This window comes from Tauraco erythrolophus, chromosome 5 (assembly GCF_009769465.1).
Source record: "Tauraco erythrolophus isolate bTauEry1 chromosome 5, bTauEry1.pri, whole genome shotgun sequence".
NCBI lineage: Eukaryota > Metazoa > Chordata > Aves > Musophagiformes > Musophagidae > Tauraco > Tauraco erythrolophus.
In genome coordinates, this window is record NC_141469.1 from 6,631,918 (window position 1) to 6,703,089 (window position 71,172).

Genomic DNA, 71,172 nt, shown 5'->3' on the forward strand with positions numbered 1-71,172 from the left:
CCTTGCAACAGAGAAATGCACAGCAGGTGTGAATAAGGCAGGCCATGTACCGAGAGGCACTTGTTTGAATTAGCAGCATTCTGTCCTGTAACATACACCCCATGGCAGAGCTGGACACTCAGCTGCCTGTTCTTCCGTAGCCAGGCCACTCCAACGGCTGGTATCTAATGTGACATTAAAAAAACAAAACCCAAACCCCACACATGTAAAAAAGAACACCAGCTCTACAGTATTTCTAAAATATTTTCCTTTGCCAAGCTTACTGCACAGCTGTTAGCACCTATCCTCAACTTCTCCACGTGTCCTTCCTGTGTCCACTCTTTGCCATGGTGCAGAAACTCACTGGAGAGCTTTACCCTCCTCGCCAAGTGCAAGATGGTTCACTTTGGTGTCTGTCATTTGGCACCCTGATGGCTCAGTAACCTCAAGCCTAACGTTGTGCGTTACCGAACAGTTTGCCTTTGCCTCACGGACCCTGTAGATATCCACATGCCATTCCAGCCATCAAAAGTCATTCCTAAATCCTCCTTTCGCAGATTTTTGTACTGATAAATGTAGGAATGGTGAGAGGCTCTTGTAAATAAATGACTAGATCAAAACTTGTGTCAGGGTGCAGGTCACACACAGCTACAGAACTCAGACTTGCCTGAAATCTCTCTGTGAAAGCCACTGTGGTCCAAAAGAGCTATCATAAGCGATGCTGTGAGAGGGCAACCAAAGGTCTGTCTCAAGCACAAATTTTCTAAAGGTCCAGCACCTGAGTTGCTTCCTTCGTGCCCTCCCGATGCCCAGCCAGCAGGAGGGTGCACTATGCCCATGGCTCCCTGGCCACACTGCATGCACACTGGCCCCAGGCAGCATCTGGGAAAAGCAGCTGCTGTGCTGGGGCCAAAGTGGTCCCTGGGGACATCAGGGATGGGGAGAGGTCAGCCGTGGGATGTTGCTAGGTCTGTCCCCACCTACAGAGAGTGAAGCCTACTTAGCATTTTAGCCATATGAGGGAATAACTCCTGTGGAATAAAAGGAGGAAAACTGGGTTAGATGTGGTTAATGTAAAAAAAGTCATTTAAAAAGGTGAGTGCCATCTTCTGCATTGGAAAACACTAAATTTAAAAATGCTCTAATCAGGTCAAATTCGAATCTCCCTATGCTAAAGTAAAGCCAACATTATCTCTTCCAGGAAGAGGGCTCGAGGGGAGTTTTATAATACTTTGTTACAGAGTAAAAGCTGCAGGGCGAGCTCACCTTCCAATTTCCCCTGAATTTTGTGTTGCAAACGTAGCCACTCCAGAGAGACTGGGGACCAGAGGGCAACGCAGGGGAGAGCTTCGGCGGGGGAAGCGGGCAGAGCAGGAGCCGCGGAGCGCGCCCGGCCGGTGCCTTCCCGGGGAATGCGGTGAACCGCGGGCGGCCCCCGAGGGCAGCCCCCCGTCCCTCCCTGCCTCTCTCCGCCTGGAGAAGCGGCGGACTCACCTGCGGGGCGGCCCGAGGCGGCGGCGACGGGCGGCTCACAGCTCCCGGCACGCACCCCAGGGCTGCCGCGGCGGCGGGCGGCGGCGCGGGGGGGCGCCGGGGGCGCTGCCCGCCGAGCCCCGCAGCTGCCGGAGGAGCAGGCACAGCAGCAGCAGCAGCAGCAGGAGGAGGAGGAGGAAGAGCGCCAGGTAGAGGAGCAGGTTGAGCTCCCACTCCATGCCGCCCGCAGCTCCGCACGGCTCGGTTTGACTCCTCGCGGACCGCCCGGTGCTGATGCCGGTGCCGGCCGATCCGCCGCTCCTCTCGCCGCCCGGAGCCTCCTCCCCTGCGGCAGGCGGAGAGGGGCACCGGGCGGAGGGGCTGCGGCCGGGCGCCCGCGGAGCCAGTCCTGCCTTCAACCCCCGCCTCTGCGGCAGCTCCCTGCCCGGGTAGGGCAGGACGGGGCAGCACCGGGCAGCGGGGCGGTGGGTGCAGGGGGCACCATGACCGCCCCACACCCGCGACTTCGGGGCCCGTGGTCCCAGCCGGGGCACATTGGCCATGCTCCTTGGGCACCGGTCCCGTTACAGAAACATTGCTCCGAGATCACCCATCACTGCCAAGTGAAGCTCGCTGGGGTGACTCGCTTCAAAACCGAGCTTCCTATCCAATCTGAAATGCCCACATAGCGGTACCCGCTGGTAGCATCCATCCTCCCGACCTTCCCACCCCATATTTCACACACGTCCACCAGCATAGGCCAACCAGCTCTGCACTACATTGGTATCAGAAAAGATCTCTCTCCGTGAAGACATTTGAGAACCATCCCCATGGCCAGGAGCAAAAATACTTGTCAGATACTGCTGTGGGAACAGAAAAGTTACTCGGACTTTTGGCCACCTCACTCACATTTCGGTGAACGATGTAACTGTGACAGGCCCACCATGACTTTGGCTTTGAAGACAATGAAAAAACACACTTTAAAAATGCCAGATGCCCTTTGTTGTACTGTATTGCTAACATCTGGCTGTTGGTCAGGTAACAGAGCCACCACCCTTAGAGCCAAGGGACACACCACAGTTAGATCCAGCATGACTCGGTGGCTCCAGCACCTGCTTTTGGAAACGCTCTGCTCAGTGCATGAGCCTCCAGGCTTAACAGGCAGGTTACCGAGGAGCGCAGTGCCAGCGGTGGCTCACTGGCCCCCTTGGGACAGCAGCACCAATCAGAAAAAAAAATCAGACATATTTCACACTCTCAGACTATTGCATCTAATCTCCCTCTGCTTCTCCCTGCTCCCCAAAGGCCACTAGCGCACCGAGGCAGTAGGAGAGTAGATGAGGCAAAGCAGGTGGAGAGATGCCAGCTCACTGCTGTCCTCAGGGAAACCCTACTTGCACGTTTTGGGTACCATCTGTCCACTTGCCCATATGATCCATCTCGGCTCAAGCCACATCCCCAATGCCTCCACAGAGTTATAAGCATTGGAACTGAAATTTCACAGAGTGAACATAAGCACTGTCGCATATATTGCAAATTATGTCAAGGCCATAGACAGTGTTTTACTTCCTGAAGAAATACACACAAAAATGCATAAATTCTGCTTCATAAAGCCTCCCAAATTCTTAACATAAGTACAGCATCAGGGCAAGTTTGAGCTAAGGAGATAACTACATATTTAATCGCTGTTTTACACTGAATCTTCTATCCTTACTTGGCCTCTAGAATAATACTTCATAATAATGCTCAAGAAACAATTTGAAGCCATTTGGGAAAATGATCATTCACCTTTTCCTGAAGCAGCAAAACTTCATTGTGACATCTTCATCAATACTTTAGAAAACATCATCTGGCAGAGGAAGGAAAGGCCAGCATCCTTCATTCTCCAGTGCTCACACATCCCAGCTCTGTATTCTCCCAGGCACAATAATTAACACTTTCCCATTTCACTTGTATTATTAGTGAGGAATTGAACTTCTCAGAACACAGTTTTCTTATCAGCGTTTCTTTGCAAGGAATTAAGAATTAGGATCTGTGGGAAATATGCCAAGATTAACACTTGCATTTGATATGCACAGAATATTGACCAAAAGCTCCACGAGAGACAGTTTGCTCTTGTGCAAGAGACACTGGTGGTACAACACCTTGTGAGTGGCTGTTGTACACCATAGCAGGTGTTTTTAAATCATGTTTTTAACCTTTAACGACGACTGCATTTTAAGTTACAATTGTAAATATGAAATTGTATCTAAAATCAGCTGAATCAACAATACATACATTGTTTGGGAGGTTCTTTCGGGGTTTTATCACCAAAACAGAATTCTGAAATTTCTTAAAGCTGTACAGAAGAGAAATAGTTCACCTGCTTTTACTATTGAAATGTTTTACAATACTGTGACTAAACAATGCAGGCTGTGTCTTATAGTTTCTGCAGGAAAGTATAACACGCAACCTAAATAAGTAGGAATGCTAGAATTTCTCCCCAATCCTTACTCCTCATATAAAGAAGCAGTAAGGCTCTACAGAACAATGACAACAGAATTACTCAGAAGAGGCATATGCATACATTTTCTAAAACGTATCTCCTGATTTAAAAGAAACATTTTAGTATCAAGATTTACTATTCTCAAAAGATGTTGTCCATATAGAACAAAAAGACTTGCTTGGAAAAGATGATGACTTTCAGCATTTCAAGTAACGAGGTGGTCGAGATGAATTCCTCATTTCTAAGAGATACTTGGAAGCTGAATAAGCAAGAGAAATAATTGGTAAGAGCCGTTCTGATTTAACGAATTAACTCGATAATTTATTATTTATCCCACTTACCCTGGTGCTGATACCAACTCTCCTGCAATTGCATCAAGACACACTGTTCTAACATGGTTACAGCTGGCGACGTTGCGCATGCACAGTCAGATTGTCCTCGCACGTTTGCAACCAAACACCGGTATTCATTCGGTTAACACTCCAATTCACGATGGTGCTTTGGAGAATCTTGGAATGGGGGTGACACTGGTTTGTGAGAGCTGCAAAGCTGGGCAGATTCAATTCACAGGCAGCAGAAATCCAGATCCAGATGTTATTCGAGAGCTCTGTAGATACTTCTTCCACCAGTAACACCAGCAGCAGCGTGATCTGGCATTCAAGACTAAGAGAACCGTGGATTGTGAGAAGGGTGGCACAACACTTAATTATTCAAAATAATCCAGGTCTCCAAGGAGAAAATTATCCCCCAATTTTATTAAATGTGCTATCATTTCTCACGTATCAAATGTGACCTTTCAGCTTTTCAGTACTCTGGATTTCCTCTGCGTTGTAGGAGCATCAATATGCAGGATGAGATCACACATATGTGGTACCAGTAAATGTTTTCTGTCTTTTTTTCCAATAGAAAAAAATAAGTTTCCAAATGGATATTCATTTCAGTTTCACATGTCTGAGTTCTTGTATCAAGCCAGTATTTAACCTGTCTGTCAAGTAATATTTAAGGCCAGGATATGAGAAAATGCCTCTTTTTTTTTTTTTTTTTACAACAATTTTGATTTATTTTTGTCTACTCTACCTGAAAGAAAACCATACTTTCTACTTCAACATGAACACTTGTTAATCCAGATGTTGGTTTTATATGTTCAGAATCTTGAACTCTAGCTGTAACAATTTTGACTTAACATGACACTTAACTCTGCAACTGTTTTCACTTGAATCAATAAAAATCATGAATGCAGCTTCTCTGGAGGCAGAGAAATTGCAGGATGTGGAGACAGCAGAGCTCGGTATTTAGCTGTTGTGCTGAGAGTCAAAGCTGCAGATTAATTAATTGCACTGACATGATGGCAGGACAGCACTTCGGTCATTTCAGTAGCTCTTCGGAAGACTACAAAGTGAAACAGGCAGCAGCAGCCAAAAAAGAAGAGGTGTAATTTTGTTTCCCTCAACTTTGTTGCTTGTCTAGAATCCAGTATTATGAGTACTTCCCACTTTCCCGAAAGGGAAAGAAAGATGAGAGATGAGACGTGCTGAACACAGCACTACAGGATCAGAACTTTTGACTGGACTCTTTGGTGCAAAAAACTTCTCTCACAAGAATAATAAAACCCTGGAGATTACGTGAAGGCTAAGTCTAAGTAGAAACAGCAGGAATATTTTGGGGCTTACTCAGAAATCTAGCGTATGAAAGATGATCAAACGTACGTACAGTGAGTAGATGAAGCAGAAGTTATTATCAGCTTGCTTTAAGCTGGTATTTGGATGATTTGCTGACAGTTTAGAGTCCATTTTTCAGAATAAAATTACTTTAGCATATATATTAGGCAACTGCTTTCCTAAACGTTACCCAAGCAAGCTGTGACACCTTCCGTATTAGAAGGAAGGGATGAGTGTGCTTACAGTTGCGCTTTGGATAAAGAGCTTGTTGACGTGCTTCCCTGGATCAGGGCCAGAACACCCCGCGCCTCACCGCATCACGCCGTACACAAGCTGTACTGCTCATGTTTATCTCTGCCGGCTGCACTGCTTGCAATGATTACCCAGCCTCCCACCCGCATGGAACTCTATCTGTTTCAAAGCCTCAGAGGTTCTCGTAAAAACAAATTATAAATTACATTACTACATCTGTGCAGAGCCTTTCTTGCCAAATAATCTTATAAGCTGAAATACTATATACATTATGTTGTGCATACACGTGTAAATGTGTGTACAGGAGGCACAGGAGAGAAGGACTTGCAGCTAACCATCAAAAGCATATTACAGTTAAGGCTACCATGAAAAGATAAGAACAATTTTTTATTTATTTTAATTAGGCCATAAAACGTGGTTGCTGGAAGCTTGCTGTCAAGATGCTGAGATTCTGATGCAGTTTGTTTTTTTCTTCAGTCCTCAAATGTGATTTTCCCTCCTGGCTCAGTTCAGTAAGATAATCAAATTCAAGCATTTCGGCCTACAGAGCATTAATCTCAAATGAAGAAACACTTCTGTGTGGGCACAATAGATCATTAGGCTCTTCCTTCTGAGAATTCCTGCTTTAGTCCAAGAGATTTATTCACTCATTTATTCACTCTGGAGCATAAAACCTTCATTCCTTTTCCTTCTGCTTTCAAACACCCAGAGTATTTCTATTCCTTGATTACAATTGTAACACTTTCACCATGCAGAAACATAGTAATTGCTCAACTTCTATTTCATTAACCCATTATATTGATCTTATTTTCCATGTAGCCTGCTTCAGGCTTCCAGTGCTGGGATTTTATGCCTCCTTAATTTGTGTAGGAAATTCTTTACCTTTCCTAGCACACATTTATGCACAAAATCTGCAAAGCAGACTTTGCACAAAGACAATGGCATGAATCAAAGGAGATAGCTGATTTCTAGCCCACACGTACAACTCAGTTCCCCTGGAATCACACCCAGCTCCTCCTAAATTTCACCACCAACTTCTCTGTGCACTAATCTGGAACAGGACCAGCATGGGAAACAAAAATCTACCATACCTGCCTGCCCTGCAATAAAGGTGTTATTAGCATTTCGGGAAATGTTTCTGCCAGAACATGTATTAGTGCAAGAAAACCTAATGCAAATGACTGACAACACCGTTGAATGTCCTGGTTTAGTGTCAAAAACGTGACTTCTTTGAAAATACTATTTCATCAAAGCTGTTATAAAACTTCTGTTGCAAAAAAAACACTATTGCTATGATTTCCTAAGCAACAAGACCGCAACTCCTCACCAGCCCAAACACTCAGTCCTTCACTTCTGTCAAGAGAAGCGATGCCAAAGGGCGCGCTGCCACCAGCCTGACAGATCGAGGCACGTGACGGTTCACCGGGAGAGCTGGGACAGGAATTTTTCCCACTCTCGCCCCAAGCACAAGCCTCAGCATAAGCAAAGTTGACATTTTTGTAATTGACGGAGAGTAGCACAGTTTAAAAGGCTCCTACAACCAATACAAACCCTTCCAAGGTTGTTGATAGTAACTGAAGAGTTTCAAGAAAAATTGTTTTATTTTGAAATGCAAATGACTGCCATGTTTCACAAAGCTAGTTCTCATTTTCCCCGCTCTATTGAGCAACCACTTACAGTAAAAATTCCACTGTCTATATAGCTTACAAGACTAGTACGTTTTAATCTATACAAATGATTTGTTGAGTAATACGTCTATTTCCAGATTTCAGTTCTCATTCTCAAAAGGCAGGCAATGTAAACATTTTTTTATGAGTATCAAGGTGATTTTAAGTATTACCATTCTCTGGCAAAGCCTGCAAATGAAAACATAACAAATCATGCCAGTCAATGAGAACCAAGTAAAATGAATTAATTTTTGGCTCATTACCAAGATAAGCAAAATGCTGATTAAATAACACAGTGAAAGTTAAGCTACTCAAGGAAGCCCTTTTCTGATCAGTATCTGAACTGCTGTGTTACTCAGATGCAGAATGCACTTATAACTGTAGAGGTTATCAGAATCAAGCTCAGCTGAAAAATGTTTAAATTCAATTCCTTGTCCACTACAATGGAAGAGACTACAAATACTCATGTTCCAGTTTTCTCACTTGGAGCACAAATGATTCCAAATGGCATTTAGGCTATTGAGACTACACTCCTTTAAACTAAGGCAAATAAGAAGAAACTATCTTGAAATTCTTGTGAATCAAAGATGTGAAAACAAAGGTTGGGTCTTCAGAGTTAATTTCTTCTAAAAACAGTAGATGGTCTCACTCACCTCTGAAGATAATTGCTAATTTATTCTTACTAGTGATTGCCAACATTATGCTTATCCATTTATGCAGTGAGCTGTACTTTTTCCCCCATAAGAAAACCAGAGGAAAAAGTGGAAATAAATAGTAAGCTGGATTTCATGTGGGTTACTGCAACAGAGGTGGAGACTATTCATCAAGAGAAGTGCTTATATCAACATCCCTAGCACTGTAATCAAACAAGATACAACTTCTGACAAAGATTTGGTTGCAAATTTAGCCTTACCATGCCTGCATGGCCTTTGCCTGCTATCCAATAAATATTTGGTTTTTTAATGCAAAAAACCACGGTAATGTTTTCAATGTGCATTACATCTTACTGTAAACTGACAAAACGGCATATTAAGGCACTACATCCCACCACCTTTCCTATGAAATATTTCACAGAGACATTTTCTCCTGCCTGTAAGCTGTCAGCTTTCCAAATCAAATAAAGATTCTGCAATTCAAACGGGATCTCTCCATGTCGCGTATCATCACTACTAATAATCTGGGTGCCTGCCAGATCAGGTATCTAGTGAAACCTATGCAACCTCATTCATTTTGTAGGTTTATTGGATGGCCCTTCAATCTGAATTTAGAAACAACCAGCAGCAAGGAAACAAACCAGTTCATTTCTATCCATCCACTTGAGCTGTGCATGCCAGATAAAATAATTAATACTGCTCCTACCACTAACATCAGTACCTTTGAATACACACAGGACTCAGATTCTGAGGAATGAGATATCTCTCATTGAAATAAAGCACAGCAACTTTGCAGCATTGAACTAACAGCTTAAGTTCTTCATGGGAGACCTTAACCATATCAATATCTGCTGAAAAGGCAACATAGCAGGACTCTGTTTACCAAGCAAATTCTGTTTGTTGACACGTGAAATGATTTCAGATTTATTTTTATATTAAAAAATGATAGATCTATTTCACAATCGTGCTTCCCGTAAATCCTATGACTTACAACATGAGTGAAAATGGGCTCCTAATAAGTACATGGGCAAACACAAAATGACAGCACACTAAAGATGTAAGAAAAAGTATTCAAAGTGTTAATTTATGGCTTTAGCTTGGGTTTACTTGAATATGCAAACAAAATTCGGTGCAACTGAATTGTCTGAAATCTGTAGTGAGTTTCTGTGAAAGCAACATAAGGACTTCAGCACAACAAACAAAATGTATCAGTGTAATAGGAAAGGATTTACAGTAACATACCAGGCAAGAAGTTTAAATTAGACATGCAAAATGCAAAGCTTATGGTTACATCCCACTTCTTTCAGAAGTCTCTTTTTTGTTATTCAATTTACGTATTTCCCAAAATATTTCCACAAGTGTTTCCTAAGCTTTATTTTACACATTATATCTGTCTGCTAACAATAAATGAAACTACTCAAAACATACTTTTTTTCTGTGATTTAGAAACACTGTATAAGTTTACCCAAATGCACAAACTCAGATTTTGGCTCTGCAATTAAAATCAGTGCTTAGAAAAAAATTTCCTTCTTACCAAATCTTAAATGATTACAAGTCACTAGTACCTAACCTGCACTTTTCATATAAAAAGCTGCACCAACCAGACCACAGCAGGACTTAGGGCTACTAATACAGAGCAAACTTGGTCCCAATGGAAGCATTTTTTCCCCTCAGTGATTGCGAAGTAGCCAAGCCTTTACTAATGAATACTATCACTGAATTTAAACAATAAAAATAAGCAACACCAGACAGAACTTCTAACTAAAGACTACCAGTTAAACTCCAAGGAAAATCCTCAATTAACCATACAGCTGCGATGAGAGAAAACCTTATGCCAAATGTTAGCACATTCACAGCTAACAAAAAAGTTGCAAGTGTTAGATCATTTTGCTCCTTATCGTTGCTTCACACATAGTGCCATTTGGAAAACTATTTGCTTATTTTTGTCCATACAGCACGAGGGCCTTTTTGTAATCTCATCAATATTCTTTTACACTGAATGTTTGTGATGATATTCATTTACCCTAATCTGAAAACATAAAACCAGCACAGAAAAAATCAGACAGCACTTGTCTTGAAGTTTCTGAAAGATGACTTTTTAGTTCGGACTAGAACTTCAGTGTGCTAACAAGGTTTAAAAAGACAGTGTAAGTGAGATATTTCAACAATTTTATGTGACAAAAGAGTATCTGGGGTTTAACACTGATGAGAAGATACAGTAATTTGTTCTCTCGTTTCAACTCAAACTAAGCATAAATGCTACTTACAAAGGCCTTCAGTTTTTACTTACAGGCAACACCTCAGAACAACAGGAAAGGATGTTCCTCTGACAAATGTGAAGCTTTTGCTGCGTTTTTGCCTACAGCACTAACTGCTTGGTTCGCGCTGCCGGCTGGGCTGTTTCCTGGGGGCTGCAGGAGCACTCACGTCTTGAAGACTGCACACTACACGAGCGTTAACCACTCGAAATATCTGGGACGCGCTTCTTTAATTCCAGACTGTTTCCCCGACGACCGCCACTCTGGCACGAGCCCAGACGGCCTCCGTCCCTTCGGCGGCCAAAAACGCGCCAAGAGCCGCGATGAGGCGGCGACTGCACCAGCCCCACCCCGGGCCGCGCTCGAGGCAGCGAACCTCCGAGCTGCGGCCGAAGGTGCACCCGAAAGGGTGAAGCAGACCCCTGCGCCCATCGCTTAGCGCTCCGTAACAGACGATAACCGACGGCAGGAACCCTCCCCCAGGGGGCGGCCGCCCCTCACAGCCCTGCGCAGCGCGAACGCCCTCTCTGAGGTGATCCGCCGGGCGGGACGAGCGCGCGGCCTCTGCGCCTGCGCACCGACCCCTCCCCTCGGGGTCAGCGGGGGCGCTCTGCGCCTGCGCACTGACCCCTCCCCTCGGGGCCGCCGGGGGCGCTCTGCGCCTGCGCACTGGCCACCGCCTCCCCTCGGGGCCGGCGCGCGGGGATGACGCGTCGCGGGGGCGCCGGCTCTCGCGCGCGCTGCCTCACGGCCCGCCATGAAGGCAACGCCGCTCTCCAATTGCGAGAGGCGCTTCCTCCTGCGCGCCATCGAGGAGAGAAAGGTAGGGCGCCATCTCCCCTTCCTCCCTGCCCCGGGCGGGGGGCAGCCAAGGCGGCTCTCCGCTGCCGCCGCGGCGATGGCGCGTTGGCCTGAGGTGTGTCTCTGTGCCCGCAGCGCCTGGACGGGCGGCAGTGCTATGACTACCGGAACGTGCGCATCTCCTTCGGCGCCGACCACGGCTGCTGCATCGTGGAGCTGGGAAAGACCAGGTGGGTGCGGGGGGAGCGGGGGCTCGGCCGGCGCCGCGGTCTCGGGGCAGGGGGCAGAGCGCGGCCTGAGGAGGGAGGGCCCGTCGGGCGCCGCTGTGGCTCTTCATGGCGTTACGTTTCTAAAGCTGCGCAAGTAAACGGAGTGCGTAGTGTTGAGTGTCTGAAAGCCCGCTGAGATCACAGGAAACAGAAGACTGAAGCCTAAAAGTCTCAGCAATTCGAGGACAGGACCATAGAGGAGAAGTGGGAAGGGGTGGGGTTTCAGTGTTGATTGTAGGTTACAGATAACTGTATAAAATACGAGCTGATCATGATTTTCATCCCTTTATTCACGGATCTGACATTGCATTTTACATCATTCCACAAATCAAGTGGTCCTCGTTTTGTATGTGGACAAGTGGAATATATACACTTACATAAGCATTTAGTCATAGTCTCATATGTGTCTTAATTGTAATCCTAAAAGACAGGAGAATGTTTTAATTTCTACATTTGATTCTCTCAGTTGTTGATCAGAGTTTAGGTATGTATGACAGGTGTTGAATGAGAAACTGTCAGGAGTGAGAAATATGAACTGAAAGCATAAACATGTGCTTTTTCAAAGTATCTATTTTGATTCTAGTAGTAGGTGTCTTTTTGCTGCTAAATTCCATGACTTAGTGGTTTATTTGCCTTTGCAGGGTTCTCGCACAAGTCTCATGTGAACTTGTTGCCCCTAAGCCACATCGGCCTACAGAAGGTATACTTTTCTTTAATCTGGAGCTCTCACCGATGGCTGCACCTGGTTTTGAGCCGGGCAGGTATGTAGCTTTCTTGAAACGACTCAACAAGGATGATGCTAGAGCTGCTGGTTTGATGCATTTAAGTATATAACGGAATCGTACTCCATTGGGGTTAATTTTCTTTTGACAGGCAACCTGAGTTACTGGTGAAACTGAACAGACTAATAGAACGATGTCTGAGAAATTCCAGATGTATAGATACCGAATCTCTCTGTGTTGTTGCTGGTGAAAAGGTATGACAAACTACTAATTTCAAGTGGTTTTAAACTGAAGGATACATGTAGTCTGTTTTGAAGGTGGTCTCTATCTGGTTTTGGAAGGTACAAGTTCTGATTTTAGGTTAACGTAAGGACTTACGCATCTGACTTTACAGTTATTTTTAACTTAGATATCTCCATAGGTTTTCTGAAGTAGTCGAGACCCTGCACACTCAAATACTTCTGTGCAGAATAAAGTTGAAATTGTACTTAAATGTTAGCGTTCTGTCATAAGTAAACAGGGCTTAAATGTAGTGCACTGGGTATCTTGGAATATATCGAGATCTTTCATTTTCTTAAAGACCTGAAGAATATAAGCTATTTCTTTTTATGCTGCAAAAAATGAAACTGTTTTGAAAAACACCTTCTGTAGAATCACGTCACAAATTGCCAAGCAGTTTGGTATGCTTTTTCTCAGGTTTGGCAAATTCGTCTGGACCTGCACCTGTTAAACCACGACGGTAACATTCTCGATGCCGCTAGCATAGCAGGAATTGTAGCTCTGTGTCACTTTCGCAGGCCAGATGTGTCTGTGCAGGGAGAGGAAGTAACTGTGGTAAGTTGGACCAGATCGTAGTAAGTGTTGTGGCGTCCCAGGTAGCTGTTTCTTTCTGTCCCAAAGGGAGAATTACATGTTTGTGTAGGCAGGTAAACTCCAAGATATGTAAGTTTTAGGATAGATGTGTTGCTATTCAAGATGCGAAAGGATACTAAGGAAGCCTGCTGAATACAGAATTTCATCAACCTCAGTTTATGGGAATATTAATTGTAAAAGAGAAATATTTTATAGTGTTTCGACCAAATCAAGCATAAGGCTGACAAATGTGCTGTATTCACCTGTGTAGGTAGTAAACAGTAAGAATTGCACAAGGAGGGTAAAAAGAATTTTTTTTAATATTTAATGACTAAACATTTGTTAGCCTTTTTTTCTTTGTTTTTTATTTCTTTAAATATCTTTGTACAGTACTTAATTTTAAAATTAAATGTGTTTTGTAAATAATTGTCTTCTGGGCCAATTCTTTTCCAAGTACACTCCTGAGGAACGTGATCCTGTCCCCTTGAATATCCACCACATGCCTATTTGTGTCAGTTTTGCCTTCTTCCAGCAAGGGTAAGATTTTTTTTAAGTCTTTTGACAGAAACAGCTTATTGTCGATTCTGCAGAATTGATTTTAAGCATAGAAGATATTTATATTGACAAGCTGATTTCTTAAACCATTTTATCTGAAGTGAGATGCCATGGGGAGATATCATGTGTTCTGCACAGTGTAACTAACCAGCAGCTTTCCACAGATAACATGGAAAAACTTTCAGGGAGAGTATACCCGTAGTTACTAATACGTAAAGCAATTCCTTTGTTTCATCATTTTAAGGTTAGTAGCTCATCTCAAACTTCTGCTGTTACCTTGTATTGAAAAACTTGATTCTAGGACTTATTTATTGGTGGATCCAAGTGAACGTGAGGAACGTGTAATGGATGGCCTCCTTGTAATTGCCATGAATAAACATCGTGAAATTTGTACCATCCAGTCCAGTGGAGGGATTATGCTAGTAAAGGAGCAGGTAAATCTTTGTCTTGACCAGTCTGTCTCTCGTATATAAACTAGTTCTTGTGCTGTAATCTTGATATTGGAACATCCTTGATATTTAGAAGCTGAGGAATCAATTACCTATCTGATTTAATTGGAAAAGATTATGTATTTTCAGTCCTAGCGGAAGAGTACTGTGTATTATGCTGAAGAAGAGGCGTATTGTTTGGTCAGATACGCATCTTTTTCCTGCCCCCTCCCGTGATTTGGCTGAGGGAGTCTGTAAATTAATTCAGACTGCACTCTTATGAATAGCCAGAAGCTGTCGTATTAACCCTTTGCATCAGCTTGTAGCATATACAGTCCCTCATACTAAGGTGCCATATTTTGTTTTAAGTGTTTATGACTCCTATGATGTTCTACAGTTTTAGTTAAAAACATCTTGCTTTTGTGATCGTAAACTGTTGTATGTTTAACAAACAGGTTCTGAGATGCAGTAAAATAACAGCTGTTAAGGTTGCAGAAATAACAGAACTCATTCAAAAAGCCTTGGAGAATGACCAGAAAGTTAGGTGAGTGTTTTGGGTGAAGGGAAATGGGTATTTTTAAGAAACATACTAAAAAGTAGTGTCACCCTGTAGTTTGAACAGTAAATTATTTTCACTTGCGTTTGTTTTAAATAGCAAGTATTTATATAGTTGGACTTGAGAAAGCATTTTTAAGTAAGTGTGAAATGTCCTGAAATAATGTCTGTCACTGAATGACTAGGAAAGAAGGTGGCAAGTTCGGCTTTGCAGAATCTATACCGAATCAAAAGATCACCACCTTCAAAATGGAAAGTGCTGCTGTTGATACTAACAATGTGGAAGAACAAGCAGAAGAAATCATCACTAAAGCTGACCCTCCTTCAGAAGTGTATCTTTTCCGTTGTAGTAGTCAGGAGAACCAGGCTTCCCATCCCCTGCGTTAGCACTGCTAGAAGCTAAACACACCCCTAAGATTCCCCACAGCTTAGGTAGCCCTGCAGCCTTCAGAGGAAACATCAACATCATACTGGTTTGGGTTCTAACTGCTTTTAGGTAACTTAATTCCTAGGGTGAAGTGCAAAACTGAGATCTGAAGTTACTGATTGTTACAGTAACTGGAGAAGTAGTACTCTCAACTCCCCTCCAAGTATGTTCTCCCCTGGGGAGAAAAGATACAGGTTAAAAAACCAACTGGTTTGCTGTCAGAATACGAAGAGTTCCCCAGCAAACAGCAAGATTTTTCTTAACTACTTCAGTTTTGCCAAACCAATATTGCACACACCCGGGACAGCCCAAATTGGGGAAGGAATAGAGAACTCCTGGGAGGACCTTGAAGAATCTGAGCAGGAAGAAGCAGCAGAAGAGGAAGGTGAAAGTGAGGTTACTGTTTTTGAATGTCAGAAAGTGGAAACTGAGGATACAAGTACAATGAGAGAAACTAAGAAGGGTAAGTATTTCTTTATCTTCATATCTGATATGCTGATTATATCACTTTAACAATCTAGAATTAAAATGTGAGACAGGTCCTTAGCAAGACAGGAGACTCATCATAGCCACTTCCCACTTGAGAGTTAAACCCATTGCTACTTTCACTTCACCTGGTCGCTTCCTTTTTCTTCAAAAGAAAACTTGATTTCTGTAGTGTACGGAGGGCTCCAAACTAAGCATTAGCCATTCTGAATGTTTCTTTAAAAAATGCTGTGGTTATTAGTTACAGAAGTTGTTTGTAGAAAACTGGTCACCAGTTTGTGTTTTTTTTGTTTGTTTAGATGAACCCATTGTGCTGTCTGACAGTGAAGAGGAAGAAGTTGTCATTCTGGAACCACAGGAACTACCGAAGAAAACAAGGTAACCATTTTGTGAAACTGGGAGAGGAAAGGAGTTCGTAAGGAGTATTTTCAGAAAGCACAGGATTTCGGCAAGGCCAAGAAAGGTCTTGATTGTTCAAGGGGACTGCATAGATAACAAAGTGAGGAAGTTTAAATCTAGGCTAGTTTGCTCCTGACCTAGGGGGCTGGTCATCTTGGCTGACCTGCAGCTGTTTGAAATAGTTATTTAACTAATCATCATTCCAAAGGGAGCCATAGCATCAAAGTGGATTTAATTCAGCTGCTCCTTAGAGATGCTGCAGAGTCGACATGCTACACTGCAGCAAATCTTCAGTTTTATGCCAAGAAGTGAGATTTATTGCTGTGTCCTTACACTAGTCATGGAAACTCCGTTGTCGTGTGTAGTACGCTTCCTAGAAGCTAAGACTGAACTTTGCACGGAGCGTGGTGGATGGTTGCCCTGGTCTGGATGATCAGCCTGTGTTCTTTGAAATAAAACTATTCAGTACACTTCTTTGATACAATGTTGTTTGCTCACAGAACACAGACCAACTCAAACCAAGAAAATACAAGTAAGAAAGCATTTACCAAAAGGAGAAAAAAGAAGAGAGCTGCTCGTTAAAGCCATCATCCCTCCTTCAGAAATGCTGTATAAGACATGATTCAGTCTATCGTTACTGAACCTATTTTTGTAGATAATTTTATTTCTTCCCACCCCATATCTGGTCCTGCTTTTATGTATATTTTATAAAACTATTGTACACAGCTTTAAATAAAAAAAAATTTGCATGTAAGTACAATTCCATGGTTAGCATCCAGCTGCAGCGGAGAACTCACTAGTTCAACTTGAACTGACTCAAGTTCTTCAACTTCAACTGCAGAAGTAGGGTGCACAGTTTTCTTAACAAAACAGCCTCTGCTGTTGCTGAAGTGAGCTGTGCACAGTCAGAGTTTAGATGGGAAGAGGTATTATGGCTCAAGTTTAATGCCAGGAAAAGCTGCTTTTAATTAAGGTAGCTATTGCCACACCGTGGAAGTGTTTCATACTTTGGGATGTTCTTCGCAGTGGGGGAGATGGCGTGCTGTGACTAAGACCTTCTTGCCCATCTCACTTCACATCTTACCTTTCACTGAAACAGCTTTGTATAAAAATCGACAGAAATGCATGCACTTAAAATAGCATAGAGCTTATGCAAAACTTTCATAGAGAAGCAACTCATACTTCAGCAATGGAGTTTCTTAAAAAGTTTAATTAAATATTACATGCAGCAGACAGGAATGCTTCTTGAACTATATTCAGAGTTATGCTCTGAGCTTAGAATTGGGCAAAGCAAAGAGAGGAGGAAGTTTCCAAAATATCTGACCTAGCTGTTTTGTTTGCAAACCAAGTCAAACTGGAAACATGGACATATTTACAAGAGCAAAGTAGGACTATTTTACATGTGACCTTAGTATTTTGTGAAATATGAACAGGAGGGAAGTTACTGTTACAGACATAATATTCCCCAAATCAGGTTTGGAATTTAATGTAAAATAAAAAAATTGCTGCCAGCCAGGCAAATCTTTAATCAAGGGATCTACACAGAAAGCCCCATTCCTCCAGGAGCTAAACCAGTGTGTTTTCTTAGTGTCAGTTCTTCCAACCCAAAGTCACTGTCGGGAGTACAAGAATGAGTGAAGATTAAGTTTCTTCTTACTTCTGCAGTACCACAAGACCTTAAACTTCTTCAGGAAAAAGCACAGTATTCTTGGCACTGCTGTTTCTTCACACATAACATCTCCTACACTACATTCCTTAGAGGCTGTCTTTTGAAAAGACTAGAAGTTTAAACTGGAGAGGCAAACCAGTAGTACAGTACAACTTGGGATATTTTGTTCAAAGCTGAGTAGCAAGAGCCAGAATCGTCCCGTATTAACTTCAGAAAATAAGACGATAGAAAAAAACACGGTAGTTGTTGCACTAGCAGGAGCTGTTCGTGAGGAAGGAGGAACATAGTCATACTGGGCAGAGATGCCAGTCCATGACTGAAGCATTTTTTTAGGCTGTGGAGGAAGACATATCAGTATTTTAAAAATAAAGCTCAGGGAGAGCAATGGGAAATTTTTCTGTGTGCTATGGGAACAGTAACAGAACAACTGCCCTTGAAAACAGCAAGGAGACGTTTCATTAAGTAAATTAATACTCCAAGCCACTGAAGTCCTTTCATATAAGTACTGCTACTTGGCTCTTTTCTGGGGAAAATAATTCCTAAGCTTCTTTTAAATTGCTCCTCCTCTAACGTTCATATTTCTCAGTCATCTTGTAAAGTTTCCAGCATAGGCCACAAAGAAGCGGAAGGCAGAAGCCTGTTTCTCAGGAAGAGCACTGTGCTCTGTTGTCTCCAGAGAATTAATTGCCAGTCAGCATTTTGAGTTGCCCTTCCAGGGTCACAAACTGAGGTTGCAACTGCAGCAAACATGTTCCTGTATATACAGACTCCCTCTCCTGCAAGGTTAGGGCATTTCTGATATGAAGCACCAGACATGATCCGCTGTGCAGAGTTTTCCCCAACTAGTTCTAGCTTTTCAGTGGCAGCCTACTGAAACGAAGCTAAATAAAGGCTGTTGGAGAACATGGTAGACCAATGAAATACACTTCTTCATTAAACATTAGAATATGTATAAAAGTGCATCCTAAAAAGCTCAGATTGGCCAAAAAAAGGCAGCCTCTGCTGCACACTTCTCTCTCGACCTGATCAGTTTTGTCACTGACATGGTTCGCGGAGGGCTCAGACTGCAGAGCAGGCGTGGGGGCAAGACAGCAGGTTTTTAGTTACTGAGTCAAGACAGCAGTTGCCTCACTATAACGTGCTTGGCAGCTTGACAGAGGGCTGATGGTTTTTTAAAAGTTTATCTTAAATAGCCCACACCGTAACAGCTGTTTGACATCTGCAAAGAATTTATACTGCTACCTGCTGGGTGTCCAGATAACCAGACAGACAGTGCAGAGCCAACTTCAAGTCAAGGTGGCCCAGGTTTCACAGGGCAGACCTTGCCGAAAGGCTTTGGAAATGAATGCCAGTTTAAGATGGCAGTACTACCCCTCAGTGGTTTTAAGGTATTGGCAAGACCACTAGAATCAAATGTAAAAATTGTTTATTAGCCAACCTGGAAATGGCTTAATTAAACCCACCTCCATGCACTCACTGCTTCACATGCAAAGAACAGCAGGTTCAGGGCAGCATCACTCCATTTACACAGGTTGAAGGTAAACGTCCATTTGATCTAATACCAACTAGGTGCTAGTTTGCTCCTGTAACAGTTCTAGAACTAAGGAAAAACAAGACCTGTTGGTCTGCGCTTTTGCTGTGCCAGAGGAACCCTTTCCAAGCAGGAGGGATGTGCAGAATGCCTACCATCCTGCACATAGACCATCCACGCCAGAAGACGTTCCCTCCTGAGGGCACAGAGCAATAGTTCACCCTCCTGCAGTTTAATCCCTCCACCACCCCTAAAGAGGTACTAGGCAAGCAGACTGATGACTAGGATTTTCTTAATTAGATATTGATGAGCTTTCAAGACAGCTAACACACCAGTGGGAACTCCATGGGTTTAAATTATTACCAGTCTTACACTTTGACTAGAAAATACCTATGGCAAGACAGTTTTCTACATACTGGAAGAGAGAAGTATGAACTGGTGTACTAGTTCTAGCCGAGCAGTCACTGCAGCAGAGCATTCGACCTTGAACCTGACGGAGATCTGGCAATACACTGTACAGCAATCAAGGCTTCCAGGAACGGGCACATCCTACAGAGCCTCACAAGTGTCAGTCCCAGCAAGGCGTTCTCCTCATAGCTATACAGTTCCTTCCAGTATTATAGCCGTTAAGCCACTTTTTGGAGCTATACTAAGTCTCAGTTTAAACTAGACAGTATAAAAATGCTACAAATACTGCTGTGGAGTCCAAGTCATTCCTACTTGGAAAGAGAAAAAGCCCTACCGTAATAATGCACTGCTAATATTAATGTTTAGTCTATAATTAGATAAGCAGTCTCAGACTTCACTTGGTCTGCAGGGTTAATTCCGTGCTTAAAGAGAACATGTTTATAAAAACCCAGCTAAATATTTTAACAAGATTGCATGTACAAAAGATTTACATTAAAACCCCATAAAACTAACTTCATAATTAAGCTCATCAAAACCTGTATTAATATTCGAGTGATCACATCTAGAGTTTTGAACCATGTTTAAAACTGTACATCATTTTCCTGCAATATACATCTTTTTAAAAGATCAGTCTCTTGATTATTACAATAAGTTTAGTGTCTCTGGTGGGTCAATAAGCGATACTCCATGGTACCTAGAGAGGGAAGAAAAGACGCAGGATGTCATCTTGCTCAAGTGCTCTCCCATAAAGGATAACATACAGAACTGCAGCGAAGCACATTTCTCATAAGGCAGGAAACACTTGGGGGCTTGTCAGCTGCCATGCAAACACGGATTTTTAGGTGAATTAGGTACCATCTCCTGCCTACCAACAGTAGGAATGTCAGGAAAATTCCTCCAGTTTCTACCTGACAGTTCAGGTGATAGCAGGCCTGATGGCGAACATGAAATATTGCTCAAGTAAATCATCTGCTTCCAAAAGGAAGCAGATAATTGTGGAAAAACCTGAGGCGTCTTGTCACCATTTCACTTACATGGTGGATTTGGTGAGTCTTCTGTCAGACTCAAGAAACACCCTCCCAGCCACCCCGTTAAGCAGGCACATGCCAGGACAACTCAGGCGTAACATACCAGCTTCTCATATGTCTCTGCAGATACTCACTTTGTACTCTTGTACTTTTCCCTTATGGACTGTTGTGTGTGCTGTGCTGCTTTGAGGTAGGTCTGGTGTAGGTCCATGAGGCAAGGCTTGATGTCTTCAAGGGCGTAGCCTGTTACTTTGCACAGGGATTCAGGCTGAGGGAAAAAGGAAAGGAAGAGGAATGTTTGAACATTTCTGTTCGCTTATGCCAATGACCACCAGTGGAGTTTCTAGCTTCCTGTTGTAACTGTGTTGTTCTAGTAGGTTGAGGTTGGCAGAGTGTCTTTTTCTTAAGCATAAAGTAGTTTAATACTCACTGCTCAGATTTTACCTGTTCACGTAAATTTACGGTAATCCTGAAAGCTATCATATTCTACACAAATATTCCTTGCCTCCAGTGCTTAGGCTTTCATATAGCCCACTTCCTTACCACAAGGAAGCTGCTTTCAGCTTTGAGGAACATCACCAGAACAGAGTGCATCTGTAGATGCCTCTTCCTTCCAAGAAAAGGTGTCGTGTCCCCCCAATTTTTCAAATACCGTAGGAAGTGATCCCAAATTAACAGCCCAGGAGTGCGGAGCGGCTGCGACTCCTACAGCCCAGGCCCCAGCACTCGGAACCGCGTACAAATACACTGCAGACGCATAAACGTGTCTGAAGGCTCAAGTTTTAGTGGTGCGTACCCAAGTTTGTCCCGTGACCGTATAGCCTGCTAGAAGAAATGCTGCAGCAGCAATGACTGATGGCAAGTATTTCAGGTAAGGATCAGCATCGATTAGGCTCAGCTCCCCGAGGTACTGCAAGGGAAACGAGAGAAAGTAAATCATCTGCTTCCAAAGGGAAGCAGATAAGCATTTAACAGTTGCACTAGAACCCTAATTGAAGCTTCCAATCCTGCCATCAGTTGGAGGAACAGCTTTTATTAATTTCCACTTACTTTCTCTTTTAGCATCTGCTGTTAGCTACTGTCAAACAGTGTTCCCAACCCATGCTTTTTCAACACCACATATTTAGAGGAATGTAAGATCTAGAGGGAAGAGTGTAGTCAGGTCTGACCTTGGCACAGGACAAAGGCGTCTATTTAGGAGCTCTGGTGCCTGCCATACAGTTAGGATTTAATAGAACTTTAGCTGAAATGTTATCTGTGCTCTCCTTTAAAAATTAGCCTCTAAGCTCACTGCTTGTTGAAGGGAAAACCAAAAAAAAAGTCTTTTTCAGCCAAAGTGGGTGGGTAAGCATGGCAGTTTTAGATAAGAAAGAGGGAAACATCTAGCAAACAAACCCCAAATTAAAGATCATCAGTCTCTGCCTGCTCCGAGTAAGTGTGCGTGCTTGAGCCAGGCCAGGTGCCAGCCTGCAATGGAATGGCATATCTCCAACAGTGAGTGGCAGTAGGAGCGATAGTTTCCAGCGGTGCGGCACTACTTGTGGAGGAGCACACGTCATACTGTATGTGCTCTCCAGAACTCTCCCTGAGAGACTACATGTTTGAAAACAGGAGGAGGCAGGGAAGCTTGGGCTGAAGAATCCCTTAGCATTTCTTTTCTTTTCTACTAAGAACAGGAAACAGAGCTTGTAGAGTGCATTAATAGTAAGATAACTCTCTAGTTACACAGGCTGAGCTAGTAATTCCTACTTACCATTGATAGGCTCTCCACTTTAGCGTTTGTCTCCTGATGTAGGAAATACTGAGTGAGGAACTGGTTGATTGTTGGAGCTGCCAAGTCAAACGACAAAACCTTCAAAATTAAGTGCTCCATCCTTAGAACCTGCTTCTTGGTATACGTGTCATCTGTGATGTAGACAAACTCTGCTACTTCAGGAGGGTAGATTTCTTCAAACTTCCTGCCAGGAGAAATAGTTGTGAGCAAATGATTGGATGCTAGAGAACCAGATAACCAGCAACATTTAATAAAAGCAGCATGTTAATTTAAATTCTGACTTACTAAGTCACCGGGCACTGTCACTGATCAAGTTTGCTTCACTTGGTTCAGTAGCTTTTAAATCAGCAGAATTTGAAATTAGAGAGCTAATAGCCTGGTATTTTAGCACAAAGCAACTTGGGACCCAGAGTCACTGAAATTCCAGAAGAACCCACTAAACTAATAATTGGTGCAAGCAAAACGTTCTTTTCACATGCCTTGTGCCTATTCCTTCAGATCCTGTTTAGAAGCCTTTTGCTACCACAGCTAGAAATAATGAATCTTTACATTAGGTCAAGCTACAAAGATAGCCTAGAACCTTGCAGAGGTTCATACAAACTGCCAAGATTATAGGTGGATAACGCCAGATTTTTTCTTGTAGTGTGAAAGCCCTCCCAAGTCAATCTGAGTATAGGCAACAGAAATGTGATAGCCACAAGATTTCAATCTGTATGAGACCAGCAGGTGGAATTTTAAATTCAGCAATTTCACTTACGATGCAAGCAGCATAGCTGCAGTGCCCACAAGCTGAAGTTTTCCTCTCAAAACAGACATTGAAGAAAGAAACCTATCAATGTAATTTACAGCTAAGTGCAGGGTTTCATTCTGTAATTTGTATTCTTCTCCAACTTCCACCAGCCAGTCCACAAGAATAGCCCGCATGTTGTTTGTGATATCAGGTTGCTTCTTCATGTAACCCATTTTGGGCTTGCATTTCACCTGTAGGTTTAGATAACAGATAAGATTGAATTTGGACTAAGTGCCAGCAGGGAAGCAGCTATTTAAGCTCCATTTACCACAGTTTAAACAGATCAGAAGCAAACAACACTAAGTCTAGGATCAATAAGTTATATTTCCGTAATCTGGCTTTCCAGCTTGTGTTCAGTGCATGGCACAGTCAGCTTTATCACAAGAAACTGGTCTTGCGTTCAGAGCAGTGGACACAGCATCCTGTTTCTCTTTTTCTAGCAAGCTTTACTTCAGTCACTGTAGTAGTAACTAATGTTTAGACACGTTTCTCAACCCCCATTTTCTCCCCCATAAGCTGTATGCAAACAAAAAAAGCAACAGCAGCTCACCTCCATTTCCCTAAGGTACGTATGGATATCGCTGATATAGTCTGGCACGTTATTAACGTTTGGTTTTTTCTCTTCTGCTTCTGAGGTTATTGAAATATCCATAATACTGGGAGAATCTAAGTAGAAGATAACAGATGTGTTAAACATGCACTGTCAGATCTCTCCCTTGCAGCACAGGGAACTGCCCTGTCCTGTAGGATGTCCATGGTGGCCCTCCAGGATGGCTCAGTCTCCTGCCTCCTAGGCAGGCAGAGAGGACAGACTATCACTCAACTAGACTGGGAGCTCAGGAGGCTCCAGAGAAGCCAAAATGTTTCTGGAACAAGGAAGCTTCCCATTCACCTCTCTCTTCTCCCCCCTAGGAATAAAGGGCAGAAAATTCCCCTACACTTTACGCAGTGCCCAGCACATCCTGTGTTACCTTGTTAGAAAGCTGTGAATCCAGTAAGCTTAGCTATTGCAGCTTAAAACTGGGCTGGAGCACCAGAGCTTTTTGTAGGCAGCAGAAGTAGACCATAGCGAAAGCAGCCCTCAGATATTGATGCCCATGTTACAGAAGATGGATCCAATAGCTCCCATTTCTTACGTACTGGGAAGAGCTCAAAACACTCGCACCAGTACCTGGGAGAAGAGCCCATTAAGTCTCAGGATGTGCCCAAATAAAATCCCCTTTTAGCGCTACAACAGTAGCAAGGGGTGCGGCTTTGAGGGCTGCTGCGCTTATCTGTAATCTGGTTTCTTCCATGAGGTGCTGATAGTTAGGGTTAAAAGCTTAAAACTACCTACAAAGAGCAGGGGATGGAAACATGGAGGCTCCAATGATTGATAGCTGTGGCATTGTAATGATAGGCTGGAAGGAGCCAAACGGGTTCAGCAACTGAAAAGTTATCTACTGAGTCAAACCAAACCAGTCAGTGTCCCAAACAGCTTCAGCATCTACAGCCCTCCTCCAGTTCGCTCTGAAAGTCGTTCTCTAGGAACGCCTCGGCACAAGCCCGCTCGCTTCCGTGCCACCTGGGGAGCGCCCCGAGCGGGAAGAGGCCCAAAGAACGCACCGGGAGCCCGGGGCGGCACTGCTCTCCCAGCGGGCATACCGCTCCGCCGGCAGGACGGCAGCCGAGCCCCGAGCGGGGGTACTCCGGGGGTGTCACGTACCGAAGCTCAGCTCCATGGCGTTGCCCAGGGGCGCCAGCGGCCGCCGCTCCCCCAGGGCGCAGACGGCCGCACGCAGCCCCAGCGCCGCCTCCTCCTTCTGGGCGGCCGGGCCGCCCCGCCGCCGCTGCTCGCCGTCCGGCTCGTCCACATGGATGGTGAAGGCCTGCTGCCCGCCGACCGGCCGCGCCGCCGCCGCGCCATGGCCCTCACCGCAGCTCCGCGCCGCCTGCGGAGAGAGCGGCCCGTCAGCGCCGCCGCCAGCCCGGCCCGGCCGCTGACAGCCGCCGCTGACAGCTCCCGCCGCCTCAAGATGGCGCCCCCCCCCCCCTTTCCCGCGCCGCCCCGGCCCGCCACCCCCCCCTCACCTGCGGCAGAAGCCCGGGCCGCTGCTGGGCGCCCCGCAGCAGCCCCAGCGCCACGCGGGGGCCGGCGGCGGGCGGCGGCGCTTTGCCGCCCGGAGGAACGTTCTCCTGGTTCTCCTGCTCCGCCAGCATGGTCGCGGCCGCGGGCGGTAGCAGCGGTGGTGGCGCCGGCGGAGGACGGGGAGAGGGACGGGGGGCGCCGCCGGGCGCGGGATGGGCGCGACTCGTGCCGGCGGCCGCCGAGTCTCGCGCCGCAGCGCCGCTCTCGCCGTTCAAGTAGCCCGCGACTATTGAATCGGCCAATGGGAGGGCGCGGAGCGTCACGCGGCCTACGGGCCGCGGCAGGAGCCAAACCGGACGCCGCGAACGGCGGGCGAGGCCTGAGGCGGGGTGGGGGGGCGGGGCCTGGCGGGCGGGAGGCCGCGAGGGCGGGGCGGGACCCTCGCGAGAGCGGAGGGGCGGGGCGGGCGCGAGCCGCGAGGCGCTCGGCGGGAGCCCGGAGGGGAATTGCGCGTCCCGGCGGAAGGAAGGCGGAGCGCGGGGCCGGGGGAACGGGAAAGGCACATCCCTGTCCGCGACAACGTGCCAGGAGCGCGGCTCTGGCCGCACCCGGCGCGCGCGCCTCCCTGCGCCTTCCTTCCCAGCGGAGGGAGGGGAGCGCTTTGCCCTTTCCCCCCTGGAAAACGCGTCTTTCCTTTTAATGGAGCAAGTTGCTCTTTTTTACTTCACTTCTGAACAAATCTCTGTATCCACGAGCTGATTTTAAATAAAAGTCAGGGAGAAGGAAGGCGGAAGACGCCAAACCCGGGCGGTTTGGAAATGGAGAACAGAGGATGCAGGCGCGCGGAGGAAATTCCATGCCATCGACTCTTCAAACGAGAGTTAACGCGCAGCTTTAAAAGCGTCTCCGTCTCACAGCCAGAGGGTTCTCCCCCTTCCACGCAGCTGCTGCATCCGTTCTTACAACGGGAGAACAGACGCTGCCTGCAGGCTTTACCAGCACCGAAACGCTTTTGCAAAAAGCGTATTTGGTATTTACATCCCAGGTTTTTTAGTTCTGGAGAACACTGTGTACATAGAAACTCTGGGCGCATTTAACATACACAACATTTAATAGGAACGTAAGTTGACCACTGTATTCAGTGTGGTAATAAATACGAATAAAATCTAAGAGCTGACAGGACAACAAAGTAAAGTACAAGTGTTTTGCCTAAAAAGTGTTTTGGATTTGATATTGAACTCCCTTGATTTAAAAAATAATAATAATAATAATAAAAAATTACTCTGCTTGCTCCTTGTCAGGCTGCAGCCTCAAAAAAAGCAATTAGTCCATCTTGATCACAGCCATCCAGAATTTCCAGAAGAAGAGGAACTTTAGTTTTCACGTTGGTGCCTTTAAATTTAAATTTATCTATGAAGAGATCTGTGATCATACCTGCAAAGGTAAAATCCCAGGGTTTAGTATTTGCCTTGTTTTCATTAGGAGGTATCTACTTTTAACTCGTTACTACGTACCAACTGTTGTAGTTGATTCTGGGTTAGAGACAAGACTTTTTTTAAACATCACATTTTAATGATTTAAACAAACCCAAAACGCTGTTAGAATAGCCCAGATTCCAGCTTCATTCCAAAGTGAGTATTTCTGCCTTAGAATTACCCACACCAGAAACACTACAGAGGGAGGAACTCTCAGGATGGCTGAGGAGGACTCTGCTCATGCTGAACATACACGGGCTTCTTAAAGCTGGTGTGTGGCAGAGCCTCTCTGGGCTGAAAGTTGTACAGGGAACACCAGAGAAGGTTACAGAATTTCCTTTATTCATTTAGGTCACCTCCTAGGAGTCTCCATTCCCACCCCATGCACATTTTTCTGATGTTTTGTAACACTTAATCACTCATTTAACTTTGTATACATTCTTAAATGCCATCCTGAATTTGAAAACGACCCTTAATCACATCCTTAAAGGCAAGGATCATCCAAATATAAAAAGCTGTCTATCAAACAAAAAGTAGAAAAGTCACTTGCTGGTATTTTAATTCCCAGTGATAGGCTTGTGATGCCAAATCAATTCTAGAAGTTCTCAGGTGAAGAATTCTTGAGAACCTTCAGAGAGTTACTTGAAGTTTGTAGTAGCATGCAAGCCATTTTCAGTATGTAGCTAGGTTTTACTGCCTCACTTTTAACATCAGATTTTTATGATCAAAACCACTGCAAATACGCAGCCTCGGCTGTGTGACCAGACAGACATACAGACTTACACACCTGCTGCCGCCCTGAAGCTGAACACATGCACCCACTTACCGCACTACTTCAATCCTGCTAGCACTGTCTTCACGACTATTTCAGTCGTGTCCAGCGTGCTTTCTGTGCATTAAGTTGCATTTAAATAGAAAGTTGAATGGATCAACAAACCATAAAGTCTCTCGAGATGTGCAGGTTGTCTCTTGTATTCCTCAAGTAGCTGATCTGCCTCTTCCAAAATGCTGCGGTATTTTGGTAGCAGGAAGTCCACGTTTCCTTCATGAACTTGTAATTCCTCAAAGACATTTTAAATCATAAGAATTAACAGCAGTTAAGTATCAGTAAGAGCATAAAAGTAGGAAGAAATTAAGCTTGGGTCTGACAGGAGGAAGTACTTCAGAAACAAGACAATCCCTTTCTGAACTAGCAAGAGTTATTTTCCAAGTGCCTCTTTTTCTAGTCTTCTAATGCAATGCCAGATGTTACTTGTCACTTCACAGACTACCTTCTCAAAATGCTGCCTATTACAGCTCCCAGCTCCGAGTACTGCCAGAACAGGATCACCTCAGCTCAGCCCCTACAGAATCCAGCCTAACAAAGCCCCAAAGCTTTCACCACATCTTCGTTTCTAGGAACAGTAAATTCCTAGAAAGTGCAGCATATGCTAAAAATCTGAAGGTAAAAGTAAACTCTGAAAGTATCACTCGGTTCTTGAGAGCAAAAAGTTTTAAAGACCTTTTCTAAAATGCCCCAGTCTACTGTCAGACCAATTTAAGACCAATGGTCAATAGTACAGATCTTTTTGTCCCCACAGAAAGACTGTTCTTTGCTAGACCTAAGGTAGCGATGCTGTGCATGGTGAGTCGGCTGGGATAACAGCGTTCATCAATCGTCAGATCATTTTACTGCCTATGAATAAGTTATTATCCAAAAAACGAGTGACAAAAAAAAAAAAAGATTTGTCAAAGAAGATTTGCTGCCTAAAAAAAAGCCTAAAACAAGCAAGATTGTGCAATAATAATAATGTTGCAAACTTAACATGCATTAATTCTCTACTACTCTCTACCTCGCCAGTTTGCCGTATCAAGCCCAAGTAAAACACTTTTAGTGGAAATAAAGACACTCACTATTCTCACTGGTAGTCAGTTTTTCTACTAACTATAGAGTTCTGACGACCAGTATTTGATTCCCCCAAAGGACAACAGAGAATCAGTTGTCCATTTTCATCCCCACTGTCCTAGTTTTGGCTGCGACAGAGTTAGTTTTCTGTTTAGTAGGTAGAGAAACTCTGTGCTTTGGTTTTAGGATGGGATTTGTTATGAGAAGAATGCTGATAGCACACTCATGTTTATAGCTGGTGCTGAGGCATCAAGGACTTTTCAGCTTCCCGTGTTTTCCCAGCGTGTAGAAGCACAATAGCTTGGGGGGGAGCATAGCCAGGATAAAGGGTCCACAACTCCCATCTCCGGATTTGAGTTTAGTCTTAGGATTGAGACCCAAATTGGCTAATGGAATATTCCATATCATGTAAAGTCATGCCCAGCATATAGATGAGAGTTAGCTGGGAAGTTTTGGCTCACTGGTTCACTCCCTCTCTCAATCTGGATCTCTCTTCGGAGCTCTTGCTCTTCTGAGATTGTGGTTTCAGGATTTCTCTGTTTTGGGATCACTAGCCAGGAAGGGTCAGCATTGGTCAGTGGGTGGTGAGCAATTACACTGTGCATCACTTGCTTGTATATATTATTAACATATATTATTATACTTTTAATTATTATTTTTATTATAACTATTTTATTTCATTTCATTTTATTTTATTTCATTTCAATTATTAAATTGCTCTTATCTCAACCCATGAGTCTCCTCTTTTCCCCTCTGACTCTCTTCCCCATCCCCTGGGGCTGGGTGAGCAAGTGGCTGCATGGAGTTTAGTTGCAGGCTGGGTTAAACCATGACATCCCCCGCCCCTCCAAAAAAATACCAAGAGAGATGATAGCAAGTTTTTGATGTCAAAATCCTCCTTGTTGGAAAAAGTCCAAGAACTAAGAAGCTGTCTAACTGGTATCTCTCAAAGACTAACCATTGAGGAGGGTATTAAGCAAAAGATTAATTAAGCAGATAATTCAGAAATTATAACACACTGGGATGAAGTTCCAAAGCAAGGAAGTCGCATCTGGGCTGGATGATCATCTTCAGATCTAAACCACTTTTAAAGGTTAGGGGAAAGAGACAAAGAAGGAACTGGAAAATAACAACAGGCAAAAAGAGACCGTTAGATGACAAAGCTGACTGCTGCCTTCTGTCTGATTTAAGCATCCTCAACATCAGTCAGTAATCCTACAAGTTATTCACTAGTTATATAGTACAAATGGGAATTTTACTTGAAGAAGCCTGTCTCCTAGATAATTAAAATACTTGTCCTAGGAACAGAAACGGAACAGACACCAGTATGACACACATCTGACTTGAGCCGTACAGCTTGGTGTCTGATAACATAATCCCCCATAAAAATCCTTCCACAGGAGTTCAGATACTTACTCTCAAAGCATCTATCAAGTGAACCTTCTTGGCCAACAGCTGCTGATACTCTAATTTAGGGTGGATAAGCTTTAATGTGTGCCTCACAGATTCTTCATCTATGTCTAGCAGGGAGTAAAAAAAACGCAACAAGGAAATGAATAATATATATTCCATTTATGAGAACATAAAATGAAATCAAGGACAATAAAATAGAGAAGAAAGTTTTACCATATGATATGTTGAGATTAATCTTCCTTTTAGTAGCCTCTTTAGAAAGTACATCTTTTAGGATGGATATTGTAGAAATATTGTCAGACTTAAAACATCCTTCACCTTTTCTATAAAGGAAGAAAAACTTTAAATGAACAGACTTTGACACACATACATCCATTAGATTTGTCCCTATGTTAAAACAGAAGGTCTGTAAAAATGATTCTCCATATATTAGGCTGCTGTACACACACCTGTGCTACTCCCTCCTTCCCTATATCCAGTGTAATCTTGTAGAGAACAATTTCTTCCAGTAAATAAGACAAAGCAGTACGCACAAATCTCAGGTATACAAGAAGCAGTTGTCTTATCATTATGACGGCACTAAGGTCATACAAGTAAGATCTCCGACTGTATTCATTCCTTCTGAGTTTTATCACTGCAACACCTTGAAGCCAAACAGCAAGCTTCACCACCAGAAGGGAGAAAAAACACTCTGTCCGTCCCCTCCCAAACTACCACTCAACAACTTTCTACGTTATGAGTAGACAACATGTATGGTAGGCTTGGAGCAGGTTGGAATCTATATAATAACAACAATTAATTTTTCCCTACTTTATAATTCCATTTTCAGGTGGATATACATAATTTGCTGAAGGAAGATATAACTAATTAATTTGAGAAGAGAGTATTAAACATAGAAATAATATTTGCCTAATGTAAGTTGCAGAAAAAGATTTTCAGCTTAATGTTCATTCACATTTTTGTTTGCATGAGTACTAAATACCTTTTAAGTTATTTCTGCTCCTCAATACAAAGAGAAGGAAGTTAGAAAACAACAGGAATTACAAAACAATTTCACTATATTAGTTAGCTAGGTTCTTTACATTCTAAAAGCAAGCCACCATCCTAAAAACGTATCAAGCCCGTCCTCCCTGGCAATATTTGTTTTTGGATCAGCTTCAAGAAAAACACTACTCAAGCTACAGATTGCATCATTACTGGATAGTGCTCACTCCAGTAATGTTTGACAATCCTTTTTAACATTCCTGTTCTCTTTAATAGGAGTTTGATGCGGCCAAGGGTGGGGAGGTGAACAGTAGTACGTGCATCAAATGGTACTTGCAGACTGGTCAAGAACGAAAAGGACAAAAAGTCCCAGCATAATCCCATGATACTGTAACTGTATTTTACCTGTAAGTACTTTCAAGCTGTGTACCCAGGAAGGTGTTCTGAAAATAAAAGGTGATACTCTCTCCAGCGGGAGTCTTTTCAGGCACTTCAGGCAAGCAAAACACAACCCAGGAGTGAATTTCAGCAAAACTGAACTGGCCTTTGAGCGTCAGTGTATTCATGGGTCTATGACATTGTGAAATTAAAAAAAAAAGAATAGTTAACAGTTATGAAGGAGGGATGCTGTCAGTCCACTGGTTATACATATGAAAAAAGTTTAGTTCTATGTGGTTGTTTCCTTTTAATCAACACCCTGTAGAAAGTCAGGTATCTTGCTAAGTTGTTACATGTTCAGGATTACAGTTTCTTTTCTGTTTTTCAAGACAAAACGCTACCCGTGCATTGAAGTTTTATCTCACAGTAGGCATTGTCAGAACTAAGTAAGAAACTAGTTGGAAGGTTTTGACATATCCCGTTTCAAGCTGTTAAACCTGAAACCTGTGACAAAGGTAAATAACTGACAACACAGCAAGTATGACTAAGAGCCTGAACAGTCTCCCAGGCTGTAAACCACAGACAACAGCATTTACATCAAGAAATCATTTGCACGTTAAGAAAAAGCATTTGGTAACATTCCTTCAGCCCTTCCGTTTTGTTTTGAAGCAAGAAGTACCTTGGTGGCAATACAAGATATTATTTGAGAGTAGGGAAAAATCAAGTAGAAGTTGCATAAAATAGTAGGTTCCTCACAGAGAGATAAGGGGCAAAAAAGTCTTGGCTCAGTTTTGGAGCCAAATTAGCCATGGGAAAATCACATTAAAAGGGCGGAGGGGAGAGTGAGGCTGAAACTCAGAAGACTGCGGTTACTGACACTGGAGAGTTTCCTTTCTACCACACCCTCAGCTCTACTGACACATGTGGCTGCACTATAACCCAGGGCAGTAAAAATAATCTGAAAACAAGGGTAAAGAATGGCAAGGAAAGCAGGAATCCATTAAATGTGCATTTTCTGTCAGAAAACCCACAAAAATGGAACTATCGGCTCAAAATTTTACGTTGGGGATTAGGAATGATGTAAATTTATAGAGTAAACATTGTTTCAACTGGATTGTGTCCGTTTTTCAAGAGAAACAGGCATTAATTTTCATTGCAAATACCTGTCCTGGTCAATAGAATGAGTTCTCTGATGAAGCGAAAGTGGTTTAATTTGATACTGATGAACTTGGCAGGTTTTTGGTTGAATTCTTGGAGTTACATACGCTTGGAGTGTCCCGTACTGTCCTTCAATCGATCGAACCTGCAGAAATAAAAGCAGAACCCACAAAAAAAAGAAAAAACGGGAAAAGATTAAATTTGGAAAATCAGTGGGTATTCAAAATATGTTAAAGAAAGACTGTAGTCTTTTTGTAGATTTATTTAGCGTACTATATTTACTTGATAGTGTCACTATAAATAGAGATCAAGAGTGTTTTACAACGAGACAAAGTAGTGTTCAATGAAGTGCTGCTATACTAGATGAATGAAATATTAATAAAATATAATCCACTAACTTACTTTCTGATCAGTTAAAATAAAAAGTCTGTAACTTGCTTCTAATTCTTCAGTGGCCCCATTACTTTTTTTTTTTTTTGATTAAGGAAAAAATACATTCTGTAGCAGCTGGCAGCAAGAATAGATGAAAGAATTTAGAAGCGTAAGCTGAGTTTCAAAATATGCGTTCATCTCTTCACAACCACCAAAATTCTTCCTGAGCTATTTTTGGAAAAGTAAGAAGCCAGATTTAAGTTCAAGTCTCAAAATTCCCAACAGGATGTACAAACACATTCAAGACACAGTACGCCCTGTCCACATGTCTGAGGTTCTCAATCGCTTCCCAGCATCAACCAGCTCAAGGCATCCATCACTTTCCTGCTGAGACCAGTTACACAGACTGCAGTAAGTTGTCTGCCACTCACACAGAACTAACAAGAAACAGGAGTGTCCCACCTATAGCACCAACACAGCCATGAAAATAGGCAGAAGAGCTACTGAAAGAGTTGCATACAAACAAAAAAGGAGACTGGAGTTCAAGTACAGGTTTGCTTTATAACCTTGATTATGTCTCCCATTTCATAGGGTCTCAGAACTCAAAAAGCAGTGTTTTGCAGGAAGACATCCACTTCAATGTTTTTTAATAAAAAGAAATTAGCAAAGAGTTCTCTTTGGAAATAAAATCACCAAGACTTAAAAGTTGTATCGTCTGCATGTGCACAGATGAAACACAAAAAGAATGAACTCCAAGTGGCAGGTGTAAATCACTGGAGATCCCCAGTTGCGGAGAAGGGATTTGGAGAAGTACTGAGACGACTCAATATGAGTTAGCTGCAGGAAGTCTCGTTTATTGCGCAGTTCTTATTGCTTATATAGACAGTATTTGCCAATAATCCTGAGACCACACCTTTTCTACACCATTATTGGATGATACATACGCTTGTCATATTTAACAGCTTATTTCAAACAGGTACCCGCCTAGCGAAGCTCTGCTCTAAGCAAACACTACTCCCTTATCATACTGCATAGTTTTCTTATCCTTAACTTCAAGGGCATTCTGCACTTGAGGCCTAACTTTAGAGCTCCAGTCTCTATTTACACAGGATTTTCTTCGTGCAGTCTCTTCAAGGATCTGCACTCCGACACCCAGTGTATTGCAGCGAGGTGGCACTCGAACCTATGCAGACTGAATCCATCACATCAGTATCCAAAGGCAGGAGTGACAGTACAGTGTTTTGATGATGCACTGCATTAGGATGACACACAACAGTGAGTTTGTAAATATTTTTAGTGGGAGAGTCAAAAAACCCCCTCTTTTTGTGCATCATGAAGGCATTTAATTCATTTTTCTTGTGCTATTTACTCTTTACCTAGTATTTCCAATAGTAAAGGTGGCCAGGGTCATATCCCTAAATTAAAATATGAGAACTGAGACACAGGGAGATAAAGTGACCTGCTCAGAACCCATAAGCGCACTAATAGCTTTTCTTAAGAAGGAGAAATTATTTGGGAATATTATCTTATTTGGGAAATAAGAGTTTTAGTTCTGCACACTAGGTCCATTATTGCAACCTCACCAAAAAGCAGATAACCACTTCCAGCTTTCCCACATTTGATGCCTCTTATGCAGGCTTAAATTTCTAATGATAACCTTTTGACTGAGAGTTTTACATAAACAAATACATATCAGGTTAGGAGGCTGCAGTGTTAGACAACTACATAAAGAGAAAACCTAGAGCCTGTGTGCATGTTGAGGATTTTCCTAATCATGATTTCCTTCCTTATTTCTTCTGGCGGTAGCCTTTAGTATAATGACCATGGAACGAGCAGATTTGCTTCCTCTTCAAAATACAAATCCCGTCTATATTCCCTGGTTACTTCCTAGTGTAACTTCCTTCAAACGCTTCTGAGGACAAACAGTGCCAGAGCTTTCTCTCCCACACCTCTCTCCCACTTCGCGTTCCACACACTGTCTCCAGAATCAAGTAGTTTCACAATCTGTTATTTCTCCACTGCTTTCATCTTAGGGACACCCGAGAAGGACCCCACGCTCTCCTCTGAAGTAACACATTTTTAGAAGCCTCTGGAACCCCCCCAGGCAAATACAAAGGACCGCAAGCCCCAGATTAGAAGGCTCTCAGGGAAAAAAACTGCAGTAGAAATCGGACTGACCATTCACTCACACGAAGCAGTCAGTCCAGGCAGAGATCTCTCCATTCCTAAGCAGACATCTACATAACCATTAATTTATTATGGAAAATATTTTGGAGTATTTTACCTTAAGTTCAAGTCTTGTAGTATTTGCTTGGCATCGGTAAGTCGCAAGAAGAAAGTTGCTATTTGGCTGCAAACAGCAGAAGAACAGAAAAATAAGACAGAACAGGGCTGTAGATTCACAAAAGTTCTAATGGTCTGTTTTAACTTTAGACATGTGCAGTAAAGTTTTTGCTATTTATGTACAGCTCTTTTACAAAAGTTAAATACAAAAAAGTAATCGTTGATTCCCTTGAATACTCCAATTAATTTTAATGATGGTAGAATTAAAAAAAAATATCTGTACAAAGAGAAATCAACGGAAGCCTCTTATACTCTTTAATACCACCATAAAAATTACATAGATATCTACTTTTCATCTGAAGAATGCATGTCAGCCTGCCTCACTCATCTGCAATATTAGTCCAACATCCAAAAACTAAAGTTAAATCAGTAGGAAAACACATCATAAACAAGCTAAATCAATCATCATAAATGACAAGAAACTTCAAATAAAAAGCTGATTTCTGAAAGCTCCAGGGTAGACCAATGATGTGCAAATTTAGTTCTTAAAATACTCAGAGCACCGTTACAAGGAAACAGACTTCACAGAAGATTTTCATAATGATAAGGTGGTTTCTGAATTTTCCCCCTGGCCCTAAGCATCATTAGTAATTCTGTAAGTATTTAAGTTTGTAATTATTACATGAAAAATGCACTTAAACATATGACTCCCCACACAGCAGAATTTTCACGTTCTAAAGTGATTTTTGAGAGATGAACTAAATAAGAACCACGATGTTCTTCACTTAAATACTCTGAAGTAAATATGTGTGACACTGGCAAACCCAGAGAAGACAGCAGTACTGCACGTGTCTTTCACATTCCTGATCAGACAGGAAAAAAAGCAAGAGAGCCATTGTTCCTGGATCCTTTTGCTTAGCTTTGCCTTATGTCAGGACCTGCCACTAACTCCTAATTCTGCAGTATCTCTAATGAAGCCAAGCTCTCCAAAATTACCAAATCAGTAGTGTAACTCAATAGACTTAAAATTACAAATATATAAATCCAAACTCTATTTTTAATATACAGTATTAAGAGCTTTCATCACGCAATCTCTATAAATATAATCTCTTCTGTTTCACTTACCTCAGAATCACAGCTGCTGAAGCTAACAACAGCAGAATTTTTATCCACATCCAGCAAGTCTATTGGGACATCACTCTGCAGAACACATGAGGAAGGAAAAACAAAGAGTTTTAAGTTCCTGAGTAGCTTCTAATGCATTATCTTCTAACTGTCATCAATTATTTTACTAAGCAAGAGGCAATGATTGCTTCATCCAAGAGGAAAAAGCCTAACAGACAGGCAGTTTACTACTTAATCCTGCAGCAGGACGATGATCTTTCTCTTATTCTCTTATGAAGCCCCGAAGCCTGGTGTGGCTGGCTTACAACCACTTCAGTACAAGTTGTGTAACTATCTTTTCAGATAACAAATCTTTCAGACATGAAAATATACTTCATTCATATGCATGAATTATACTCATGACTGAAGTGCTTCCCTATTTTAATAAGAGGATTACAATATTCATTCAGGAAACCAAGGATCATATTACATAATAATTAGCGATCCTTTCATTTACAATAACGCTTCTGACACAGACCACTTCTTATCTAGACATGCTTTCACTGGAATGAAAATTAAATCTAACGTTGTTTTAAAAATCAGACTAAAGAATATTAAAATGATTAATTACTTGATTTGATACTGCTTTGTAACTTCACAGAAGTGTCAGGAAACATTGATAAATATGCAACATACTTCCTAAAAAATATTTTAAACCCAGTTTTATTATCTTCTCACAGCAGAGGAATACCAGATCCTGCTTTATACTTCTTTAAAGAAAAAGCCATAAATTCTAAATGCTACATTAAGTTCAGGGCTAGATTAAACAATTTCATTATTCCTCACTTAGCTATGGAAATAGCAGATACTGTAGAGCTGCATATTAGCTGTAACTTAGCATTGCTCTAATACCATCCTTAATAAAAATGAGATTTTTATTAAGAAGCAAAAAGTAAAATCCTACAGTAGTTATCTCCCATTTGTTATGGCAAATTCACCTCTCAAATTCTTCCTTGTCAAATTTTTCTCCCCATGCATATCCCAAAAGAAGGTAATTCAGTACCACTACTCTTTCTGACTACCAAAGATAACATTAATTTCAGCTGATGCAGTAGGAGGAAAAAGTAATTAAGGCTGCTCTACTTGACAGGAATATTTATCACCAATTCCACAAACATCAGATGCTGTTCCACACTGAAAGTTCACAGGTGGCCCACACCATTCTAAAATTAATTTCCCACTACAGAAGATACTTAACTGGTGAGTGAGAATCCACACGTCATTTAAGATATACTGAGTTAAATGCTGTTTAAGTAAGGAGAGACATACAAAAGCAAATACAAAAGTTATGTAGAAATCTGCTAGTACAGCAGGCATTTTGGTCTATTTTGGTAGTTCATGTTGCTCTGTTCAATAAAGGTTCAAGCTGTATTTGTTCCCTAACAAGTTTTTACAACAGTTACTTCAACACTGCAAGGCTATACACTTCAATTCCCTCTTACAACAATTCAGATATTATAACTCAGCTTTTTAAACCAGAAAGCCTCTGAATGTTTCATTCACATATCAAGAAAGCCAACAAGAACAAACCCACACTCACCTGTACCAGGACGTTATCTATAGCTGTCTGCACTTCCAAGATGAGGCTGTAGCTAGCGTCATCCTTATTTAATGTAAACTTATCATTCACACTAAATGCAGGTACTGAGGAAACAGCAGTACTGGACTGAGAAGACTGCTGGTATTTTTCACGTTCCTGAAGTACTTTCATCTGTAAGTGTTCCAATTCATTCCTAGAAAAGGGAAACCATACAGAACATCTTAAAAAAAAAACAAAAAAAAACCTATAAAAGCTACCCTAGAAATTAAGCAGATTAAGCTTGCAAGGCAATCATGTTTATCCTCTGTCCACAATTTTCCAACCAGAAGTGACTGGTGACTCCCCTTCCACATGCATAACAAAGATAAAATATAAACAATATCACACGAAAATTGAGATTCTACTGTACTTTGCCAAAAGAGATTTTGATGAGTCATAGGAAAGGACAACTTTTCTCCTTCAAGAGTACAATGCTTTTGAATTATATGCTAGTGACTACTCTCCTCCCGTAATTTAGAAGTTATAAGCAGCAGGGAAGAAGGGAATCTTATCTTGCTGATACTGAGGAAGAAAGCATTAAGATATCATCATGTGAAGGCAAGACAGAAAGAGACTGTGAAATAAGGCTGCTATGGTTTTCTATTTTGAAAAGGCTTGATTCTACCTCTAGATACATTAAGGATACAGAAAATCCAGCGAGACAGGAAGGAAAGATGACATTTCAGCTTTTAACATTTCAATTCCTCCATTTAAATTTCTTTCTAGTGCAATTACCTTAAGGATGAAATCTTGCTCTGCATTTCTTGACTTAATTTTAGTTCTTCTCCTGATCCACCTTCTCTATGGACAGGTTCTGTAGTCAGTCCTGTCAGCCAGCCTAAACCAATATATGAAGTTTATATTCCTTGTAAGCTATAAAGAAAAATCTACACTCAGCTTTTGTACGTGTGAAGCGATGTTTGCTCCAGATACTAGGTTGAGAGAATCAAGACTTCAATTCAATCCTTTCTTTGGAGGATTAATCTAGACACTGAGCATGATTTTTTTATGGCTTTCATTCTTAACTTAGAGATTGGAAAACATTATTTACTCTTTCTCATGAAGTATTTCAAGCAATAAATCCCTTTGTGGCAGTTTTTAACCAAAAAACCCACCTCTGTTTCTGACAAAACCTTGAATAATTGGCAGTACCGTAGTTGAAAACAAAAAGAAAAAGCTTTGCAATGTGTGTATGTTGCACCGTGTGCTCTGAGATTGAACGCTGCCAGTTGAAGAACAAAAAATAGTGTCTTTTTGTTTATTTAATTACATTTATTTATAAAAGCAAATACTAGTTGTTTATATCCTGAGACCTCAGCTATGATATGCAAACTTGAATGGGTGTTTACAGCTCTAGTTACCTCATCTAACGCATGCAAACAGTAAGACAGCACTACTATAAAACGCACCATAAAAGCTGACATGTCCACAATCTTTCACATTCCTTAGGTGTCTACTTCCATTAGCAAGAAAGCCCAAAGATGGAGCATGAACTTTACAAAATCCAGAGAAGCCCTACACTGTCCGACTTCAAACATAACCTGTCCTGCTCTAAGCATTACTATTCCTGATCTGCCAAAATCTCCCAAACTCAGTCTACTGCACACCCTACCAGAGTTCACCTTTGAAAACCCACAGGTGAACACGGGCTTGTGCTTTTTCTTTCTTCTGTGACTCACAGATCTTTATAACATTCCCACTAAAAGAAGCCACAAAGGACTTTGGCCGCAGTAGTGTTGCAGCCTATCATACCAAAACAATTCAAATGAGGTGAGGCATAAGAGTCTTTCAATCATCCAAAGACTATTTGCAAGAGGTACTTGGACACCACTACTTCTCAATAACTGACTGAGAATTGGACCTTGCCAAAATACATGACTTTGAATGACAGAGGTTTCAGTAGGCTGATTTTTTAGCACTGAACATAACCAAAGATTCGGAATTAGCAGTATTTATGTCCCAGCAGTTAACACTTGCAGCATGTTTATTACGGCGCCTGTGACAGTCACACCAATAGCTCCAGTTCCTGCTGAGATGCCTCACATGGGGAAGCTTTATTTTCTGCTAAAAGCAAAATCAACCTCATTTAAAGCCCGGTGAAGCTGAAAAGGGAATTATGTAAAAGACAGGAAAACAAAAGAGATATGCATGTCTATAAATACTTTTAATACAAAAAAAAACTCATAAATAATTCCTTTGGACACAATGCATTCATTATTATGTCACAGTTAGGCAGCAGTCTGCACCAGAGAATAACCGGCCGCTGTGTTACACGGCAGAACACACTAGGAATATCTTAAAACACAAAAACATAGTTTAAGCCTAGAAAACATGTTTTTGACGTGTAAATATCAAGTCAGAAGAGATCTTTTCAACAAAACATTATCCCGGTTCCAATCAGAACAAAAGTTTTAAGAGATGTGAGCTGCACTAACAACACAGCCTGCTTCATTTTTATCACATCGTTATATGTGAGGTTTATTGAGTAAATGATGTATGAAGCTTACCTGAATATGTGGATGCTAAAACTTCATCATACCCATCTTTTCCTACACAGCCACCCTGGATTGATGCGATGCTCTCTGATAAAGCCTTCAAATAAATACATTCAAGCAGAGGGAAAATATCACTGCACTCATTTTAGAAGTTTGAGGGGTTTGTGGGGGTTAAGGGTTGCGTTCCTCCTTTTACCCGCATCCCAAAACACCTCCATAGACGCGCAATATCTAGACCTACACCAGAGTAAGCTAGCTGATGACCATCACAGCTAAATCAGGATGGTTTAACAACTGCATTCCGATTTTACTTTGCATAACAAAGACATTAAAAAGCGACTTAAAGCAAAACACTGATGGACAGGTTTTTTTTCCAGCAGGAATTAGCAATCTGACTGAAGGCTGAAATAATCACTATGGATCAAATCTACTATTTTAAACAATTCGTAACCAAAGTAATTATGCTCAGCAAAGTTGCAACAGCCTACATTTATTATCTTATATGTAAAATACAGACTGTACACACATGGCGTTGTTTTCTTCACTGAGAGAAGCACTGTATCAGGTTTCACCCTGGAGAGACTTCAGTCATCAATAAAGCCAGAACTTTAACTCACCCTCTACACTATTTTGATTTTTGCTCAAATCAGGGCTGTTTCACTTTCTGGTTCTTAAATATTAGGAGACTGCTTTGAAGTTCATATTGTCAACATTTCAGAGCTCATCAAATTAAAAACAAAGCACACATTGTAGTAGTAATGACCTTGTAAATACTTTTAAGTTTTGAAATACAGGGGTTTTTTTAAAAAAACTCATTCTTCCAGCAAAAGAGAGTATTCTGAATGTGGGCTTACATAATCATATCGAAGGGCAGGATCATCTGCACTCTCAAAGCTATAGATTTCTAGCATTCCATCATCTCGCCCAACGAGTAATTCTTTAACGCCGTCTCCCAGAATGTCAAAACTATCAATACATAAGATACCTGATGAAAAAGAAAACAAAACCCTTTACTTCACCTTTATTCATTTATGACACAATAATACACAAGCCACATCCAGTTACATAGAAAGATATTTTTGGTTGGCTTGCTATTTCGGGATGACTCCACTAGAGGGTCTGGAGTCTCTCAGCTGTGCCTGAGGTTCAAGACTGTACAGTGGGTTTTACAGCAGCCAATTCCAAATCAAAACCTCTACAGCTCCATGGTGAAAAGCACTGAACAGAGACCCCCTTTTGATGTTCAAATAGCTTACTTTTGAGGGATTTAACTCTCCCTTGTCAAACATTTTCCCAGATGAACTATCTGTCTGTCCATACTACTATGACTTTGCTGGCTGAAGAACACAGCATTCTTTGTTTCCTATGGTTGACTTCAAGCTATTAGTAAATGGATGACTAGGAATTCTGGCTAAGGTGACAGAAAGAGGGTTCCGACTTCTGCCAGACCTGGACTAGGTACTGCTACTTGACACGAGTGGACAAATCCACTACTGGTGCCTGTGGAACCGGCCTATGACAATTAATCATGTTTGGACAGGAAAGAGTTAGGATCTGCAAGAAGGAAAAAGCACTGAGAGAGTCTGTACAAGAATTAGTATGAAAAACGAGATGGAATTTAACTTTTATAACTTGTTCATATTTCATATGAAAAGTAAGTAAATAATTTCGTGATAGCTTTTATGAAAAATAATGAAATAAAAGAGTGTGTGTGTAAGTATGTGTATATATATACATTTTCTATTCTTGGTCTTCTCCTTTACAAAGCAGTATGGGCTAATAGATGCTGCAGAAGCAGCATATCAAGGCCTGAGGGGATGGGAGGTCTGACCTGGCCAGAGGCCAGTCCAACCAAATTTGGAGCTGGGGGAAGCTTTTCACAGCTACTTACAGAGGCCATTTCCACAGCCCTCCCATGCTACCAAAACCCCATCATGTAAACCCAGCAAATTTACAAATGCCACTTTAAAAATACTGTAAAAACAAAAGTATGGTAAAGTACTGGAAATAATATGAACAGAAAATCCAAAGCAAGACAAATTGATCAGTTTTATTTGTAAGAAAATCAGAAGAATGAAAGAGCACTTACTCATCTTAATACCTCATACTGGCATAATTACAATATGCCTCCAAAGTATCTATGAAAGATTTTCTGATTATTATACTTGTAATAAAGCCTCAGATATGGTGGAAAACTAAAGAGCAAGAGATTGAGACACATACCTCCTCTCTTTTTTTCATTTCCAATTTCCCATTTAGGTATTGGCTTGGAACCAGTAATCTGGATCAGACCTAGTTTACCATCAGAAGTTCCATACAGAATTTCTTCTCCAGAATCACCTAAACACATAAACTGAACTTAGAATTGATAAAATCAAGTACACCAATTTAAAAGATTTGAAAGTATTGTGTAGTTACACTCTACAGTCTGAGGGAAAAATAAAATACTAACAGTAGTGTTGTGTAACAGAACTGTCAGGCTTTATAAACATAAATATATGAAAACTGCACCTGTTCTGTTAAGTTCTTCATGGCTACCAGACTTCTGTGTATGAATGCCCCCCTGGCACTGGAGTTCTGCCTAAAACCCATTCATAATCCCATACCTGAAATTTCAACAAAACCAGGCTATTAAATTGCCTTTACAGAAGAGAAACTAAAATAATCCTTCAGAATCCACATCCAATAGTGAATGTTGTGCCAAGATTTAAGCAAGTAAGTACTACTTTTCCAAACCAGCTATGAACATTGTCGTCACACAATCTACCTGAAACTAAATTAAGCACCAGATTAACACACTATAGGGATTTCTTTTAGGCTACAACAGATTAGCAAAAAGGATGATCAAACTATTTTAAGCTTGATCCTTCCACAGTCCTCGTTTATGTGAGCTCTACTTAACATTCTCATCCATCCATGGACAGATGCAACTAGTGATTCTGGTTATGGAAATATACAAGTAAGAGAAAACCAAATCCAGAACCTTGACAAGGTCCCCAAAAGTCTAGTTAGTATTTACACAATGAGACCACCTTACATCTCACTGCTATCATAAGATGCTCGCAATTAAATGTGAGTATCATTTAGAACTGTCTAAAACAGTCATAAGCGTGTGTATATATCTATTTTTATATAAGAAATGACTTCACATAATTAGTTTTCTGTCGCATTTTTAACACCAGCTTAAAAATCAAGGCAAAATGTAATTAAAAACGCAAGCAATAAAAATCTTAAAAACATAGCAAAATAACATTATTTAGTCATGTGTATATTCAAAATCTTGTTACCTCCATTTCCATTGTTTAGAGAAAGAACAGTAGGTGGTCCAGGCACTTCTACTTCATACAGTAAATCAGATCCCTAAAACCAAAAAGAACTACCTTAAATGAGTTTTTTAAAAAAACAACAAAAAAAACAACCAAACAAAACCACACCAACAAAACCAAAAAAAAACCCACCACAAAACACTAACCACAAAACAAAACAGAACCTCATAAGCATAAGAACAAAGTTATTATGGATGATAATAATAATGGATATGCTTCACTCATACAAACTCCCAATACCTATGGAAGAACCATTTCTAAGCCAAAACAGGGTAAAATTTATATAAATAAAACACAGGACTCTTAAAATGTGTTATTAAAAATAATCTGCAAATCTGTCTGGCAAATAATTTTGTTAAACCACTTAATATCACTCAGACTTGTTGCAATAGCAATTTGGGAGAGCAACAATTTCCAAACTGATGAAGACTTGGACATTTAACTCCCTTATCTGAGCACTTTTAATTAGAAAGGACTAATTTGTTACCTACTTCCACATATGAATTCCAAAGCCTAGTTACAGTGATTTTATTCGTTCTCATTTTGCAAGTTTATAATAATGCACCAGCATTCTAGACAGCAACACCACCAAGTAAGATACAATATGCTTTTATCCTTGTGACATCTAAGCCACGCTGATAGGTCAATTCCCTTAACAATTAGTCTAATTCTATGGCATCAATACATAAAACATAAACAAGCATTTTAACCTGTAAAATTCTGAGGACTCTATCCTGACACGCAAGTACCGGTGTAATGCCGTTCACTTTATCTACAGGAAGGCAGAGAACATCATTGATTTTATCTCCTGACAGGTAGTAGTGCTGGTCTTTGCAGTCGCAGTAATGGTTATAGATATAGCTTGCACAAAGAAAGAGATCTGCTCCTGAAATGTGCCTGAGAAAAAGAAAACACTTCCTGTAGCACTTTCTCAGTGTAGTTGCAGTAACAGCCCTTCAGCCCTACTATACGCACGCGCTACCCCTTGTGGATTTGAGGCACTAGTGGGCCCTGCAAGCTGCTCCAGCTATTAAAAAAAGTTTCTTACGAGTGCTAAAACCATATGACTTCTATAGCTCTCAAATTTCACATTTTTTCTTCACATAAAATCTTAAGAATGCCTTACAGAAACTTCGTTAATATATTTTGATGACATGAACTCTTCTCAAGCCGGTTTACATATAGCAGCATCTTACAACACGATCCAAGAAGAAAACAGAAAAAGATTTGTTCCTATTCTGCTACAAGAAGGGTACATGGACATGATACGCTACGGCAATGACTCCAGCTCGGCTCACCTGCATTTGCACTGAGGTGAGTCCCTTCAGACCCCTCCCAAGCCCCCGTACACTCTCTAAACTTCACCATGATTTTCTAAGTGCCTTCCTACATGTCATGGCACAAGCTAAAGCTGGACTGGCACTTAGTGTTACCTACAAGCACACAATACAGTAAAAAAATATTTCATTAAATCATATACTAACAATCTGCTACAGCTATGAAAAAAATGCAAAATATCATACATACATAGCTTTGATGCTTTCGGTGAGGTTAGTTTCAAATGAAAGAAATTGCTTCCCTCTTTTTGTGAAACCTCTCACTTCTGATCCTGTAGCCACAAAGATTTTCTCTTGTGGTGTATTAAGAGCTCCTCCCAACTCCAATCTCGCAATTTTTTGGCCTGGCAGTGTCTTGAACACGGGCTGTAAATAGAAAAGCAAATTACATCATCACAATATCATATTTATGGTATTTTTTTAACATAAAGGCCAATAAATTTGCTCTACAATTTCTGACAAAACTAAGGATACTATGGATTATATGCAGACAAAAATAATCTGGACATTTCTCTTCAGAATCATAAAGCAATCAAGAGTTTTATAAGTCAATGGATATAAAAAGCTGCAATACATAATAAATCAATACTTCATTATTTTAGTGTTATTCATCCATAGGAAAATTCCAACAGAAGTTTTTTTGTTGTTGTTGTTGATTTGGTTTTTTTTCTGTTTTCTTTTTAAAAGAACAATACACACACTCATACACACTCACTCCCTCTCACATGCTGCATTTTTATCCCAGAAGACTTAAGTAGATTTCTTTGTATTGCTGGCTATGAACTTCCTCGAGGGGAAAATAAAATAAAGTAATAAATTTTTATTAAGCTGGGCCTAAGTCTAGGCTCATAAAGCAATCAGTTTGTCAAAACCTCCTAAAGACACTGACTTAGTGAATCAGGGCAGGCTTTTCTCCAGTCACAGTAACTGAGTACATGTAAAGGCTTAAGCCCAACAGACCTGCAGAGCAGCAGGTGTTAAACCGACCTCTGTGACGATACACACTCATGTCTGACTCTGCAACTGCGGAGGACAATGTGCTGTCCAGGCATGAAACCAGCATGACCTCATCATGGCTAGGTATCTGTCCACATCTCTACCCGACGCCTTCCACAGATATCTTATTTCCCATATCAATAAAAACAGACTTCCAAAGTTCATTAGGAAGAGTGAAGATAAAATTGTAAATGGAGCATTTCCACTTACCACAGCTTCCCCTTTTTTTATGCCAAAACACGTAATGACTCCATCCTGATCTCCAACAACCACCTTCAAAAGTATAATACATTGGGGTTTTTATTACATGGATAAATATTTTTTAATTAATGCTTTTCCTACATTAATCATATTTTCTTGTATTTAAGTACTTTAAACTCTACAGTACTTAATTTAATAGCTATATGTAGAAAAGCTAGATAAACTGTTATAGACAGGACACTAAAGCCTAAGAACATCATTTAAGTGACAGCATTTACAATCCTTTTTCTGCTTCTAGTTCTCAACGCCAGCGTCCATCAGGTGGAACACTCCAGAAAGGCGTATTTGAGAATAGCTATATTTTCATATTAAGAATTGATTATTGAAACAAAAAATGCAATGTTATTTCTATTTAGTTTTCCTAACTAAGTTTCCTTAGCTTGAACTCACATTAAGGAAAATTAAAAAAAGAAACATTTCGTCTATATGAAGTGCTAGCAAAACAGAAATCGAGAAACATGCAAGACCTTCCCTGCAGTTTCAGCAATGCCTTCATTTTTGACGACTCCTTATCGGTTCTGCAAGTTTTCCAGAGACAAATTCAGACCTTTTTCCTTATTTTTTCAAAAGTTTTCCAGAAAGTTCCTAGAGTTTGTTTCCAAAATTTTTCCCCATGACGTACTAACTAAAGAAACTCGAAAGATGATCGATAATATTATCACGGTACGCTCCACCGCCGGCAAAAGGGGCAGCAGAACCAGCTCCGCCTCGCCGACAGCCGCTACCTTCTGCGTCGCCTTCCGCCCCGAGGCGGGAAGGAGCCTCATCGTCTTCTGCGCCGTCACTCCCACCTGTTGGAGACACGCTCTTTAATCCAGCCCGGCGCTCGGGAGCGGTGCGGGCCGGGAGCCGGGCCGAGGCGCGGTGCTGCGCGGCCGCCGCTGCGCTCAGGGACGGCCCGGCCCGGCCCGCCCCGCTGAGGTGGCTCCGGAGCCGTGCGGCCTGCCCGGCCCCGGCTGCGGCCCCACTGGGAGGCGCTTCCCGACCCGGCCCCGCCGCCGGGAGCACCAGGACCCTCCTTCGGGCTCTCACCGGCCCAGCACCCTCTCGCGGGGCTGCCAGATCGCTCCTCCTCACCGGCCAGGCAGCCGCCTCGCCCCGCGGCCTCGGCCGCCCCCGCTCGCCGCCGGTCCGGCCCGCTCCCCGGGGCAGCGGCACGGCGGTGCCGCCCACAGCCCGGGCGCACCTGCAGGTAGTCCACGCGGGCCAGGCTCAGCTCCATCGCGCCGGCGGGGAGCGGCTCCCGCCCGCGGCGGCGGCCCCAGCGTTCCCGCAGCTCCCGTTACCGCAGCAACCTCGGCCGGCGGCCCGCAGCGCCCCGAGCCGGCTCCCCATTGGCTAGGCCTCACGGCGAGGGGGCGGCGCCGCGGGAAGCGGCGCGCTGCGATTGGACAGCGTGCTGCAGCGGGCGGGCTCCGGGCCGGCGGCGGGCGGCCCGTGCCCGCGGAAGCGGGGAGCGCCCCGGAGAGGCGGCGGCGCCGGGCCGGGCGTGCGGCGAGTGCCACGGCCCGGCCCGGCAGGCGGGAAGGGGCCGGTGGGGCAGAGCTCTGCCCGAAGGCGGCAGCGGGGTGGGGAGGGGCCCGGCAGCGGGTCGAGGGCCACTGGGTAAATCCAGATTCGGTGCCAAACGAGCCGGACGGCACGGAGTATCAGTAAAGTAGGAATGTTTTATTGAACAAGGAAGCATCGGAGGCATTATTTAGAACAGTGTAACAAAATACCAGCCCTGCACGGACTTTGAATTTTAAAAAAATCATGTCTACCACCTCAAGAGTAGCTTTGGACTGAGTTCACACTACCTTCCAAAGTTGTTTTCTTTAAAAAAAAAAAAAAAAAATCTAGTCCTTTCTCTAGAAAGTAAATCTGCTGAATCAAGAGGGGGTAGTTGCGGGAACATGTACATACCTACATGTTCAACAGTGCTACTAGGACTACATTCACACTTACCTGATTTTCATTAACTCCTTGTAATGGCACCGCGAGTTCTCAGCGCATACACGTCACTAGCATCACTAATAAAGAACAAAGGCTTCAAGTAATCCTTCACTGATGTCCCGTTGATTTATTGTAGTATGAAAAATCCTATTTGTCCCCAGCTGCTGCAAGGAACAGAGTACTATGCCATATCTGTTACTTTAATCTTGTCTTGCAAATTTAGTGCAAAGAAATCGCAATATGCATTCATAAACCTGTTAAAATATCAGCAATTGATACCATTATACATTTTTAGTGCATAAATGCAAAAAAAAATTATGGTAGTTCTTGTTTTTAGACAACTAAAATGAAAAGAACGATTTTTTGTGGTGAGTTAATAAAATTTCCTAAGACTAAATTCCAGAGAAGCTGTACATAAAGTTATTTAGTGCTAAAAATCTACAATACACCTTTCAAGTATAAGATACTGAAATATTATTGCCAATAAATAGTTGTGCTGTAGTCAAAGCCACGGTTCCTTTGTTGAATCATTCACATCTCAACATATTGGGATTTAGTTTCTCACTGAGTTTATGTATTAAAATTGCCAACTCTTCTGTTGCTTGGGACTTATCCTCCAAAAGTTCGTAGCGAAGACTGGAGATATCCTGTTTGATTTCCTTTAATTCACCTGTATTAATCATCAAAAGAAATACTTGTTAGCAAAGTTTCGCATTCATTCAATTCTGTTAAGTCACACCAGTGCCTATTTCACATTATCTCAAAGTGTTCAGGAGAGCAGGTACAGGGGTGGAGCAGGAGGCTTTACCTCTTCATTTCCAGTGAGATGGAAGTGTATCTCCACCCTTAAATAGTACCAAAGGTATTTTAATAGTCCATGGAACTCCAATGTTGTGCTCCATGTGTATACAGAACATCAAAGATGCAGACAGCTCTTTACATAGGTTAACGAATTAATCACAGCAACACTGCTGAACAACTGCTAAGTATTAGTATCCCCTTTCAGAGAGAACAGGCAAAGAGATTTTTTTTTCTGAAGAGCTGTGCCAAGATCACACAGAAGCGTGACAGAGCTGGCAGTAAACTCATAGCTTCTGAGTCTCTCTCCTCTTCCTTACCAACATCCTTTGAATTAGAAGAAGTCAACCAATTTAAAATTGTGTTACAATTTGACACAAGTACAAAAAAATGCATTTAAAAGAAAACAGTTGTCAAGGTCAGACTTGTAACAAGCAACAGCATGTTTTCCTTTACAGGATACTCAGTTCAAGAGCAAAAGCTTTTTAAAACATACAAATACTATTCTTCCAGCAAGTGTGAGGTATGTGAATTCTTACACAGTAGCCACGGCAGGCAATGGTTTGTCAGGTATGAAACAGAAGCCTGTGAAAGCACACCTAAACTCTCTACCGATACAGAACAGGAAAAAATCCCTAGACTTAGGTTTAAAACAGCTGCAGTACGTAAGAATGCACAAGTTTTCTATTTAGAATATGGCAGACTTCAAAAAGTGTAACTTCAAAGGTTGGATCTACACTTTGGGTACCAAATGAGATGGACATAACTCAAAGAGCACTACTTCTACTACGTGCTGAAGACCAAGGTTCAGGGGTTAGCTGACTTGCTCCAAGTGAACTTTCCTCTACAAAAGTGGTGATAAATCAAGAACCATGATGTCTGTGAACCACCATTCTTCTGCACTGTCTTGCTTATTTAAACACATACATGCCAATACCAAATAGGCATCAGGGAACTGGAAAGACTCGTATGTCCCTGGCACTGTTGGTGAGAAAAGTGTAGGTAGATGATTTCCCCCATCACAGAGCAGGAACAGGAGGAAAGCAACAGGAATTCAGGAGAGGTGCACAAGAGGCACACTGAGAGGAAGACGTTTTTTAGGAGCTTCTCTGCTTCTGTCACTCACAAGCTCAGCTCTGTACAGCCACACAGGATGCGGAAGAACCAGGATAACAATCCATGCACAATGCTGCCTTTTGAAGGCACAGAGGGGGATTTAATTTGTATCTTCTTTTCTGCTCCCTGCTTCTTGCTGCAGAGAGTTACAGGTAAACAGAGAGTAACTGTCCTAGCAGAGAGAGCAGCCCATTCAGGCCCCTCACATCATGTGTATGCATGCAGCCACCTGATGCTTCTGTGCCAGTAAAAGCTGTACTGATCCCCAGTTGTTCATTGACTGCACACCAGCTGGAGACCTGCCCAGAGCTCAAGAGTTTCTTTTCTGGCTTATAGGCCTGTGTTTCATTCCTGGAAGGCTGGAGGAAGGAGGACAGCATTCATCTTAGTCTCGTTCCAATGGGGAGTTGTGGGGGTGCACCTGGAGCATGCACCCCTCACTGCTACCAGGGAAGTTCCGCACTGTCAACAGACACTAGGCTCATATCCATCATTTCCCAGAAGATCTCTGGTCATACACTAACATAGTGGCTACAGGTGTACTACTTCTCACCGTGCAGCTAACTCTATGCAGCTTTAATTATGTGCGACTTCATGGATTAATATTTCGCACAGCTTTATGAAAGAAGGTAATATGAGACATTCATGGTATAACATGGTAAATTGTGTGTGTTAAGGTGAATGAAAAAGAGAGGTAGATGTCCTGCAGCTCCCACTAGCACTCTGGAAGTGTGAATACAGTTAATGACTTCCTCACAAATTTCCTCTGTTAACTGTGTGTCATATCCGTGCTCTTGTTTTCCACCTGTAAAACAGGCCCCGTAATATTTCTCAGTTCTAGTTCTTTGGTCCTACTCGTCTATTTTTGTTGTCACAGACATACCTCTTCTACTATCTATCTGAGTCCAGTGCATTTGAAGTCGAAATAAACCCTCTTTTTACCTGAAACCTCCATGCACCACTGTAATACCGATTCCTAATACGTGACAAAAATTGTCTCTGAATATTGCAAATGCAGTCTCTTTCTTACCTTCATTTACTTCATCGTTTTCTTTGTCCACTTGTGCTTTCAGAACATAACGTTTTATCAGTCTTTTCATTATTTGCTGCCAGAATAAAACACAGAATTAAGTGAGCATATATAATTAAACGCTATTCACTTTTCTTTCTTAACTACTTCTTAACTATATCCCTCATTTCTTTTTCAAGTGAAAGAACGAACAGCCCCAGATCAAGCAGTTGCCTCATATGGGCTTTTCTGGCGGCATGCTGAGATTCATTGTTACAATAAATCTGATTATCTCTTATTTACAGAGCACCACAACTTTTTGTAGGGAAGAGGACAACAGGAAAATATGTCTAAACATATCTGGCAATATGTTTTCTTTATCTGGCAAAGGCAAAATGCACTCAAAACTCAAAATTCTGCTAGTATCTTCGCACAGTTCTATTACTCCAAACAGCGACCACTGCATGTCCTTACCTGATAGCGTGTTGGCTGATTGAGAATGCTGTTAAAACTGTGTGATTCAAAAACTCTGGAGTTCGACTGAGTGAAAAGGTTTAACTAGGAAGAAATACGGCAAAATTAAAATATATTATGGAATTCACAGTTAGAATTCAGCTCCATTTTTTTTTTTCCTTGGCAACGTTTTAGGGATGTCTCCATAGTCGTTACATCAAAATATTATTGAAAAAAAAAAAAAGAGACATTGCCTTGACTTATTTGTTGCTTCTGGGTTTTTTTAAACACTGATAATTTTAGCCATCCTGTGCACAGCACAGCTTCAAAGTAAATGTTCCTGCACAGCTGAGGAAATAAAGAATTATGACTTGGAGGCAGGGATGAGAGCTAGAGCAAGGACAAACTCTCTAAACTGGCTTTAACAAAGAGCTGTTGTGGATCTGCACTCTTAAGCATAATTTTAACTACACATACACGCTCAAAACCATTTCTGCTTTGTCTGAAGTGTTTTTCCAAAGCACTATTTTCAGCAATAGCAATACGTTTAGATAAAACATCATAGTTCAATTATTCGAGGACCACAAAGCCATCAGATCCCAAATAATTTAAGACTTTTGCAGCAGTGTGCTAGAAACAGAAGGGGAAAAAAGACACCTTGGACAACATGGCTTTGTGGCCAATGCAGGAGGTTTGTTACTACCAAATCAGGGACCTAAATCTTCTTTCAGATACACCGGTGAGGGTGAAGTAAAAAACGTGTATCCGTAGAAGGTTCAAGGCCCTAATCTGCACCTGTCATTAGTTGTATGTGTGGCCAATTAAAAGTCACTGCACCAATGACAGCTGACCTCTCTGGCGGGGCAGGGATGCCAACTGAAGTCAGCCTTCCTCTACACAGCAAGTTGGATACTTTCCATAACTGTCGTGGGTTTTGTGCCTATACTGCACACAGCCTGTCATTAAGGCTGGGCCACAAGTGGCCTATTTTTACCTACTCCAGGTTGTCCACCTTCTTGTGGGCAATGAGACATCAGCTCAGCCACATTTTTATTAGGGAGCGGGACAGGGTTTATCTTTGTACAGTGTAACATATAGTGTGTCAGCCCAGCCTGACACAGAGGAGGCTGTGGGCTGCCTTTCCCAGAGGAAAATAATTTGGTTTGTAGATCAAGAAAAGTAGCTCCACCCGACTTGTCTCAGCAGTGACTCAGGGTTTTAGTGACTTACATTCTCAGTATGACAGCAACCACTGCTGCATGATACGTAAGCACCACTGAATGTTTTGTTATAAAAGTGTATCTTAGGGTGTTGAGGTTTCTTTGTTTTGTTTCTTCAACACATCTTCTGACTGGAGAGAACTAATGAAGTTCAGGCCCTTGGACTACTAGAGAGTGCAAGAGGCTTTTTACAAGCCTAACTTGTAAAAAAAGCCACATCTATCCTCTTGAATCTGTCCGTGCCTCAGTTTGCCACCAGTAAAACAAGGGGAATTGTTATCTAATTCTCACAAGGGCATTGTGATGCTGCATTCCATTAATACTTGTCAAGAACATTGAGATACACAAATTTAGAATGGCAGGGAAGTGTTGAAGATTATTATTACCAATCCTCTCTTTCCTGCTGTTTTCTGTTGAGAACATAGCTTCTGACAGCAGGAAGTGAATATCATACTGACCACACTTTTTCCTGTCCTACTGAAAGGAAAAGTTTTCTCTCCTTATCCCTCCCCGTTTTTTCTTACCCTGAACTAAAAAGCTTTCTAATGGAGGCTGAAAGCATCTTTATTCAGTATTTAGGTCATTCCTTGCGGGAATTATTTGCATCTTTAAACACTCAGTTTTTTGTTCTAATTGTGTTTTTCCAGTCATTGGACCTTCTTGTCCTAAGAAAATTTATAGCTATCTTTTGGTTTTATGCACTACATTTAGGCAGTCTGAAATACAGATCTATGAATATAAATGCTTGACTAATTATTGTACTATCATCAGAAGCACAGATTATACCCTAAAACTCAAAGAAAAGCAGAATGCTGGAATGGACACACAATTCTTCACTGCAATGAAAACATTTCAGTACCTACCCGAGATTTGGAATTGCCCATTCCCATTTCAATGTCCTTCTGTAGGCGTCTCCTCCTGCACTTAGAAAAGTTAATGATCCTCATGATGAAATAGAAAAATGATTTAGGGCTTGGAACAAGACTGAAGGGTGGAGGTAACGTTTTCCCATCATCGAAGTACGATAACCAAAGTTTTGAACGAGCGAACTTCCACTCTACATCACTGTCATCCTGTGTTAAGATATAAAAACAGGTGTGTGCTTTGTTTTTATGAAATGCAAAACTTTTCAGATGAAACCCCTTTTAAATATCAACCCTTTCTGGTTATACATAATATGTTATTTGCTTGCTAGTAAGACTCCCAGTAGTTCTGCAAAAACATAAGCACTTTATCAAGTCTATCTTAACTAAAATTCAGTTGCCTCTTTATGGCAACATCTCAATGACAATACTTAGTATAAGCACGTGAACCATCTAAATAAGTGTTATTTTTGCACTGCATGAAAGCCAACATGTAAACTCCTTGCTATTTAAAGTGGATTTTTTTGTTTGTTTTTTCAAGTCTTGTTTTTCTCATTAAAGTTGTCACATGAATTTAGTATTCGCACATGAAGTATTAGCTTCAAGGCAGACATGGTTTAAAACGGTAGTACTCACAGCTTTTCACATAACCATGAAAAGTAACCCTAATTTATAATGGAGTACAGAAAATACAAACTTTGTTATCATGAAGAAATAGTGTTAAAAACTGACAAACTGATTTTGTCCTAACCCACCCTTACTGAAGTATTCCAAGGCTGGACTTGATTTACTCCAAAGCTGAAAAGTTTGTTTATTATAACTAGTTTTCTCCTGCTGAATTCCCTGACATTTCCCAGAAATCACTGAAAATAACATATCCATTTGTACGCTATGTCTTAGATAATTTTTTTTTTTTTTTCCCTGCTAGTGTGGATTTGTGCCCACATCTATGTGAATGTAGTACTCTCTGAATACTATCAAAACTCATGGTCTGGAAAACTGGCACTATATTTCCAATTTAATTTCAGCAACTTGAGATTTATTTTTAAAACCCAAGAATCTTACGTACTTTAAATTTTCATAAGTTTTTATTGGAGTTGGATGCTAAATACTCTAATTATCTTTTAAAATGAAAATACTTTATCATCATAATGAAATTATAAAATATATCTCTCTTAGTAAGAAATGCAGCCAATAACATTGTGTGAAATTCAAGCATTCGTTCAGCTGAGCCATTTGGCAGATTTGGAGAAGTATTGCCATATGCCCTGAAAACACAGTGGCAGAGCTCAGTAAACCTAGAATCAAGTTTTAATATTGTACCTAAAGTGGAAAAAAAAGCACATATTACAAAGTGTGTAAGCACTGCGAAGTGTGACTCAGTCACAATAATCTTGAAGATAAGCACCTGTATCATACTCCACGTACAGAGGCATGTAAGTGTAATGAAGTACGTTCATGTATCACTGGTGTGCATAAGAGTCTAACTCCTGCACATTTAGCAAAAAAAAGTTTGAGAATTGGAACTAAAAAACAGATTTCCACTAAAGAACACTTCAAAATACATTTAATTCATTTCCTAACAATCTGTCAAAGACTGAAGAGCACTATACGAAGTAAACATGCAATAAGCATCCTAAGGAAACTGAGAAGAAACCACCCGTGTCTAAAAATGTTATGCCCAGTAACTTTGCTTTCTACTTCACAGCAGTCTTCATTTGAATATTACTTCAAATTTTAAGATTTCTGGATAGATGACATCTCCTTAGATGCGTACACATGGCACAAGATGAACTACCTGTTCAGATCCTGTAAGGTTCTGCAGCTTGGCTGGGTTGTTAGATAAAGTCAGTCCTAGGAACACGGTATTTTTTGTTATCTCCTTTACTGAGGTAATCTCTTCACTATACTTTTGCATATCAAGATGTGGTCATTGAAATAATTCCTAATAATTCTGTCCTTTTTCAACATAACAAAAGAGAACAACTTGAGAACAGAGCCCACCTCAATTTCTTGATAGGAACTATTGATCATAGCAATCAGCATGTTGAGCAGAACTACCACCATCGTTACATTGTATATGCCATAAAGAACATAACCAATGTTCTCTATGAATTTATGATCATATTTGAGGACAACGGAGGTTACTTCAGACAAGCCAAATATTGACCAAAATAAGGTCTTGAAACTTTCTTCCACTCTGCAGAAAAAAAGAGAGCAATGAATTATTACTAACTACACAAATAAATACAGAAGTTTTGTTCCCAGTGAATTATAAACAGTCAAGTAATTTGTCTGTGAACCAGGTTTGTAAAGCACTGATCAAAACAACAGACATGCAAGAAAATCTTTTTCACAGTATTTTCAATTTCTCCACTGTGCTCCACTTATCCATCATAGATAATACAGTCGTACCAATGAATGTAAAACAACCGTACTGGCATTAGAAAGGTCTTCTACACCCAGGTTTTGAGATGAAGCACATTCTCATCTCATTATTTTCCTGTCTAACTCTGCAGAAGGCAGACCTTCCCTGTCCTAATAAAGCTAAAATGGGGCTAAAGGGAAGGAAACTGCTGCACTTCTTTGAGGAGCTTCCGATTAAACCTTCCATTAGAAAGAGTGCACTCAGAAGTGGGTAGCAGCAGGTTCAGCAAGAAAACTGACAACCCAAACAGATTTCATGGGACTTGTTCAAAACTGACTGAAATCAGTAGGAGCTGGGCACTTCAACAGGAGTCAGGCACCTAAATACCCTTCGGGCCCTGGGTCCAGGACCCACTGCTTCTACGCTCTTGTCTCCATCCCACAGTCAGGCGATTCCTGAGGAACTGAGCTGCCAAGGGCTCTCACAGCTGCCAGACAGCTCTGCAAGCTTTCAGGGCCTTTGAGAGCAGATCCCCTTCAAGCTCTCCTCCTCATGCTGCCATTCCTCTTTCCACTCAGGAAGCACTGCTACAGATTGACCTGTCACGCAGTCAGGACACAGCTCACTGCAAAGCTGTGCCCTGTCTCAGAGAGAGGTGGGCTGATAAATGCAAGCTCAGAGATCTTGGTATTCCATAAAAGCTTTGATGTGCCTTCATTGTACCCTACAGAATTTACTGGAAATTAGTTCTTCCTCTGTGTTGCCAAAAAGTGAATCAGACAGCTGTATTTTCATAACTAAAATATGCCAGCACACATCTTGAATTACCTGTTTTAACACTTATAAATGGCTTTAACATACAAATAATATGTGAATGGATGTATAGTCTAGTGAAAGTGCACCTCTGTTTAAGCAATGAATATTAATAAGCATTCAAATAGTATGCATATTAGACACCTGATATCAAATACTGTAACAAAGGTATCATTATATTTCATTATTTATCTAAAGAAAAGACAGTAAGAAAGAATAAGTTCTAAAATCAGGCTCAAATTAAGGAGAAGTCATGGAATCAACTACATGAAAATACGGCAATTTTTACAGAAGTCATAGAATCATAGAATGGTTAGGGCTGGAAGGGACCTTCAAAGGTCATCTAGTCCAACGCCCCTGCAACAAACAGGGATATCTCCAACTAGATCAGGTTGCTCAGGGCCTCATCCAACCTGGCCTTGAACGTCTCCAGGGATGGAGCATCCACCATGTCTTCTGGAGAAAGATGGGAGAAAAGGAAGAGTTCTGAACTTCACCATCCTGTGGAATTACTTCTGGATTGGTACATCCTAAATATTTATCACTTCCAGCATCGTCTTGTTTGAGGTCGTAAACAAATCAAGCAAACAAAAAAACTTTGGAGATCATAGCAATCCCACTGCATGGAGAGACACTTCTGATGCTTCTGTACTCATGTGCCTCATAAGAAGCAGTTATCATGCAGACTGTAAACCTGTATCCACAATTGTCCCACACAGTTTACAGGTTTCTTTCAGTACTGGTCTAAGAGAGAAACATGCCATCTACACAATCACTATCGCTGTTTCTGGACAAATTAGAATTGTTTGGAGGCCTGTTATTGCCATCTAGGCTAAACCCCTCTGTGTATCAATGTCCCAGTTGCTTTGGGAAAACGTCATTCGGAAGAAATCAGTAATATTTTCTTGCAACTGGTTGTCCATAAGTCTGTGTGATTAACATAACATACAAGTAAAATGATTTTAGACTGCAATGAAAGCTTCCAGTTCTTTCCACAAGTAGGAAAGAACTGATCTTTTGTATTTGGCTTTCTCAGTTTCTGAGATACTCGATTTCTCACCAACTTCAATTGTCTTCAGTTTTATTTTAATGCTAGGAGGCAGCATACAGTATCTTGCAGAATTTGTTACTTTAGTGAAAAACAAAGGTTCTTATCAGCTTTTTACTTAAACATAACTTCATACTTACGTTGTAAAGGCTGGATTTAGTTTAGCTCCAAGGTAGTAAGAATACAGTATGAACATTCCAATCATAAATGCAAGAAACACCATAATAAAAAGGACCATAAACTTGAAGATGTCCTTAACAGTCCTTCCAAGTGAAATCTGCAAGGGCCCAAAACTCTCATTTGCAGGCAGGATATATGCAATCCGAGAAAAGCTAAGAACGACAGCAATTGCATAAAGGCCTTCGGATATTATCTGGGGATCAGACGGGAGCCATTTATCTCTAGCTGGAAGAAAGGAAATACAGGGGTAAATACAAGGAGTAACTCATCACACAATGTTTAAAAATAAATCAATAGGATTTTCCATGAATATGTCTGAAATTAGTTGAGACGAATATTTGAAGAGTCTAGTAGTGGCTACTCTATTCCTATTTCCCTTAAGCCACAGATGATGAATATAAGTTGCATTACCTTTTGCTAGAAGAAAAACTGTACTTGAAGCAACATGAAATTTTCTTCTACAGTTTGCATTTTAAACTGAACTACACAACAATAAATAATTCCTTATTGCTTTTCTCAAGATGACTATATTATTAGCTTTCTTAAGAAGCACTATGCTAAAGTCGGAAATTTATTCACGTTTTGTGTTTTACTGATGGGAAGTTAACAGTGTTAGCTGATGAACAATTTCATTTATCAATCACACCAAGCTTCTGCCATTGTTACAAGTTCAGTATATCACCTGGCTGCCGTAGAAATAAAGAAGATTTTTGCCATTTACCTCACTGGAAGTAGGATCATAGTTTTTACACACAATATGCACAGAAACAATTGAGTTACATATAAATTCATAAACTGTTTATTACGTGAATTAATGCACCATCTTAGCAAAATAACACTGAATTAAAATGTGTTTCGTGTCAGAATACCATGTTTCTAAACGTGTATATATGTACAAATTCAGATTGATTATATAGCAATTAACATAAATAACAAAACCAAGTCTGGCATTATAATATTTTAAAATTCATACAGCATATGCTAAAATACACTGTCAGCAGCAAACACAGACTTTGCTGGTGTTGCAAATAGAGATTCATCACAACTTTAATTACAATTTCTGCACTGCAATAACTATTTAGTACTTTTATTCTATTTGAGCAGATCTTTGCTGGTCCACCATCCTTCCTTCAGCAGGAAATGCTGATAGATTTTTAGGAATATGAATGACTATCAAAAAACTGAACAAAAAAAAATTCACATCCAAATTTTATCTGTCATACACTAAACCAAGAATAAAATATAGTTTGCAAATGTTTAAAATCAAGAGAGTCAAATTTAGCTCTAGGATAAACAGTTACAGCAAAATTATGGACAGCTACATTTGAACTGATTTTATCCTTATGCCTATTGTTTGGTTTTAGTATGTTAGCAAACTTACTTGTCAAATCAGTGTCATAACAACTATTGTTTAAATAGCATAGAAACAAAAATATTGAGGCAGAAATAGTTAGACAACGCTACGAACTCAAACACATGGCAGACATTCATCTTAAGGCTCTGAAACGCTAGTGCATCCTACCAGTTTTCCTATGTTCAGATCTGTGTTGCAGAAAAGTTAAACTCACCGTAAGTAAAATATTCTATTTCTGGAGGAAGTGTGACCTCAGAGAGGTCATTCTCCTCAATGTAGTTGTCCACATATTGTTGTGCTTTTGTGGCCTGCAGGAACGCCAGAAGCCTCGCTGTGAAAGCGGCAATGAAAATGGACAGCATCCCAAAATCCAAAACATTCCATAACTGCAGAATATATTCCCTGGGTCCTTCCAGCCACAGCTCTTTGCATTCTGACCACATCATACCTGCAACAAGAAATTAAAAAAAAACATAGCAACGTTGGCCAAACTCTTTTCGTTTAAACTCTCTGCATTCTCCTATTTCATGAAACCAGGTGGTATCAGTGGATCAGAAATTCACTTATTTGCAGTGCCACAGCTTCATCATACAACTTGAGCGATGCTCTCTTGGTTTCAACAGGGTTGATCGAATGGCAAGGTATCCATTGATACGCAGAGATAAAGCTCAGCCATCCCACGCAGGGCAGTGTAGAGCTACGACTGCAGTGCAAGTATTATAACCTAACAACACAACAGGATGCTACACTTCTTTAGAAGGAAAAAGGTTAAATGTGGAAAAAGAACTCCGCTCATTTCCTTACCGTTTACATTCATAAACCACTTCTGAATCAGGATTAACTTTTACAGAGGAGCACAACTACCAAACTACATAGATAACCAAATAGAAATGGCACTGTTATGCTACTGGTTCTCCATTTTACAGAATAAGATGCTTTTCAACATAGAAAGTGGAATTTGGCTATGTTTCTCCTCAGAAATTAATTTACGTGGAATTAATCCAGATCACAGGCTCATCATAACCTAGAAATACAGTTGTTAGGAATCAAGACTTTTTCTTACTTGAAAAAGTTTCTTAGGAAAAAAAAACAAACACCAAATGACAAAATCACAACCCCACAGTTTTTTTTCTTGCTTCTCTGGCTGGGTAATTCAGAAGGGGTACTGCTGCCATCCCAACCATAAGCAGCCAGGCACTGGATTGGCTTGAGGCTGGTTGTCTGAGTGCTCAAGAAATTTCTCACAGTGACTGAGTCCTCAACACCACCAAAATCTCAGTCCTTGCCTTCTGTCAAATAAGGAGGCTGCTCCCCACAAGGATGTGCTGGGACTAACAAGAGGCAGCATGCAAGGGATATGCATCTCCCCATCCTAACAGCATCTAAGATGAGGCAGTACTTAATGCGGGAGACACGTGATTGAAAAGGCAGTGAGGCACCTTCATGTAACAGCTACAGTGACACTTCCCTTCTCTTCCACAGCCTGTAAAAGCTGAGAATGCTGCATTATTATGTGGTTAACCGACATTTTGCTACGTAAAGCACCTGACTTTGAAATGCTAGAAGATAGTATTTTCTGCTATACTGAGTTTCAAATAGGCTGACAGCTGATCAGGTTTTGTGAAAAAAACAAAACAAAAACTGAGTAATGAGAACTGACTCATTAGCCCCTTGACACTGGTAGAAACTCTGATTTTCCCAAATACTACCTAGGCAGCAATGCCACACGAGCACTGATGTGCCAGCACGCTAACAGCAAGCAGTAGGAACTCCTGACCTTCTGGCATGTACAGCAGTGTAGGCTTCCTGATACTTTCCAAGAAAACCACTGCAGTAAAGTGTAATTTCTGTGGTGTTCTCTTCAGCAAACATGCTCCTGTTGTTACAAATGCCAGAATTACCAAACAGTGTAAATCAGCAAACAGAATTTCACCCCATGCTGCACGAGTGGGCAGCACAGAGATGCTCTGATGCTCTCACCAGTTCTAATGCACTGTTACCTGCCCTAAGAGCTTATTCTAACCGTGCAGCAGCTGGAACAAAGGTTTGGGACCTGGGCTTCTCTCCTTCCTTTTAGAATTTCTATCTGCAGGAAAACAGTTAACATAAAGATGAAGGGGCAATATACCTACCAAGCACCCATACCATGATCAGCATTTCTGTCCAGGTGAACTGGGTAGTCTTCACCCTAAAGATCTGCTTAGGGTAATCAGTAACAGTGACATTCGGCAGCGTTGTTATACCTTCGAATCTGTCTGAAGCATTGAACACCAGCAGGCCTAGGAAAATAATGAAGGATGCTGCATGTGCCACAAATTTCATAAATGGGCTTCGAAGAATTCTTCCAAGCTGCAAAGGCAGAATGAAAGCAGTCACTCAGTTTCCTCAAAGAAACAAACTCTTTCATCAGGCATTCCAGAAGCACAAATGCGCACTCAGAGACCAGGACAGTCTGAAACCTCATTTCAAAAGGATGTTCTTCCAAGTGCACGGAACTGTGATGCTTTACTCTTTCAGGCAGAACTCTCCCAAAGGCAGCCTCAGGGAGTATGTTGTCCTGTTAGTGCGTGTTCACGTTATTCCATAAACTCTATCTGGCAGTGTTTGAGGGGAAACATTCCAAGGAATTACAAACGTAAAATGGCTGTGACCAGAAAGAGTTTGATCTAATGCCCACAGATACCAATGAGGGGTGGACACGAGCCTATGGAAAATCAATCAATAAATAAAAACCTCCAAGTAGCAAAATGCTTTCCCTATCAACGAGAGTGTACTATTAGCTTTTCTATGACTGTTGCTCTAGGGAAAATTACAGACTCATTTTCTCATCTCTGGCTACTGTATTCCATCCACAGAATACACGTTCAGAGCTATAAGTGCCAAATAAATAACCTGTGTCTACTAAAAATAATGACTGTTCCAGCACAATGGACTAAGAACGACAAGATGTGAAATATTACCATTTTCAAATAAATTCAGCTGATTTCATTCACATCTGCACCTGGCAGAAGGACAAAACAGGAACAGCAGAGGCAGCCTGTCTGCACCAGGAGAAAGGATGGCTGCCTCCAGAAGACCACACTGGAAAGAGCAATGGGCCTGTTGCTGTTACTCTGTCAAAAAGAAGAGTCTGTGACCCCATCAGTACTAGCCTTATCCTGCAAGCCAGCATCAGAAGTGCCAAGCTGTAAGACTACTCCTCTGAAAGCAAAACTGCCAGTATCCTTTATTTAGGCAGTGAAGGTCTCATGTGGTCAGTGCTGCTGCAGTTCCCCACTCCATACTTAAAAAAAAAATGCAGGTGCTGGTGAGGGTGCACCACAGACAGCAATTTGTGCTTTGGCTGAAGCACAGAGATGGCACCGAGATCCCCTAACAACGCTCTTAGGAGACCTCTTGGGAAATGCGCATTCAGGTTTACTTGTCCTTCCCAGCCTTCCCCCTCCTTTCTGTGGTCTGGGCAGGACAAAGCTTGTCCCATCTCTGCACAAGGTGTGACAAGGTAGATGCTAGACAGACTTCTTTGTCTTAGCTGCTGCACACCTCTTAAGGCCAAAGCTCTCCTGTCTCCTTCAGGATAACAGAACAATATACTGCTCCCTACCTAATGCCCGACCTTTATTAACGTTAACATCCAGTTCTAATGTGATAAACTATCATATATCTCACCAATATCAAGCAATATTCCAAAACCTCCTATGAAGAGCTGCATTGTCAGCAGTACCGTACAAGAAGAGAAAACCAAGTTCAGCAGATGGGGAACTGGAAGTAACTTTCTTATCAAGGAATGGTTTTCCTGAAACTGGGGTCAGCTACTATGAACTAAGTAGACCAGCACACACTAAATAGCATTTACTACCTGTGCAAACAATCTCAGGTTCCTTTCCTGCTCCTGACCTTTAGAAAGCATTTGGAAATTACAATATCAAACAACTCATCTGAATGTACAGTAGTTTTATTTGACATGAGCACTAGGAAAAACGTCAGGTGTTTCTGGTACTGGGAATTAAAGCTCAAGGACAAATGTCACTTTTCTATATTAGACGCCAGCTCAAAATATATTAATACATTTCTATGATATGGAGCTGTGAGTAAGGAATATCTTTACTACAGATATTCATGGAAAGTGGCATTTCAGAGAACAGGGAGAGTAACAATTATACTATTTTCATAAAGGTTTATCTTTAAAGTGAATAAATATTTAACCCAGAGAAAACATCAGGTTCCCTTGAAATATGCAGGAGATGAGCAAAATCTTACCCTTTTTGAGGTGAACTACAAGAGCAAAATATCAATGAGTGAAATTCACATTTCTTTGCTGTATGCTTGTTAAGGAAATAAAATTGAAAGACCACATTCGGTGCAGAAGTAAATTGACTTAAAATTTTTTTAAAAGTCAACATAACAGAGAAATCTTCCTCCTCCTGATTTACCAAAGATCTATAAATATGTTTTGTTTGCAGACAATTCACAGTACAGACTCTAAGGATTTCAAAGAAACTGCTGTTATTTTTGTTGTGAGATCATCGGGAGAGCTGGAAGCACTCATTTTCATACAATTTTAAAGAGTGAAGAGTTTATAGTTGTGCTCTTTTACTAATATACCTACCACATGGTTGGAATACTGCATTTAATTTAATTTTTGCTCTATGGTTCACCTGGCAAAAAGACCTCCTAAGGGCAAGAATAACAAATATTTCACTTAAGTTTAAGTTCTGCATCAATGAAGTCAGCAGATGTTCTCCTAATGGTTTATATGGGAACAGCATCAGATCTTAAGATGCCATCAGAGGATACCTAATACAGAAGCTGAGTGGTGACTTTCAAAAAAAAATCCATGTTACTAATACAAATACAATTACATAGCAGAGATCGTGAGGTTAGCATCATCTACGGAAATTAAAAAAAAGAAAAAAAAGCTCCTCAGAAAGGGTTTTTTTTCTTTCTTTAAACTTAACAATTTATTTTCATGCTTCATGACTGTGGTTTCTTTATAGTGCAAATAAAACAAATAGCATCTTTTGGCTCAAGACTAGAGATTACTAAAAATATCATTAATTAGTTCAAATTTGGAAGCAGCAGAATTAGAGGTAAAATATTGCATTCTGAATGCCAGAAATTGAAAAACAGCTCCCAGAACAGTACAAGATACATGATTTATAAAATTCAGTACCCTGCTACATGGTGCAATCCAATAACCAATGGCTAGAAATGGAAGGCCCAATGCCACAACCAGAACGACCAGACACTTGATAGCTATGGTCTGCTCCCGTAATCCTGAGAGATTTTCATACCAGATAGTCAGTAGCTGTTGCTGACAGTTTGGATGGGCCACAAACTGTAAAGAAAAAGAAAGAAAACCAAGAGTTATATAACTGCTACATACATGACCATAATCACTTTAAATATCTGGTGTTAATTTAGACCTTAAGAATCATGTTTTTTACCCATTCCTTCAAAATGAAGGTTAATAAATAAAGAAGAAACTGCTGAGCTGATTTAAAGCAGCACTTTGGGGACAAGGTTGCACATGTGGACAGCCATCGCTGACAGAAGCCTTGTATGCATTAATACAACAGCTTCACATACCCGACTGGATCCTGTCAGAGCTGAACATCAGTCCTAACTTCCAACAATCCCTCAGCAAATCAAGCTGAACCAAGGTACATGCAGAATTTCTGTGGAAACTGAAAATTCTGTTCTGACCATAGTCCACTGTTAGCCTCTCCCCTTCCTGCACATGCCCTTCCCAGACCTCCTCAAACATCACTGCCGTTTGATTTGGTTCTTCGACAAAGGCTTTAAATACCTCCTCAACCAGCTACACATTTTCAGCTTAAAACTTACTGAGGCAAGAAATAAATGAAGTGCAGCACAGAAATTTAAACCTCACCAGAACACACAGAGATCAATATTGAAAGTGTTTCTTCCATCTTACTACCACCCATGGTGCTGGCTATCACCTCTACTTAGATGTACTTGGGATATGAAAAATAATCAGAAGCCACTTAGTACAAATACATTTTTAAGTTTTGTGGAAAATAAAATTTAGCATTCAGTAATTCAAGGAAATTCCATTTTGTGAACCAGATGAAAAGAAATCTTACGGTTTTGACAATGCTCTAAGGACTCTGGGCTGTACTTTGCTGTACAGTTTTGTATTTTCTCTAAGCTCATGCCTTTGATACTATCTCAGCTGAAAATATTAAATCCTCAAATTTGACCGTTTTCAAAAATAACTTTTCCTTTTTCACTATTTTAAGATTTTAAAGGACCCTGAATGTACAGGCTTTTATCACTATACAGTCTTATGCTATTCTTTGTGTTTTAATGAGTTGTTAACAGCTCAACAACACACTGCAGAAGGCTCAAATAAGATCCGAGGTGTCTACTTTAACTAAAAATATAAATGTTTATGTGATTTCTGAGAAAGATAATCATATTTTAAATGATTTTTTAATGAGATCTTCCTTTTATCTTTGCTGATTAGTTTACATTATTATTTATCAATATTAGGTATTTGCTCATTTATTTCTATAGCCAAAGGACTGAAAGGTACCAAGCATAATAGAGGAAACCACAAGAGAAGATATGTACAAATACCTGCATAAAGATGGTCTCTGATAAAGTGATCTAAAGTTGACATATTCAGACATTTAAACAAGAACATCCTGATTGTCAGCAGTCTAAGCACACACAGCTACCAACGAATTTCAATACATTGAAAGTCCAGCTATTTCAGGAATGTTCAACCCTACATTCAACTCGCTGTATTTAGTTTTCTTGTACCCAGATGTGGACACGTGAAAGACTATTTTCAAATGTACTTACTCTTTTTTGACCTAACTCTGATGCCTGCTGAAATCAATGGTAAAATTTCAACTGACCTTAACTAAGCAGAGCCAAGACATCATCAAGGACTTTTGTACTCAACTGCTTTAAAATGGGCAGGGGGAAAAGCCAGACAAACATCAAGACAAAGAAAAAGGGCATCGAATGAATTTATCAGGATCTAGTAATGAAGAGACAATCAGACAAGAGGGAAAAATAGGCTTAGGATTAACGCTCAGCTTCTCCTCACATAGTTATTACAACACAGACTTGCTCTCCTGAGCCTTTTGCGCAAGCTTCGTTCATCCCTAGCTTCCACAAAATCTTCCTTAAGTGTCCCAAAATGGAAAGGGAGCCAAGATTGAAACGGTAAGATACTAAACATCACAGGGAAAGAGGACGATTCCCAAATTAATTATGGAACGATAAAAAAAGCTGTTGACAATGACTGCATTTGTTTAGATATTCTTTACGTTTTCTTTTACTAAGATCACTTTTGGTTGAGTTCGTTGAAGGGTTGGCATATATTGGTCTATTTTTGAAGCACTGTTGTATTTCTTTAGGATGAAGCAATGGGGACAGAAGAGACTGTGCAGCCGCTCCATCAGGATCATGTTGTGTAACCAGGAGTGTGGAACCCGTGTTGGGTGCAGCTACTGAAGAAACATAAGGAGTGAGAGGGAAGAAAAATTCAATAGGTCCTTATGTTCTTTGCCCATTATATTTACATTTCTGGTTAAGCCCATTTCTAAAGTGTTATCATACCCTTCTCTATCACTATTACTACTACACCATGTCCTGTGAGACTGCCACATCACAAGAACATGCGGGACATCAGTTAAGCACAAGGGTAAACAGCTTAGTTATCACAGCAATTTGAAGAAACCTGGCAATAGACTTGTCACATTTGTTGACAATAACTAGTAAATCGGAGTAAAGAATGCTAGGCAGTTTCACAAAATGGATTTGAAAATAATTCTGATAACTCTGATAATCCATGTTGGATTAAGAGTGAGATTTGATCTGATATGGTTATACTTTAAAAAAAAAAAAAAAGTACTGTAAACCTTGGATATCCATTTATTACCCTTTGTACTCTGTTGAGATCATAATGTACTATATATGCTGCTGTTTGCCAGGTCTTGCCTGCAAAACTCCATTTATATTCCAAATCTCATTAAAAAGTGCATACAGTAGTACAATAGGGCAGACTTCTTAAAAAAATCAAATTACATCATTGGCAATGAAAACAGAGAACCTTAAACTCTCCAGAGGAGGAATCTGCAGCTGTTGCATGAACTTTAAAAAGGGAAGCAATCTTCATTTTTCCATCTACTTTGCTCTAAAACCAAAGTCCCCAAATATTTTGGTGTGTGATTCATTAAACAATTAGGTCACATATTAACGCAGTTTGTACCTGTAGTGGAATGGCCAACAGATAAAAATAAAAATATTTTACAAGTCTTTTAAGAAATTAATGTCAACTTGAACTATGTTTTTATTATTTTTATTAGGCTGTCACCTTTGAAGCTTATGCACCATAAAAACTACGAGCCCATTTGAAGAAACTGTTTTTTGTGTGTTTCTGCATTCTGACATATGCCCCCAGTCTCTTCTTGTGCTAAGATAAATTTCATTCCAACTCAGGATGTCAAGGGACAAATCCCACAGCATATTAACTGTGGCCAAAGACAGGAAAGTAAATAATTATTTCAAATCACAAAGACATTTTTAAAAAGTGGGCTTAAAACTGTAGGGAAAAGGAGAGAGAAGCACCCACATCATTCCTCCTATTACCAGAGGGAATGGGAAGCAACAGCAAAGGAACTTTAAGGGGGCTTGCCTAGGGCTATGAATCAGCCCCCTTGCATCCCATCCAGAGCTGTGTGCTGGTTTATTCCTCCTGGTCTATCAACATTTCGATCTGATGCTGAGAAGAGACTGCCTGTGCTACAATTTTCCCCAGAAAAGGGAGGAGGTAGTGAATAAGATGCCAATGGTTATGGCAAGTTCTTCTTTGGCAGTAAGTCTAAGGGCTCTTAAGAAGATCTTAGCGACTTATTTAACTGTTGGCAACTGTACAATATGCACCACTTCCAAGCCCTCAGAGGAACTTGTGTCATTTCTCTCATCCATAAAAGCTCTGAAATTCATCCTTCTCTCCAGCTCTGCTGAAATATTGGAATTTATGATTATGTTGTTTTTATTTTCAACAACTACAATCTCTTCTATGTTTGTTTTCCCCCTTGTATACCCATCTCTCTTCCAGCTTCATCTCCTCTGAGGACACTAGGTTCATATCATATTTCACCTACCAATCACACCATCCTACAACCTTGTTCCTTCTGCATTTCTCTTCTCTCATCCTACTTTCCATGCAGTTTCTTACTTTTCATTACATATGTTGATCTTATTACATTTATCCAATATTTTAGGATTCAATTTAAACCCCAGTGAATAAAGATGCATAAGGACGGCATCTGGTCACTAAAAAAAAATTCCTATTTCACTGCTTTTCTGGGCATAATCAACTGTAACCGAGACCATGAACCAAGTCATCAGTATGTAAATATTTTCCTGTATGACTAAGAGTGATTATAATGTTATTTATTCCTGACATCCCAACGACTGAGTATAGACGTAGCAGGAACAGATCCTGGCACACTCTGATACACAAACCCACAACATACAAAGAGAATTTTGAATCTTCTTTCTTATCTACCAATTCAAAACTTGAGTGTTTGAAAATTAAATCCTGTGATTTTACTCAAACTCTTCTTGATTTCACTTGGAAATTCCATTCTGATTTTTATCTAAGCAAGAACTGCAGAACTTGGCCCAGTGTCAGCACTTCTCTGAAATTTTTTTGGCAATCTAAAGACAGAGTTAGGATACAATACTAAAAGCACTACTGCTGCACCAATTTGGCATGCAGAGCAAGCCTACTTGTTCTAACTAGTTTTTCTTGTTTTTCTTTTTTTTTTTCATTCCCTTGGTCCTTCACTATTGGGGCTGCAGTTTCAGTCCGAACCTTGGTTTCAAAATCATATCCTGTTTACAAGATGGGCTACTCTTTAATGCAGTGCCTAGGGTACTAAGTGCAAGAGTTCCATTACTAATAGAATTAAAAACTCCATTTCCCTAGCAGTGAACTTCTGAGCACATCTGCTCACTTGGCATATGCTTTTTCCTGCCTCTCCTCCCTCTGAAAAGGGCATACGGCTCATTGACCATTTCATGGACGTGCAGTTCTGTTTGGCTGTACAGTTTGCAACAGTGAACTGACCTTAACGTAGCTGATCCAGAAGCACACCTAGAAATACTGAATGCTAAGAAATATAAGCCACATCCTTGTCTGCTTCCTACAGTTATAGGGTTGAAAGCATCCCGTGTGGAGTTCCTGCATCTGAGTCTGTTCTACAGGCAGAATATCACTATAATTTGCCACAACTGTGACAGAGCCAATCCCAGTCTCAAAGGACCACCATGGCAGAGCCATTTCCTGGCTCAGTCCTTGTCATGCCCTCTGTAATTGGCATTTACAGGGAACAGCACATGTATGAATATGGTAACATCTCTGCACCATCTATTTATTTCATTCCACGAAGATCATTAAACTTGTAGGTTCTGAATTGTATTTGTCGACAAAATGGAGTCAAAACTTTGAGTTTATCTACAAATAATCTCTAGCAAGAGAAGAGAACAAGTTTGCTACATGGAACTGTCTTTTTTTTTTGCACTATGTAGGTTTTTGTTATTCTTAACAAGCCTGCCTGGCCCTTTGCTCAGAAACTAATTTTATCAGTGACAACGACTTCTTAGAAGAAAACCACAGTCTTCAGCAAGAAACCTGAGATGCAAGTCTCAGCAAAGGTTTGGTAACCTTAATATGCAACAGCATAATTAATTCATATGTTGTTTAGATATTGTAACACATTTATTTACTCAGATTCTTTCCCTGTTCCATTCTTCTTTATTAATTTAATACTTGTATAGATTTACTCTGAATTTTGATAATTAATATTTATTTATCTGCTGTAGACCAAACCTATATTGAAAACAATGATTTGCTGTTTGGGATCTGCATTTACAATTTTTGTTAACTGTCTTTTGGGGACATAATAAACACCAACATTTCCCAGTTGTTCTGGCAGGTTGCTTAAAATTCATTTTATATGGCAGATTGGCTCAACAGGTGTCCACAGAATACAGTGTTATTTATTCTGAAAGACACAAGGCTTCTTGCAGAGATGATGAAACTATAATGGCTGTTAAGAATGGAAATGATGCTAAACGTGTGTAAATAGGTAGCTGTAAATAATATATACGCATGTTCGATTTACTGTCGTATTTTAAAATAAATTTAAAAATAACATAATGACAACTTAGATGTTCTCTTTTCCTTTGTCAAAGTAATAAAAGAAAGACCTTTCTTTCAAAACAAAAAAAAAAAAAAAAAAAAATCACCCTGTGTGTTGATAGGAACACTAGTAGAAAGCTGCAAGACTTACTTCCCAGAATTGACTTGCCCAATTAAGTTACTTAAGGCAGAAAGCAAAGGTAATAAATAGAAATCATGAACGGATCAGATCTTTTTGTTGGTTGAAACCAACACTTTCACCAATACAGCCTTCTCTTTGGATTAGATTTTATCACACAGACTGGCAGGAAGACACATCCTTACTTTCACTGAGTGAAAATCTGGCTCCACTGAAATGTCTTCTTTTGGATTAATCAGGAGTAGGATCTGACCAACTGCGTATAACCTTGCTAGCAAAGCTGATTTATGTCATTAAAATCTCCTGCCAATTCTCAGCTGTGGAAAGTAGATTAAACTAAACTTCTTCACCGTAGTCGCCTTCTGTCAGCTTCTGCCTTGTGAGAATCTTGA

The 71,172-nt window shown here is 41.0% G+C and overlaps 4 protein-coding genes across 5 annotated transcripts in view; 1 reads left to right on the top strand and 3 right to left on the bottom strand.

The window, feature by feature from the left end:
• The first annotated feature begins 11,161 nt into the window (after positions 1-11,161).
• Positions 11,162-16,747, top strand: EXOSC9 (exosome component 9). The gene is made up of 12 exons (XM_086611918.1): positions 11,162-11,248; positions 11,362-11,456; positions 12,137-12,256; positions 12,369-12,471; positions 12,914-13,051; positions 13,524-13,606; positions 13,926-14,058; positions 14,508-14,596; positions 14,793-14,939; positions 15,307-15,497; positions 15,820-15,898; positions 16,420-16,747. Exons 1-12 carry the CDS (start codon positions 11,183-11,185, stop codon positions 16,499-16,501), a joined length of 1,326 nt encoding a protein of 441 aa, XP_086468044.1. The 5' UTR covers positions 11,162-11,182; the 3' UTR covers positions 16,502-16,747.
• Positions 16,748-19,809: 3,062 nt separating this feature from the next.
• Positions 19,810-25,318, bottom strand: CCNA2 (cyclin A2). The gene is made up of 8 exons (XM_086611919.1): positions 25,190-25,318; positions 24,825-25,050; positions 23,670-23,785; positions 23,087-23,310; positions 22,309-22,513; positions 21,352-21,465; positions 20,690-20,823; positions 19,810-20,221 (listed from the first exon to the last, which is right to left on the bottom strand). Exons 1-8 carry the CDS (start codon positions 25,316-25,318, stop codon positions 20,170-20,172), a joined length of 1,200 nt encoding a protein of 399 aa, XP_086468045.1. The 3' UTR covers positions 19,810-20,169.
• A 1,158-nt stretch (positions 25,319-26,476) lies between these two features.
• Positions 26,477-47,515, bottom strand: BBS7 (Bardet-Biedl syndrome 7). Its single transcript, XM_086611710.1, has 19 exons — positions 47,480-47,515; positions 47,019-47,084; positions 46,243-46,305; positions 45,227-45,402; positions 44,410-44,596; positions 43,661-43,733; positions 42,597-42,713; positions 41,228-41,358; positions 40,386-40,470; positions 38,614-38,716; positions 37,840-38,032; positions 36,261-36,335; positions 35,137-35,202; positions 32,486-32,625; positions 31,350-31,514; positions 30,174-30,283; positions 29,964-30,067; positions 27,600-27,723; positions 26,477-26,621 (listed from the first exon to the last, which is right to left on the bottom strand). The coding sequence occupies exons 1-19, from the start codon at positions 47,513-47,515 to the stop codon at positions 26,485-26,487; spliced, it is 2,151 nt and encodes a 716-aa protein (XP_086467836.1). The 3' UTR covers positions 26,477-26,484.
• A 1,072-nt stretch (positions 47,516-48,587) lies between these two features.
• The window catches only part of TRPC3 (transient receptor potential cation channel subfamily C member 3), a 43,862-nt gene continuing 21,277 nt past the window's right edge, over positions 48,588-71,172 (bottom strand). Inside the window, exons 4-12 of one of the 2 annotated variants that reach the window (XM_086612592.1) lie at positions 64,624-64,788; positions 61,583-61,799; positions 59,665-59,898; positions 58,057-58,321; positions 55,692-55,887; positions 53,688-53,897; positions 51,626-51,709; positions 51,173-51,248; positions 48,588-48,898 (exon numbers count right to left, since the gene is read on the bottom strand). In XM_086612592.1, the coding sequence (XP_086468718.1) occupies positions 48,756-48,898; positions 51,173-51,248; positions 51,626-51,709; positions 53,688-53,897; positions 55,692-55,887; positions 58,057-58,321; positions 59,665-59,898; positions 61,583-61,799; positions 64,624-64,788 (1,590 nt within the window). In that variant the 3' untranslated portion in view covers positions 48,588-48,755. The remainder of the gene's footprint in view (positions 48,899-51,172; positions 51,249-51,625; positions 51,710-53,687; positions 53,898-55,691; positions 55,888-58,056; positions 58,322-59,664; positions 59,899-61,582; positions 61,800-64,623; positions 64,789-71,172) is intronic. The other variant, XM_086612593.1, reaches the window with a different exon arrangement.

Bases quoted from the DNA above. Each gene is read 5' to 3' on its own strand.
- EXOSC9 (XM_086611918.1), top strand. From the start codon at position 11,183: ATGAAGGCAACGCCGCTCTCCAATTGCGAGAGGCGCTTCCTCCTGCGC. The intron at 13,052-13,523 runs GTAAGTTGGACC...TTCTTTTCCAAG, and splicing joins AGGGAGAGGAAGTAACTGTG to TACACTCCTGAGGAACGTGA. The intron at 14,597-14,792 runs GTGAGTGTTTTG...CTGAATGACTAG, and splicing joins GAGAATGACCAGAAAGTTAG to GAAAGAAGGTGGCAAGTTCG.
- CCNA2 (XM_086611919.1), bottom strand. From the start codon at position 25,318: ATGCTGGCGGAGCAGGAGAACCAGGAGAACGTTCCTCCGGGCGGCAAA. The intron at 23,786-24,824 runs GTACGTGACACC...TCTTCTACTTAG, and splicing joins CGCCATGGAGCTGAGCTTCG to ATTCTCCCAGTATTATGGAT. The intron at 20,824-21,351 runs GTACGCACCACT...TTTTTCCCTCAG, and splicing joins CGGTCACGGGACAAACTTGG to CCTGAATCCCTGTGCAAAGT.
- BBS7 (XM_086611710.1), bottom strand. From the start codon at position 47,515: ATGGAGCTGAGCCTGGCCCGCGTGGACTACCTGCAG. The intron at 32,626-35,136 runs GTAAAATACTCC...TTATTTCTGCAG, and splicing joins CTACAAGACTTGAACTTAAG to GTTCGATCGATTGAAGGACA. The intron at 30,284-31,349 runs GTAAAATACAGT...CTTCCTTTATAG, and splicing joins CAGCTTGAAAGTACTTACAG to AAAAGGTGAAGGATGTTTTA.